The following is a 62,957-nucleotide window of genomic DNA, read 5'->3' as shown; positions in this document are numbered from 1 at the left end:
ATTATTTTCAAGTAATGGTAAATTTTTTCAGATTGTGAATTCTAATTAGAACTTTTGAAGTTAGAAATAGATTTTTGTATTTAAAGTTTTAAAAACACATTGTTTCATTTTTGACCACCAGTGAATAGGGTTATTGGTGTATGAACAAGGCAAGTGATAGACAAGTTTTGTTCTCCTCCCATAAATGGAAGTGAATGAACACCAGGGAAACAATTATAGATGTTTGATGGAGTGATGCCCTCTTTTTATCAAGTATATCTCAATACTTCACACAAACTTGATAAACTTAATTTGATTTTTCAAGTGATAAGCAAGTTTTAAGGGATCACTGTTACCTTTAGAGTGTTCAGTCGTAATTTTATTGTTATGAGGGTTCAGGTATCTGGCTGAAGTGAGGTAAATTTTTGGATTTTGTGACTTGTTGTGTGATAACCAGGTACTTGGTTACTTTAGACTATATATATATATATATATATATATATATATATATATATATATATATATATATATATATATATATATATATATATTATATATACACACACACACACACACATATATATATATATATATATATATATATATATATATATATATATATATATATATATATATATATATATATATATATATATATATATATGAATGTATGTATTGAGTAAAAGCCACAATAATTTAAATGATAGACTATTTTTAGCTTTTGACGTTTACACAACGGTCCTCTTCAACCAACTGAATAAAAGTACTTGTTTATCTTAAAAAGACAAATTGAAAAGAATTTTTGTGACAGTCCAGGAAAATATCGAACAATCTTTCGGCGTGAATATAGCAGTTATGTAATGGCTGTTTCCCCATATCTGTGGGCCAACCGTTGTGAGTCTTCTTAACGGCTGTTGCTCAATTGTACGGTGCTCATTACTAGTGACTATTATAGGTGATTAATGGGTGGTGAACGGCTGTCAGCATCGGTGCCTCTTGTTGTTTCTGCAACAACTGCCACTTCGACAACCTGTGCAGGGAGGGATGAGGGGGACACGATGATCATTTTAATACCACGATTTTTAGGAAAAAAAACTTTTACCGGTCTGGGCTCTAATTTTTATAGCCATTGTTTCTTTAATTTTAAGTTAAACTCTTTGTCTCCCCTCTTCCACAGGGCCTTTAGTTTAACATCTGATTGGAATGGTTTTCACGAAGAAATTCTATATCTCCACCAATATTTTATTAATAACTGTTTCCCATATGAGCTCTTTTACAAGCATTTGCGCAAATTTTTAAATAATATTTTTCAACCAAAATTCAAAATACCAACAGTACCTAAACTACCTTTCTATGGTCCCCCGCTTATCTACGATAAACATTTTTACCAAGATTTGCGACAGATAATAAACAAATATTTACCGGCTGTTGAACTGAAACTAGTACCTAATAATCCAATGACGATCAAGTCTATGTTTAAATATAAAGAAAGTCTTCACCCTTTGATGACCTCGGGAGTCATATACCTGTTTAATTGCCCCAGTGACCTGGGGAATACGTGGGCTCCACTCGTAGGTTGTTGAAGGTGAAATTACGGCCGTATGCTAAGAGCAAATATAGGGACTATAATATAGACCCTATATTAAAATCCTATGCTTAGAAGATATATAGGCCCTATAAATTTAGGGTTCCTATAATTTAAGGGGTGGTTCCAATACTATTTAGAGGGTGGTCCAGACATGCCTTTCGCAAGCCCTATAAGTAAATAGTAGTCATGACATCAACTCTTTGCTGGTGGAAAACTCTGATATTATCAAAAGACATCTTACAAAAATAATTACATATACAAAGAAAGAAAGCTATTGTACAGGCGGACAAAAACTCCATATTTTATGAACTCGGTGATGTTCCTCTCGGATTTCAAGTATAACAACATCAACAAGCTTCTGCAAAGTTAGACAGGTGAGAATTCCTTTGATTATTTTTCGAGCATTGTAGTACACTGATGTTAACTCGTGCAATATTTTCAAGGCATCATACTAGATCGTTCTGTGTGGTGTGAAACAAAAAAGATAAATAGTAGTTGCAAGTAAACTTGCAATTTGAATTCGTAAATTAATTACATTCCTCAATAGATGTGATAGCTCATGCATGGAAATGGTGTTGGTTTTAACTGATGTTAAAAGGTTCGTCTTACATTACTTGTATATTTTATATATTTCAGCATGTACCGATAATTTCGTCATATCCGAAATCTTCAGCGCTATCAGCATGGCCACATACGAAGGGTTGTGACAGACAGAAGCAACCCATTCCATGCCATGACGGAGGAAGAATTTCTGATGAGGTTTCGATTAAGTAAAGAATGCACCCTTTCATTGATTGCACGGATAGCACATCGGCTGCCCCACGCTCTTACCAACAGAGGTAGGCATGAGCCGTTATCACATTGTTTTTATAAGTTATTTTATTGGTTTCTGATGAATGTGTTATTTGAAAGGTTATATGATGCTGCCTAGAGATAATATGATTAATACAGTAAAGGATTATACAATTTTTTATGTAAAAAAAAAAACATGAGAATTATGCCTGTACATGGTCTGAGTGAAGTATTTCATGATTTTTCTTTTCCACAGGCTGTCCTGTGCCTTCTCACCTGCAGGTCCTAATTGGATTGAGATACATTGCCACTGGAAACGACCAACTTGGTATCTCAGATTGGTGTGAAGTATCACAGCCTTTTGTCAGTAGATGTGTTGCCCAGGTAGCCTATGCGATTGGAAGTTTGTGTGCAGAATTCATCAAGTTTCAGACCAAGATAATCTTACTAGGACCAAGCATGAATTTATGACTATAGCTGGAATGCCAGGTGTAATTGGGTGCATTGACTGCACTCATATTGCAATTGAGATGCCAAGTCACCCACGTCCTGGAAGTTTTCCGCAACAGGAAAGGTTATTTTTCATTTAATGTACAAGCAGTTTGTGGTCCTCAGTTGCAACTGTACAACATTGTAGCTCGGTGGCCTGGCAGTGCACATGACAGCAATATTTTTGAAAATAGTCGACTCTGTCAGGAACTCGAAGATGGTATTCTGCCTGGACACTTGTTGGGCGACAGTGGCTATCCATGTCGTGAATATTTGTTGACTCTCTGACAGCTCCTCATGGCCGTGGAGAGAACCCGCTATAATGCTTCTCACATAAGAACGCGAAACACTGTTGAGAGAGCATTTGGCTTATTAAAAAGAAGATTTGCATGCCTTGGAAAGAAAATGAGGACTTCTATGAGAAACACCAAACACATAATTGTTGCTGCTGCAGTTCTCCACAATTTGGCCATCGCCTACAATGTACCTGAGCCAGATAATGCAATTCATGAACTTCATAATCCACATGAACCAGAAGCCCAAGGAAACATAGAAGATGAACTGAGGCAGCAACCTCAAGCAATGAGAAATATCCAAGGAGTCTTGAAAAGACAGCAAATCATAAGAGAATATTTTGCTTAGGAAAAAAATCACCACCACTAGGCTTGAAGTTACCAAAAAAAAAAAAAAAAAAAAAAAGTATAAAAACAAATCCTAACACAAACTTTGTATTGTTTTTGGTCACCTTACTGTATATACAGCACAGGTTTGGTAAATAAAGCAGAAACAGTTATTTGTAATTTTAATTTCACAAAATATACATATAGTAGCCAAAATATATTGCAGACTAGAGTAAAATGCACAAGTTCATCTTTGTAGTAATACGAGTATATATATGTATATGTGTCTCCCTGAAGAAAAAGAAAAGTAATAATGGCAGGTCATCGTGCAGTAAACACATTAATTAAATGCCAGTGATTAAACAATCTTTCTAAAATAATAATAATGCTTTACTTTATTCATCAAGTCCATTCTCTTGCAGACATTAACGCAAAACACCATTTCATCACAGCTAAAATATATATAATGATGTTGCACTGAAAAAATTGGTGACATTAGATCAATTTAAGGCATCAAGTTATCACATTTTTCTAGTTACTTGCCCTAGTTCCCCTGTAACTTCCAACAGTTTCTTGCCTACATCAACCCAAATTTGATGAGCCTGGAGACGAAGGTTTGCATCCTCCTCTTCTCGTTTATATTTTTTGGGGTTTTTCTTTTTAATTTCAATATCTAGCCTGAGGCTTTCCATGGTCATCTGATGTTCCTTTCGCTGCATCCCAAGAGATGCTTCGAAGCTGGCCTCTTGAGTGAACTTAGCAGTTCGTCGGCGCTTTCGGGCTGACGTGGAATTTGATTGGCCAGGTGTTGGTGTGCATTGTGATGTGATGTCTGTGGTATTTAACTGTATAGAGGTGGGTGTGTCTCTTGAAGTATTAGCTTTCTGTGAGGAGACTTTGCCAGCTGGTGTGCTTTGTGCTGTGTTGAATTCTGAGAGTTTGGGAGGTGTTTCAATGGAGTCCACAGAGTTGTTTGTGTGCTGTCCCATTATTTGAGTATCAAATGTTATCTCACACTCATGCCCATCATTTCTTATTCCAATCACAGTATGTGGTTGACCTGAAATGGCAAAAAAAAAAAAAATTATAATACTGATATGATTATACTGGAAAAATTACTTTTGCAAACTGTAGGGCTACTAATTTATCCTAATTCTATAAAACATTCCTTAAAAGTAGAGTAAATATTAAAGTAATGAATGATTTACCTATTCCTAATACTAATTTCACATTTGTGGGTCATACCATGTTAAACATATACAGTATACTTGTGCAGTAAGTTAACAATTCAGAAAATAGGTTAGGTTACAGTGAAATTTGAGAAAATTCCCTATGTGACAAGAAGAGAGGAGTTGCCTAGACCCGGTTAACTGGGGGGCTGTGCACCCCAGGCTCCCCCTTTTTTATTCAACAGAGTTCCACCTTTATATCCTTACATTTTAGGCCAAGATAAACAACTTTTCTTCTATAATTTCAACTACATTGACTGCGTTCTTGCGACTTGCAAGAATATTACCAAATAGGAGCTAATTTTACTTTTTACAAATTGATAGGTGGGGATATGTGTAAAACAAGTGATTTCCTCTCAATTTTATAGGTAAAAATGAATAAAGTATTTGAAAGAAAATCAATAATATATGCAAAGCATTCTAGCAGAGCTCTCTGTAGAATGATCAAAGTAGGACTTACCAGTACTCTGAACTGCATCACAGTCCAGTTCATTCTCCTCACCATCAAGGTCATCTCCAATGATAGAAAGAATTTTTGCCGTCTCTTCATCTTCAGGCTTTGGAGGAGCACCCCACCTGTCCTCATAGTCTCCCGCTTATGGACAGCATGCTGTTTCTTTTGCTCTGAAAATGTTACAAGAAAGTTAAGTGGTTAAATGAATATCTTTGTTCTAAACAATTAGGCTAACCAGTATATAGCCTGAAATTAAGACCAAAAATTAGGCTAACCTGTATGTACCTGAAATTAAGACTAGTACACACTTCGGGTAGTTTACAGTTTCATTGGGCAGTCTGTGCAATTCCTTCTACAAGGACCAATCCCTTCGCCAAGGTTAGAAGTTCTGTGACCCCTGGCATTATAGGAACGGTTAGGTGTAGTTATGTTCACAGAAAGGGAGGTGTCTAGGGTGGGGCAAAGCGCCTTCGGCCAGGTTAGAGCATGAAACCCATGTTAGGTTAGGTAGGTGAGATATGGTTAGGTCAGACTGTTTGTATTCGTCCGCCATCTGTACCAGCCAGGAAACTGGCAGACCATATCCTTGCCCAACAAAACTGTAAGCACTCCCAAACTAGACTCATTCTTAAGTGAGGATTATTTTATTATTTTCCTGCTTTGTCTTCCCATCCAAAACCCAGGTCCTCACCTATGGGCCCCCCAGATTCTTAGGTGGTTGTAGATTTTTTGTATATTACGATGATATTTAATGTACATATTAGGGTGTCTTTTATTATTTTAGCTACATGGAACACCAAATACTGATGTGGACCTGTTGTAAAGAATTACCTATAAACCTAACTGAGGCTTAGCACATATAGTATATGAACCTGATAAACTAAGGTACATCACTGATAAACATTCCTTTAGCGGCAATAAGAATTTATTTGTACCAAATAAAGGTTAGCCTGAAATTGCTGCTCCCATCTGAAAAGTATGTTGTTCCTTACATATAGCCTATATAAAAATAGCCCTCACCAATCCATAAGCTGATGCTTGGTTATGCATGCAGGAAGCAAGTCAAAAGTACTTCAATATGGTTTTGAATACTTACTTTCCTTTTGCATTCTCCCAGACTTTCTTCAGCTGTTGCTGGCTTCTTGGTGGTCCATAACCAGCTGCATTAAATAAGCTGGTGACTTCTTCCCATGCTGCTTTTTCTTGTGAATGATGCGGAAGTCATGGCTCTTGTTGAACAAATGTCACTTCTTTCCTCAATCAGACTCACCAGCATTGTTTTCTCGTTTGCAGTAATATACCTTGCCCTTAGACCACTGTTTTCCGCCATACAGACTGTCTATACGTACTCTATATCTCGTTGAAAAACCAAGAACGTGCGAGACGTTTGTAAACAAATGGTTCTCCGGCATACCAACTGTTTAGAGGACAACACACACCCTCTCAGCAGGGATACCAATCACACCCTCAACTGTAAGATGATGCTTTAAGCATAACACCAAAAATATAGGGCTTCCCCTACACTTTCCTTAGGCGTAAAGAAGGCCCTATAATTGGAGGCCCTATATTTTCTCTTAGCATACGGCCGTCTCTCATCGTGGCGTAAGTTACCGAACGGGTGCTAAATTATCAAACCCCGAATTTTCATGCATAAGAGACCACGGGAAAAAATGCAAATATAATATCAATTACAAGGATTTCAAAATAATAGGCAAAGCTCCGAATGACTTCCAACTGTCAATACTAGAATCTCTTTTATTAAACAACTAGTTCCCAATTAAATACTCAGTCCACGTCAACACCTCTATACCTCTCGTGAGTTTCCGTTGGAACCAAAACGGACCCTGAATGTCACTCAGCTTTTGCCTTCAGCACTATTTGGTATTCATTGTTCCTTTCTGTTATGTTTCTTTTATACTTTTATGTAAAATTTCTTTTTCTCGTTTTAAAATCTGAGTCTATTTTTAATTCTGTTGTCTTTTTAATTTATAGCTTTGAAAATGGGACACATGGTCCTGAAACGTCAGCACAATAAAGTACATTGAAAGGAAATACAAGGAGTTCTCCTTCTCCCCAAACTCGATGCTGTTCATCAGGTTTAAAGCAACCGCCTTCGACTTTGATATCACACCGTGATTAATATACAATCGTGAAGCTACAAATGTCGCTTAATATCAAATTCACGCTACCTCAGGAATATCTCCGATGGAGAATTATCACCGAAGGGGAATTTGTATAAGTGATAAATGAACTGGTACTCATCGGGACACGAACCCTTGACACGGGCCTATTCAGCGACTCCAGTGGACGTTACCACTACGCCATCTTATATAAATTCCCTTCGGTGATAATTCTCCATCGGAGATATTCCTGAGAGGTAGCGTGAATTTGATATTAAGCGACATATTTAGCTTCATGATTGTATATATATATATATATATATATATATATATATATATATATATATATATATATATATATATATATATATATATTGTATATATATATATATATATATATATATATATATATATATATATATATATATATATATATATATATATATATATATATATATATATATATTGTATATATATATATATATATATTGTATATATATATATATATATATATATATATATATATATATTGTATATATATATATATATATATATATATATATATATATATATATATTGTATATATATAAATATATATATATATATATATATATATATATATATATATATATATTGTGTATATATATATATATATATATATATATATATATATATATATATATATATTTTTTTTTCATATTTCTCTCTTACCTTTTAATTTCGTTCTTTATTCAATTTCATACTAATTCACGTCTTCATCTTTGTATTCTATCTTATATAATTATTTTTTTACCTATCAATCCAAATCAACTTTGATAAGTTTTGCCTAAATATACCTAAACAGTGAACCATGTACCTGGTAGACTGCTGTGCATTGCAGCTACCTGGGAGAAGGCATGAGGGTAGCAGCCTCACCCCGTGGCTTGTTGAAAATAGGAATAATAGTACTTATGTGTGTTTATGTATACAAGTTCATGTACAAATCTTCTTTGTATAACTATATAATTCAATGTATGTTGTTTGGCGTGTTTCAATGTATATATATATATATATATATATATATATATATATATATATATATATATATATATATTTATATATATATATATATATATATATATATATATATATATATATATATATATATATATGTATTTATATATATATACACTTCTTCCTTGAGCGGTCGGTAGAATTGTGGCCTTGCACTCGTTAGGCCTGAGTTCGACTCTCCGGCCGGCTAATGAAGAGTGAGGAATTTATTTCTGGTGATAGAAATTCATTTCTCGCTATAATGTGGTTCGGATTCCACAATAAGCTGTAGGTCCCGTTGCTAAGTAACCAATTGGTTCTTAGCCACGTTAAATAAGTCTAATCCTTCTGGCCAGCCTGGGAGAGCTGTTAATCAGCTCAGTGGTCTGGTAAAAACTAAGGTATACTTAACTTATATATATATATATATATATATATATATATATATATATATATATATATATATATATATATATATATATATATATATATATATATATATATATATATATTATGTAAACATATATGAATATATATATATATATACATATGTATACATAATATATATATATATATATATATATATATATATATATATATATGTATATATATATATATATATATATATATATATATATATATATATATATATATATATATATATATATATATATATAATTCTATATAGTTCTGTCATTTCCAAATCTCAGGTGGAGGTGGGGCGGGTTGGGGAGAGACCCACCAGTTTCAATACCAATGTACAAAATGACCTCATAAATCCACGTCAGCTTCACGAAACGAGATTTGCAAATGAAAAAAAAAACATCTCAATATGACGAGAGATAATCCACCTTAATCTCACCAAGAAAAATTAAGTGTCAAAAATGGACAACAATCAGATTACGGCAGAGAGAATGAAAAGGCAATTTCATTCGACTTTTGGTGGAAAGACGCAATTCATTGATTACCCGTTAAAGGAAATATTATATATAGAGAAATATTACAGAGCGTTCTGGAAGAAATCTTGCGTTTGCAATATGACGAGATCTATCATTGTTTTGGTAAGTGTATCAAAATGCTCTCCCATCCGGTAAAGGTGTAATATACAGTAGTTTTTTTTTAAGTTATTATCGTTATTATTCAGACGATAACAAGCTCACCATAGGGCCATTGACCAGGAAATTCATTATTATTATTATTATTATTATTATTATTATTATTATTATTATTATTATTATTATTATTATTGAGCAGATGAACCCTATTCATATGGAACAAGCCCACCATAGGGGCCATTGACTTGAGGCATTATTATTATTATTATTATTATTATTATTATTATTATTATTATTATTATTATTATTATTATTAATCAGAAGATGAACCTATTCATAATTATGAAAGCTGAACTGCAACGGACCAGCTCGCGCGCGAGAACAATTGAGCAGTGTTGCAGTACAGTTTGACCGCTAGTAATTTTATTCAACACCACTACTGCATCACGCGGCCGATACATGATGCATAGTGTGTGCGGGGCTTAAGATCACAACGGTTGGCTCACAGACACAGGGAAACAGACATTACATAACCGCCATATTCACGCCGAAAGATTGTTCGATGTTTTCCTGGACTGTCACAAAAATTCTTTTCAAATTGTCTTTTTTAAGACGAATAAACGGGTATTTTTATTCAGTTGGCTGAAGAGGACCGTTGCGCAAACGGTCGAAAGCTCCCCGGTTTTATCCTTTTTGTATTTTGGAAAAATACAGTCTATATCATTTATATTATTGTGGCTTTTTACTCATTATTTCCGATCACAATATAGTGATGCACCATAGATGTGTATATATATATATATATATATATATATATATATATATATATATATATATATATATATATATATATATATATATATATATGTGTGTGTGTGTGTGTGTGTGTGTGTGTGCGTGCGTGTCTTTTCTCTTTGGAGAAGTGGCTGCAGAAGGCTTATATACATAAATATACATCTAGTATATGTTGCGTGCTTTTAGCTTTACTCTCACCACTTCAGTTTTGAATAGAAATCTCTTCCAGGCGCTCACTTATCTTCCCCCAGGTACAGGTGAAAACTTAGATTTAATTACATTTCATGAGAACAATGACAAAGAAAGCCTAAAAACCTAAGACTACTTCGGAAAGGTTGTAAGATGCTGAACCTCACAAATTCCTTTGTAATAATAACTGACCTGATGGAAGTTGACACACGGATACCATACAAATCTTGGTAACTGATTTCAAAAACAGAAATCTTATGAATTCGTCATGCAAAAATTCGGTGACCAATTTTGAATTTAGACTTCATATGAATATGTATTGGCCGAAGGCGACCAGTTATGAAAATGTAATGTTTATGAATATTAACTCTTTTTACAGGGGGACGAAATGAATGACTTAATGATAAATTCGTTCGTTTTTCGTGCAGTAAAATCAAGCAACATTGGTCTGGTAATTTTGTGGATGGTAATTTCGTGAATACCAAAGCATCAGTGAATTATTCTATATTCTATTTTATTCCATTCAAAGCTGAGTGTACACTTCTGCAATCTTGTAAATATAAAACCCAACAAATAACTTGTTTCCAAAACTCAACAAAGGGAATGAAAGACCCACTTAAATTTATCGAGAAATATCAGATCGTACAATTAAATTTTTTTTTACTATTTTAACGCAGCATCCAGCGGCAACATAAAACATATTGTGTGACCCCCTTGCTGTGAGAGAGAGAGAGAGAGAGAGAGAGAGAGAGAGAGAGAGAGAGAGAGAGAGAGAGAGAGAGAAAATTTCAAACACCACCTTGTTGGCTCGTGCAGATTGTGGAGCCATCAGATGATAATGAGGCAAATCACTATTTTTACCTCTCGGAGTCAAACAAGATTTTTTTTCGCGTATAGTGTTAATTTTTTGTGAATTGCTGTGATGCCACGTTACATAAATGAGAGAGAGAGAGAGAGAGAGAGAGAGAGAGAGAGAGAGAATGTAATCGGGATTCATATTTTTTGGATGATCTGATACGTAGGATGTTATCTTTTGTTAGGTATGCAAACATACTTCTCATTTGAAAGAAAAGTAACTATTTTTATGGAAGATTCAACGTTCTCAGAATAGCCAGCGAGGTAATGAGCTTAATTAATAATCACGTCTAATTTTTTCGCAAAGGACATTTAATTGATATTTTCATTCCAATTCGGAATGCAACCAAAGCAGTATTTCAGTGGTCAGTGAAAATAGTTACTGCGATGGCATTTATAAGCCAGTCAGTCATAATTTATTACTGAGTATTTCATTTGCAGTTCATTCGTAAGTTAAAGCAAAGAGCTTTCTTTTATGCTCGTAGGAACAAAAAAAGCAATAGTATATTTAAGGTCCGGATTTAAGATCTGTTCATGTACTCTATCTACGGGTGAAAAAGTCATTTCTTTGCTGTAAACAGTCAAGTAATCGAGAGCACTTTCCTTGTTGTACGTCTTCACTTAGAAGGGGCGCCCCCCCCTTTTTTTGTCAGGCGAGTTGATAGCTCCTCGGTTACTATAAAAGGGGATTTTGAAAGCACTTGGTTTGCTGCGCTGTTGCCTGTAAACGTACGTGATTGCTGTAGGTTAGGATTTAAAAATAAAACCCTAACCCCCTTTCTAGTTTTCTGAAAAGAAAACTATTGTGCCGGCTTTGTCTGTCCGCCCTCAGATCTTAAAAACTACTGAGGCTAGAGGGCTGCAAATTGCTATGTTGATCATCCACCCTCCAAAAATCAAAATACCAAATTGCAGTCCTCTAGCCCCAGTAGTTTTTAATTTTATTCAAGGTTAAAGTTAGCCATAATCGTGCTTCTGGCAACGGTATAAGATAGGCCACCACCACCCGTGGTTAAAGTTTCATGGGCCGCGGCTCTTACAGCATTATACCGAGACCACCGAAAGACAGATCTTTTTCGGTGGCCTTGATTATGCGCTGTAGCGGCTGTGCATTTTGGGCTTGGTTTTTAATGTCCAAGGCAGTTGAAATGTTTCCATAGCTGTTTTCTTGTATTTAAAATTTTCTGTGAAATACATCTAGCAGTTTTTTTATTTTACTTATTTTGTGCATAGCTAATTAATACTTGGAAAAAACTGCTATAATAATAATAATAATAATAATAATAATAATAATAATAATAATAATAATAATAATAATAATTATTATTATTATTATAATTATTATTATTATTATTATTATTATTATAATTTGGCAGCAGACCCTCTTTTAAACAGGTTCTATTGAATATTATTGCTGCTTCAGCTGCATTTATTTTGTAGAAGACTTTTTCTATTTTCCTTATTGCGGACTTCTCTTCAGTGGAGGTGCGTGCTAACAGCTCGCCTATATTTGTCATTTCATGGGGGAAAAGTCAAAATCTGGATTCTGCTTCTTTATATATTCTATACAGTTGGTTCTATACAATTGTTGCCGCGACGCGTTTCGACAGACTCTTCTGTGATTCTCCAGCGGGATTGCATAGGTCCTTCTGAATTTATACACGGGCTTCAGCGGGGGGGCGGGTCATGGGGGTCATCAACAAAGAAATTCGAACTGGCCTGGAAAAATGGTACAACGGTGAGAACACACAACCTGCCCCCCAAGATGACATAAAGATCTATTATAAGGCCCGGATGCATCCCCAGTACCGTGAGGACGAGAACTCCATGAAGAAAATCGTCATGGAAAACGTCACCCCGACCGAAGACAGCAAGAGAATAAATCTTATAATTTATTATAAGAACCGCCGCACCCGTGATCTGGTGATGAAGAATAACCCTCTCCGCCAGCAAGAGAACCCCTCAAGCAGAAGAACGTGGTCTACCAATTTGTATGTCCTGTCCGAGGATGCCCCGGCGCTTATATTGGAATGACCACGATGCGTCTGTCTAAAGGATCTCCTGCCACGCCCAGGAGGGTGCCATCATGAACCACGCACGTGCTACTCACAATATTTCCATCTCCCGAGACAGTATTATACAAAATATAAGTATAATCGGGAGAGCCGCCGACCCTCGACGTCTGCGCCTGCTAGAGGCGCTCCTCATTGCCGAGAGAAAACCAACAATGAATACGACGCAGGAGGCATCGCTCCTACCCACGAATTCAAGAATAATGCAGAACACCCGCCAAATCCAACGAATACCTGAAAACGACAACCCTGAGAATGGAGATGCCCCTGATGAGCGAGGCGCCCTTCGAGACAATCCCCGACTACGACAGAAAGAGTAGATAATGACATCATTCATCCGCAGCCCAATAGCAGCCAAACTACCGATGATGTCAGCCGGCATGACATCACGCAACGGCAGGCCAATGGGAACGCTGGAATGAATGACATTCCCAGGTTGCGAAGATCTGTCAGGATCGAGCTTCGCCGCAGAAATTTGGCTTGAAGTTCGCTGCCTGCAACCAATCAGAATTCCCCATCCATGACCCGCCCCCGCTGACACCCGTGTATAAATTCAGAAGGACCTATGCAATCTGCCAGTCCTCTACTAGCTCCCGCTGGAGAATGACAGAAGAGTCTGTCGAAACGCGTCGCGGCAACAATTGTATAGAACCAACTGTATAGAATATATAAAGAAGCAGAATCCAGATTTTGACTTTTCCCCCATGAAATGACAAATATAGGCGAGCTGTTAGCACGCACCTCCACTGAAGAGAAGTCCGCAATAAGGAAAATAGAAAAAGTCTTCTACAAAATAAATGCAGCTGAAGCAGCAATAATATTCAATAGAACCTATTATTATTATTATTATTATTATTATTATTATTACACATGTTTGCACACTTATATGGAACGCACCAAAAGCGTCAGATAAACTTGATAAAGAACAGCCTTCGTAGAACCGAGTGAGTGTCAGTGACAACGCGTGATAAATGGGAGAAACGCAGCCAAGAGGATTAAGTATTGGCAAGGCCAAGCAGATATAAGAAAATAACTTTGGGAAAACTTGTCTGGGTGGGTAAAGAATCGCTCCCTTGGGAACCCCCTTGAATGACGATGAAAAACGAGAAAATATCCCGTTTATGTTATCGTGGATTACTTCGCCAATGCTGAAGGCCCGCCCCCACCCCCTCTCTCTATCTCTCTCTCTCTCTAGTAAGGGGTTAGTGCCGTCAGTGCACCTCATACAATGCACTGTAGGCATTACTTAAGGTTCTTTGCAGCCTGCCTTCGGCCCCTAGTTGCAGCTCCTTTCGTTCCTTTTACTGAACCTCCTTTCGTGTTCTCTTTCTTTCATCTTACTTTCCACCCTCTCCTAACAATTGATTCAGAGTGCAACTGCTCTGAGGTTTTCCTCCTGTTACACCTTTCAGACCTCCTTACTCTTAGTTTCCGTTTCAACGCTGAATGACCTCATAGGTCCCAGTGCTTGGCCTTTGGCCAAAATTCTATAATCAGTTTCATTCTCTCTCTCTCTCTCTCTCTCTCTCTCTCTCTCTCTCTCTCTCTCTCTCTCTCTCTCTCTCAGTCTATTACTTCACTCTAACTAATCAGAATTTACCTTCTCAAGTATGGGTTGTTGAGGGAACCGAGAAATTCAAAGACGTTGTGAGTACGGTGTCAGTAAATGAAGTTTCAGTCGCAGGCGTGACTACAGTAGAATTAGTTAGCTATCAAGACTCAGTGAAAAAATATCACAAGGGTACTTATGTAATTGATTTTGAAGAGTTTAATGAAGAACATAAATTAGTGAGTTTTTGTGGAGACGGGAATATGTTTCCTAACGAGGAGGAACAGTTCCGAAGTCAGGTTCTGCATGAACATTTGGCTAAAGTTGATTATCCTGAATATTCAGATAAAGTAGAGAAAGTGTTGAAAGAATATTTAGATATCATTGCTTTGAAGGGAGATAAATTAGGAGTTACATATGTTTTAGAACATTCAATTCGCCTAGAAAAAGGTACAAATCCCATATATATTCCAGCATATCGAATTCCTTTTAAAATCAGAGAAGAAGTAGAAAAAGAAGTTCAGAGGTGGGAGTCGGAAGGCATTATTAGGCCGTCCAATTCTCCGTTTAATTTTCCTTTGCTTGCAGTTCCTAAGAAAGACGGTAGCATCAGAGTTTGTGTAGATTTTCGTAAATTGAATGAAAAAACATGCCCAGATAGATATCCTGTAGCTTGTTTGCCTGATTTGTTTGTTGAGATCGGTGGCAAGAATATATATTCATCCATCGATCTTATGCAGGGGTTCTTACAGGTTCCCCTTAGCGAGAGTAGCCGTAAATATACAGCATTTTCGGTACCACAGGGACATTACGAGTGTAATAGGATGCCGTTCGGATTACAAGGGTCCCCAATAACATTTACTAGACTGGTTAACACAGTACTTCATGGCTTGTTAGGAAAGTCGGTGTTTGTGTACATGGATGACATTCTCATATGCACAGATACGATTGAAGAACATCTAAAGGTGTTAAAAGAAGTCCTTAAGCGATTACAGGTTCGCTGGGTTAAAGGTCAAATTGGCCAAATGTGAGTTTCTGAAGAGAAAAATTGTCTATTTAGGTCATGTTATCTCTAAAGAGGAGTCAGAGTGAATGATGAGAAAGTTAAAGCCATTGTGAATTTTCCAGTTCCCAAAACCAGGAAACAGATTCGTTCGTTCCTAGGTATGTCGGGTTTCTTTCGCCGTTTTGTGCGGAATTTTTCTACAATAGCGTCTCCATTGACAGATTTGTTACGAGAAGACTTTAAGTTTGTTTGGGGTGATAGTCAGCAATTAGCTTTTGAGAAGCTTAAGAACGCTTTGGTGAACCCACCTGTTTTGAAGTTTCCAGATTTTAGTCAACCGTTCACCTTAGTGACTGACGCGAGTCAGGAAGGTATAGGTGCGTGTTTGATGCAGAAATTTGAGGGGAAATTACACCCAATTGCTTTTATAGCAGAAAGTTCAAAACGCGTGGTAGTAACGAAAGGCTGATGTCAGTTGTGGACAAGGAGGCTTTCGCAGTCGTCTCTAGCCTTGTTCATTTTAAGATGTTGTTGTTGGGAAATAAAGTTGAGATTTTTACAGATCATCAACCGTTGTTAGAGCTTTTTAATAAGCCAAATTTGTTGCCCAAGAGAGCACGTTGGTTCCTGACATTGAGAGATTTTGATGCAAACCTCAAATACATTGAAGGTAAGCATAATGTAGTTGCAGATGCATTGAGCAGATATTTTCCGGTTGAGGATGAGGAAATACACACCGAATCCTGTGCGGAAGACGAGAGTAAATATTTGGTGTCGAATGTCTCTGATACTAGTAGTTCTGAGATATCGCATGTAGAGGACATACACGTTTCTACAGTGCATACTTCGGGGAGAAATAGTGAGTCGGCAGTCTCGCGAGAGATTGTTGTTCGTGATAGTGAGGGTAACGCCGTGTGTTATATTACGGGTGAAAATGTCACTTGGGACATAGGCTTGCTCGAACAAAAGCAAGATGAAGATAAATTGTTGTCAGGTGCTAAGGCATTTCTTAGGGGAGTTTCACCGAAGAAAGGGTATAAGTTGCCTTTTTCTGGTCTAGAGTTGGAGAATAATTTATTGGTGAGGAAAGTTAAGTATAACTTGCGAAGTACTCGAAGCATGGGTGAAATTACACAAATCATCGTGCCAGAGAGTCTAGTACCACAAGTTCTAGACATTGTACATTGTAAATTTGGTTCTCCTCATTTAGGTGTGGACAAGACGTATGAAAACGTCAGGTCAAAGTTCTTTTGGAAAAACATGTTTCCCGCAGTAGAAGCCTTTGTGAAGAAGTGCGCTATTTGCAATGCAAATAAGCCGGCGACGACGGTGTTGTGTCGTTTGGGTTCATATCCCGTACCACATAGGCCGTTTCAGAGAGTGCATATGGATATTCTGGGTAATTTCTCAGAGTCCGCTTATGGTTATAGACATTTATTAGTAGTTGTTGACGAGTTAACTCGTTTTGTTGAGATTTTCCCACTGAAGTACAAATCAGCTGAGGAAGTTGCTATAGCGTTCTTTAAGGGGATAATTTGTAGATATGGTGTTCCTGAATGTCTGATCACAGACAATGGTAGGGAGTTTATTAATAAGACTTTAGAGGGTCTTGCCAATTTGTTGGGGATAAAGAAAGTGTCTATAATCCCGTATAGACCAGAAGCAAATGGGTTATGTGAGAGGGCGAATCGGAAAATAATTGAGGCGTTGCGCATGACGGTGGGTGGTTCCGATACACATTGGGACAGATCTTTGGATGAAGTGCGATATAGTATCAATACTATGACGAATGACACAATTAAGATATCTCCAGCAGAAGCTTTGTATGGGTACAAGTTGAAAGGACCTTTTGATTTGTTGCCAGAGCGAGTTCAAGGTGATGTTACAGTCACTTCGTTGATAAATACAGCGAGAGAAAGATTTGCACGTATCAGTAAAGAACTTGAACTTAGTTCGCGCGCAATGGTGGAGAAAAGCAACGCGAAATCGAGGGGAGTAGCTTTTTCTATGGGTGATAGAGTGTTTGTTAAAGTAAATGTTCGGAATGATCTGAATTATAAATTAAGTCCGAAGTTCCACGGACCTTTTGAGATTGTAGAGATCAAAAGAGGGAATAGATTTGTAGTTAAAGATGTAAATACGGGTGTGACGAAATTGACCCACATTTCGAAGTTGAAGAAAGTTGGGATGTAATGGGAACATTTGTATATAGTCATGTAAGGGGATATTTGTATATAGTTAGAGGGATAAATGGGTTGATATTTGTATATATATGATGTTTATTTATTTTTTTTTTGTCTCTTGTTCATTCTAGATGTTGAAGTTCTTAATCATTTGTTTTCGAATGATTTTAGGAATTGAGACATGGGCTAATTTCATACGAGATTTGACCCGTGTGTTATTGTGTTATTGTGTTATGATGTGTTTTATCATCTGACGCAATATCTTTGTTGTTTAGGATTTTATTGCATTTTTTTGGGAGGTACTTAGTATATCGGACCGAACAAGTCTGATCTTTTTTTTGGGTTGGGATATCGAATTTGAGTATTTGGATTTTTTTTTTTCAGTTTCTTTTTAAAAATGAAGGGAGCTGTATTGTGAGTAATTGTAGATGTTAAGATCATGGGAGCGATTGCCATTACGTCAATTGCTATTTTGTTGAGAATTAGTCAGGTGTTGCGAAATATTTGCTAACCGGAGTAGAACTTTCATGTCTTTTACGAGATATGATACCTTTTAGTGTTTGGATAGGATTCTCGAGTATTTTTTTTCTGTTGGATCTTTTGTATTAGTAGTTTTATTTGGTTCAGTAACATGAAACCTTTTTGTTATTAGACCTTTTTCGAGTGTTTTTGGAGACTCAGTAGTGATATGGGATGGAGTAGAGACTATGTTCATTTTGGGAGATCAATATCAGGGTTCGGGAGTTGATTATAAGACAAGTTGTACTTTAGTTAGAGAGAAGTATGTGTGTGACAGTAGTATTTTCCAGTTGCGAGTTGTATCTGTGGGTGGTTGTGAGTTGTCTTTAGTTCATAGACAGACTCCGACAGAATGTGACTTTAGACAGTTCCTGCGAGATTCCCACTTTGTGTCCACCAGCACCCTTACTGCCGTGTTTTGCAAGGAGTGTGCAGTTACAAGATGTGCCAGGGCAACAAGTCGACATCATTCGTTCTTCAAGGATCCAAGCTGTTTGATGCTGCATGCCGTGTGATGTCAACGAACTTCTTGGTTATCAGCCGTGCTGTATTCAACAGTTCAGAGAAGATAATTATGCGTCATACGCATAACGAGCATTTGGTAGTGGCGGTGCCTACAACCAAGGTGCCAATGACTGTTCCACCGTTGGAAGACATCGACGATCCCGTGATGTTCGAGTATCAGGAATATATTATGCCGACAATTTTAATCGTCTTAATAGCTATTTTACTGATAATTCTTGTTGTGGGGGTAGTAAAGCTTATTCGTGTTTGTAAGATTACATGTAAAGGCTCTAAGAACACAACCCCAGTGACTTTGGAAGTGCATCATGAGAGCAGTCCTTAAAGCTGCAGTGCAGTAGACATTGCTAATTGAGCATAGCTTTATTTTGTTATGGTTTATACATATGTTTTTTTTTTATTTTTAGTTCGCCATTAAGAGAGCGAGACGCTCTTATGGGGTGGCCGAGCTCTATTTAAAGGACACATATATGCATTTCATAGCTTCAATGCTTTAAGATGTTATCGTGGAAGGTTCGGAGTGAGAGCGAACTGGGTCGAGAGATTCGATGCGAGATTGCTGAAACAGTGCATAGTTTGATTCCTTCAGCTCTTTGCGTGAGAAGCTCAGCAATATTGGAGATCAGGTGATCTCCGAAGCACTATGTATATTCGTGAGTACGTGCGTTACTTTGATCTAGATTATGCCAAAATCTGCCCTAAAAGTGAGTTTGATCGTTCATTAACGTGATAGAACTGCAGCTATACAGTCATAACTTTGAAGTGGTTCCAGGCTTTGAAAATCGGCAGATAAGGTAGAGTCTCAAATCTCTGTTTTTATGGGAGAAAATTGAACTTGTGATTTTTACCATGATTTTTAATCATTATGAACTTATGAACTGGTGTGGGAAATTTAATATGAATATTCATACCTCTTTTATATTATTATTTTGCTATGTTACGTTTGCCATATCTTGGCTATGCATTTTACACTTTCCATTATTGTGTTTTGTATTTCATGTATTTTTGGGAGTTTTCTATCATGTTTAATTCTTTCGACAGATGTCTGTGGACTTGTGGAAATAGCTGGGTGGTTTGATAAAGAGGACATATGCAAGTCATTTGCGATGTCAGTCTCTTTATGTGGTAGACTTTTTTGTTTTTTGACATGACGTTTAGTTGTTGATTTGGGAGTATGTGAGATTTTGTGTATTTCCAGGCTATTAGCCATAATGAGACTTCTTTAGTCAGAAGTGCTTCGCAATTTAGAGTTTAGTTATCTGACTCGATAATTCATTTATTATGCATTTTAATCTTTGCTTTGCTTTATTCATTTCTTGTTGGGTTATTTGAATAATAAACCTATTTTTGTAGGAAATACTGTGTTTCCTTTAGATGGTCCATTTAGTTGCTTTGTGAGAATGAGTGAGGTCAGGGAGAGAGAGAGAGAGAGAGAGAGAGAGAGAGAGAGAGAGAGAGAGAGAGAGAGGGGGAAGAGATCAGGTGAGATCAGGGTCGAACCTTTTTACGTCTTTTTTCCTGAAGTTAGATCGCTAAGATCACGCTACGTACACTTCAAAACAAGTGTTGATCTGTTCCGTATATATATATATATATATATATATATATATATATATATATATATATATATATATATATGTATGTATATATTATACATACATACATACATAGAACAAACAGGAGGAGGAAAAGGAGGTGATACACATTCAACTTTATGTCCAGCCAACGTTTCAAAGCATGGCTTCATCATCAGGGCTAAAATAAAAAAAATCACAACAACTAAAATCAATACATAGGACTCAGTAAAATTATTAATGTTAAAATATAGATATTAAAACCGAAACATAAAAGTTAAAACCAACCTAACTCCTCAAGAAAAGAAAACTGAGTGACCAAGAAGGGCACCAAAAGGACGAAAAGACCTCTGAAACAATAAACTGAGGGGCAGAAGAAGACTGACAATTCAAAGATACATACATATACAGTATGTGTGTGTATATATATATATATACGTTATATATATATATATATATATATATATATATATATATATATATATACATTCTATCTGTGTCTTTGAAAATCTCACAAAGGTAACCACGCCATCTGGAGCAAGAAATGACCTCGCCTTAATTATGCAACACAAAGCCACGCAACACCTTTCCTGATTAGCCTTTTGTTCGACTAGGCCTAATTTTTCCATTTTCCCCTCTTAATTGTTGAAAGTGTAATAAAAAAAATATGGGAAGGGAATGGAAGAGACCCATTATGGAAGTTAAGGTGACTGTCTTGTTCCGTCAATGGCTCGTGGCTCTGAATAGTGACGTCACATAATTACAAGGTAGCCTTTTGCCTCCTCTCTCTCTCTCTCTCTCTCTCTCTCTCTCTCTCTCTCTCTCTCTCTCTCTCTCTCTCTCACAGTGTTTGGAACAATTTGGTATCAACATATAGATAGAGGAAATATATATATATATATATATATATATATATATATATATATATATATATACACATATATATATATATACACATATATATATATATATATATATATATATATATATATATATATATATATATATATATATATATATATATATATATAAAAGAGAAAAAGATATATGAGAAGATATATAAGTAGAGAGAGAGAGAGAGGAGAGAGTTTGAAAAACAAAGAAACAATATCACTGAAATTTGCTGTTTTTCTGTACATATATTGTTTTTTTTTTATCATCTAAGCGTGATTTTTTTCTTTACCGTCCCTTTATCATGGCAAGATGAATCTGGTTTTGAAAAAAGGGCCTATTTTAGTTATTTATATTTTGACAGTGTTCATATATTGAAGTCTAAGGCCTTATCCTGTGCGCTGGAAGTTTTGTATGTGTTCTAGGCGTTTGTGAAATCTTTGTGTATGTGTTTGTGCTGCGAGATGTTTGTCCTGTAGATATTTTTCAACTTCCCATTTTTAAAAATTCTTTTAGTTTATTTAGATCGGTTATTTAAGGGTACTGTGTTGCCTTTCTGATTAATGGGTTTTGCCTCTTACTAATGATGAAAGGTTTGTAATATCCGTTTAAAAATATTCAGAATGATTAGTTGGGTAAAATGATCACATTGCTTCCACATTTCGTGCATGCTTGTGAATTTTGTTGCTTGCAACATCAAATATTTGGTATCGTCACTTTCTAGATATTAATTGCTCCTTCTCTAATGCAGTTCCTTGTGTGTGTATGTGTGTGTGTGTGTGTGTTTTCAGCTTGGAATTTATTTTTATAAATGTAACCCTTATGGTTACTGGTAACCAGTTCGTTATTATCTAGGATGCAGTGTCAGGGCACCTCACGCGGTGCAACTGTCGCCATCATTTAAGGTTCTTTGCAGCGTCCCTTTTGCCCCCAGCTGAAACCACTTTCCTTTCGTTTGCTGCTGCTGTACCTCCGGTCACATTGTCTTTCTCCCATCTTACTTTCCACCTTCTTATAACCTCCGGTCATATTGTCTTTCTTCCATCTTACTTTCCACCCTCTTATAACCTCCGGTCATATTGTCTTTCTTCCATCGTACTTTCCACCTTCTTATAATCTCCGGTCATATAGTCTTTCTTCCATCTTACTTTCCACCCTCTTATAACCTCCGGTCATATTGTCTTTCTTCCATCTTACTTTCCACCTTCTTATAACCTCTGGTCATATTGTCTTTCTTCCGTCTTACTTTCCACCCTCTTATAACCTCCGGTCACATTGTCTTTCTTCCATCTTACTTTCCACCTCTTATAACCTCCGGTCATATTGTCTTTCTTCCATCTTACTTTCCACCCTCTTATAACCTCCGGTCATATTGTCTTTCTTCCATCTTACTTTCCACCCTCTTATAACCTCCGGTCATATTGTCTTTCTTCCATCTTACTTTCCACCCTCTTATAACCTCCGGTCATATTGTCTTTCTTCCATCTTACTTTCCACCCTCTTATAACCTCCGGTCATATTGTCTTTCTTCCATCTTACTTTCCACCTCTTATAACCTCCGGTCATATTGTCTTTCTTCCATCTTACTTTCCACCCTCTTATAACCTCCGGTCATATTGTCTTTCTTCCATCTTACTTTCCACCCTCTTATAACCTCCGGTCACATTGTCTTTCTTCCATCTTACTTTCCACCCTCTTATAACCTCCGGTCATATTGTCTTTCTTCCATCTTACTTTCCACCCTCTTATAACCTCCGGTCATATTGTCTTTCTTCCATCTTACTTTCCACCCTCTTATAACCTCCGGTCATATTGTCTTTCTTCCATCTTACTTTCCGCCTTCTTATAACCTCCAGTCATATTGTATTTCTTCCATCTTACTTTCCACCCTCTTATAACCTCCGGTCATATTGTCTTTCTTCCATCTTACTTTCCACCTTCTTATAACCTCCGGTCATATTGTCTTTCTTCCATCTTACTTTCCACCTACTTATAACCTCCGGTCATATTGTCTTTCTTCCATCTTACTTTCCACCCTCTTATAACCTCCGGTCACATTGTCTTTCTTCCATCTTACTTTCCACCTACTTATAACCTCCGGTAATATTGTCTTTCTTCCATCTTACTTTCCACCCTCTTATAACCTCCGGTCACATTGTCTTTCTTCCATCTTACTTTCCACCTACTTATAACCTCCGGTAATATTGTCTTTCTTCCATCTTACTTTCCACCCTCTTATAACCTCCGGTCATATTGCCTTTCTTCCGTCTTAATTTCCACCTTCTTATAACCTCCGGTCATATTGTCTTTCTTCCATCTTACTTTCACCTTTTTATAACCTCCAGTCATATTGTCTTTCTTCCATCTTACTTTCCACCCTCTTATAATCTCCGGTCATATTGTCTTTCTTCCATCTTACTTTCCACCCTCTTATAACCTCTGGTCATATTGTCTTTCTTCCATCTTACTTTCCACCTTCTTATAACCTCTGGTCATATTGTCTTTCTTCCATCTTACTTTCCACCCTCTTGTAACCTCCAGTCATATTGTCTTTCTTCCATATTACTTTCCACCCTCTTATAACCTCCGGTCATATTGTCTTTCTTCCATCTTACTTTCCACCCTCTTGTAACCTTCGGTCATATTGTCTTTCTTCCATCTTACTTTCCACCCTCTTATAACCTCCGGTCATATTGTCTTTCTTCCACCTTACTTTCCACCCTCTTATAACCTCCGGTCATATTATCTTTCTTCCATCTTACTTTCCACCTTCTTATAACCTCCGGTCATATTGTCCTTCTTCCATCTTACTTTCCATCTTCTTATAACCTCCGGTCATCTTGTCTTTCTTCCATCTTACTTTCCACCCTCTTGTAACCTCCGGTCATATTGTCTTTCTTCCATCTTACTTTCCACCCTCTTATAACCTCTGGTCATATTGTCTTTCTTCCATCTTACTTTCCACCCTCTTATAACCTCTGGTCATATTGTCTTTCTTCCATCTTACTTTCCACCTTCTTATAACCTCCGGTCATATTGTCTTTCTTCCATCTTACTTTCCAACCTCTTAAAACCTCGGTCATATTGTCTTTCTTCCATCTTACTTTCCACCCTCTTATAACCTCCGGTCATATTGTCTTTCTTCCATCTTACTTTCCACCCTCTTGTAACCTTAGGTCATATTGTCTTTCTTCCATCTTACTTTCCACTCTCTTGTAACCTCCGGTCATATTGTCTTTCTTCCATCTTACTTTCCACCCTCTCATAACCTCCGGTCATATTGTCTTTCTTCCATCTTACTTTCCACCCTCTTATAACCTCCGGTCATATTTTCTTTCTTCCATCTTACTTTCCACCCTCTTATAACCTCCAGTCATATTGTCTTTCTTCCATCTTACTTTCCACCCTATTATAACCTCCAGTCATATTGTCTTTCTGCCATCTTACTTTCCACCTTCTTCTTCCAACTTACTTTCCACCCACTTATAACCTCCGTTCATATTATCTTTCTTCCATCTTAGTTTCCACCCTCTTCTTCCATCTTACTTTCCACCCTGTTATAACCACCGGTTCATATTATCTTGCTTCCATCTTACTTTCACCCCTCTTGTAACCTCCGGTCATATTGTCTTTCTTCCCTCTTACTTTCCACCCTCTTATAACCTCTGGTCATATTGTCTTTCTTCCATCTTACTTTCCACCCTCTTGTAACCTCCGGTCATATTGTCTTTCTTCCATCTTACTTTCCACCCTCTTATAACCTCCGGTCATATTGTCTTTCTTCCATCTTACTTTCCACCCTCTTATAACCTCTGGTCATATTGTCTTTCTTCCATCTTACTTTCCACCCTCTTGTAACCTCCGGTCATATTGTCTTTCTTCCATCTTACTTTCCACCCTCTTGAAACCTCCGGTCATATTGTCTTTCTTCCATATTACTTTCCACCCTCTTATAACCTCCGGTCATATTTTCTTTTTTCCATCTTACTTTCCACCCTCTTGTAGCCTCCGGTCATATTGTCTTTCTTCCCTCTTACTTTCCACCCTCTTATAACCTCTGGTCATATTGTCTTTCTTCCATCTTACTTTCCACCATCTTATAACCTCCGGTCATATTGTCTTTCTTCCATCTTACTTTCCACCCTCTCATAACCTCTGGTCATATTGTCTTTCTTCCATCTTACTTTCCACCTTCTTATAACCTCCAGTCATATTATCTTTCTTCCATCTTACTTTCCAACCTCTTTAAACCTCCGGTCATATTGTCTTTCTTCCATCTTACTTTCCACCCTCTTATAACCTCCGGTCATATTGTCTTTCTTCCATCTTACTTTCCACCCTCTTGTAACCTCCGGTCATATTGTCTTTCTTCCATCTTACTTTCCACTCTCTTGTAACCTCCAGTCATATTGTCTTTCTTCCATCTTACTTTCCACCCTCTTATAACCTCCGGTCATATTGTCTTTCTTCCATCTTACTTTCCACCCTCTTATAACCTCCGGTCATATTGTCTTTCTTCCATGTTACTTTCCACCCTCTTATAACCTCCGGTCATATTGTCTTTCTTCCATCTTACTTTCCACCCTCTTGTAACCTCCGGTCATATTGTCTTTCTTCCATCTTACTTTCCACTCTCTTGTAACCTCCAGTCATATTATCTTTCTTCCATCTTACTTTCCACCCTCTTATAAGCTCCGGTCATATTGTCTTTCTTCCATCTTACTTTCCACCCTCTTGTAACCTCCGGTCATATTGTCTTTCTTCCATCTTACTTTCCACCATCTTATAAGCTCCGGTCATATTGTCTTTCTTCCATCTTACTTTCCACCCTCTTGTAACCTCCGGTCATATTGTCTTTCTTCCATCTTACTTTCCACCCTCTTGTAACCTCCAGTCATATTGTCTTTCTTCCATCTTACTTTCCACCCTCTTATAACCTCCAGTCATATTGTCTTTCTTCCATCTTACTTTCCACCCTCTTCTTCCAATCTTACTTTCCACCCACTTATAACCTCCAGTCATATTGTCTTTCTTCCATCTTACTTTCCACCCTCTTGTAACCTCCGTTCATATTATCTTTCTTCCATCTTAGTTTCCACCCTCTTTTCTTCCATCTTACTTTCCACCCTCTTATAACCTCCGGTCATATTATCTTTCTTCCATCTTACTTTCACCCCTCTAGTAACCTCCAGTCATATTGTCTTTCTTCCCTCGTACTTTCCACCCTCTTATAACCTTTGGTCATATTGTCTCTCTTCCATCTTACTTTCCACACTCTTGTAACCTCCGGTCATATTGTCTTTCTTCCATCTTACTTTCCACCCTCTTATAACCTCTGGTGATATTGTCTTTCTTCCATCTTACTTTCCACTATCTTATAACCTCCGGTCATATTGTCTTTCTTCCATCTTACTTTCCACTATCTTATAACCTCCGGTCATATTGCCTTTCTTGCATCTTACTTTCCACCCTCTTATAACCTCCGGTCATATTGTCTTTCTTCCACCTTACTTTCCACCCTCTTGTAACCTTCGGTCATATTGTCTTTTTTCCATCTTACTTGCCACCTTCTTATAACCTCTGGTCATGTTGTCTTTCTTCCATCTTACTTTCCACCTTCTTATAACCTCCGGTCATATTGTATTTCTTCCATCTTACTTTCCACCCTCTTATAACCTCCGGTCATATTGTCTTTCTTCCATCTTACTTTCCACCCTCTTATAACCTCCGGTCATATTGTCTTTCTTCCATCTTACTTTCCGCCCTCTTATAACCTCCAGTCATCTTATTGTCTTTCTTCCAACTTACTTTCCACCTCTTATAACCTCCGGTCATATTGTCTTTCTTCCATCTTACTTTCCACCCTCTTGTAACCTCCGTTCAAATTGTCTTTCTTCCATCTAACTTTCCACCCTCTTGTAACCTCCGGTCATATTGTCTTTCTTCCATCTTACTTTCCACCCTTTTGTAACCTCTGGTCATATTGTCTTTCTTCCATCTTACTTTCCACCCTCTTATAACCTCCGGTCATATTGTCTTTCTTCCATCTTACTTTCCACCTCTTGTAACCTCCGGTCATATTGTCTTTCTTCCATCTTACTTTCCACCCTCTTGTAACCTGCGGTCATATTGTCTTTCTTCCATCTTACTTTCCACCCTCTCATAACCTCCGGTCATATTGTCTTTCTTCCATCTTACTTTCCACCCTCTTGTAACCTGCGGTCATATTGTCTTTCTTCCATCTTACTTTCCACCCTCTTGTAACCTCCGGTCATATTGTCTTTCTTCCATCTTACTTTCCACCCCTCTCATATTGTCTTTCTTCCAACCTTTCCCACCTTCTAAACCTCGGTCATATTGTCCTTCTTCCATCTTACTTTCCACCCTCTTATAACCTCCGCTCATATTGTCTTTCCTCCATCTTACTTTCCACCCTCTTGTAACCTCCGGTCATATTGTCTTTCTTCCATCTTACTTTCCACCTCTTGTAACCTCCGGTCATATTGTCTTTTCTTCCATCTTACTTTCCACCCTCTTGTAACCTTCAGTCATTTTGTCTTTCTTCTATCTTACTTTCCACCCTCTCGTAACCTCCGGTCATATTGTCTTTCTTCCATCTTACTTTCCACCCTCTTGTAACCTTCGGTCATATTGTCTTTCTTCCATCTTACTTTCCACATTCTTATAACCTCCGTTCATATTGTCTTTCTTCCATCTTACTTTCCACCCTCCTGTAACCTTCGGTCATATTGTCTTTCTTCCGTCTTACTTTCCACCCTCTTGTAACCTCCAGTCATATTGTCTTTCTTCCATCTTACTTTCCACCTCTTGTAACCTCCGGTCATATTGTCTTTCTTCCATCTTACTTTCCACCCTCTTATAAGCTCCGGTCATATTGTCTTTCTTCCATCTTACTTTCCACCCTCTTGTAACCTCCGGTCATATTGTCTTTCTTCCATCTTACTTTCCACCCTCTTATAAGCTCCGGTCATATTGTCTTTCTTCCATCTTACTTTCCACCCTCTTGTAACCTCCGGTCATATTGTCTTTCTTCCATCTTACTTTCCACCCTCTTGTAACCTCCAGTCATATTGTCTTTCTTACATCTTACTTTCCACCCTCTTATAACCTCCAGTCATATTGTCTTTCTTCCATCTTACTTTCCACCCTCTTCTTCCAACTTACTTTCCACCCACTTATAACCTCCGGTCATATTGTCTTTCTTCCATCTTACTTTCCACCCTCTTGTAACCTCCGTTCATATTATCTTTCTTCCATCTTAGTTTCCACCCTCTTCTTCCATCTTACTTTCCACCCTCTTATAACCTCCGGTCATATTATCTTTCTTCCATCTTACTTTCACCCCTCAAGTAACCTCCAGTCATATTGTCTTTCTTCCCTCGTACTTTCCATCCTCTTATAACCTCTGGTCATATTGTCTTTCTTCCATCTTACTTTCCACCCTCTTGTAACCTCCGGTCATATTGTCTTTCTTCCATCTTACTTTCCACCCTCTTATAACCTCTGGTCATTTTGTCTTTCTTCCATCTTACTTTCCACTATCTTATAACCTCCGGTCATATTGTCTTTCTTCCATCTTACTTTCCACTATCTTATAACCTCCGGTCATATTGCCTTTCTTGCATCTTACTTTCCACCCTCTTATAACCTCCGGTCATATTGTCTTTCTTCCACCTTACTTTCCACCCTCTTGTAACCTCCGGTCATATTGTCTTTTTTCCATCTTACTTTCCACCTTCTTATAACCTCTGGTCATGTTGTCTTTCTTCCATCTTACTTTCCACCTTCTTATTGTCTTTCTTCCATCTTACTAACCTCCTCCGGGTCATATTGTCTTTCTTCCATCTTACTTTCCACCCTCTTATAACCTCCGGTCATATTGTCTTTCTTCCATCTTACTTTCCACCCTCTTATAACCTCCGGTCATATTGTCTTTCTTCCATCTTACTTTCCGCCCTCTTATAACCTCCAGTCATATTGTCTTTCTTCCAACTTACTTCCCACCCTCTTATAACCTCCGGTCATATTGTCTTTCTTCCATCTTACTTTCCACCCTCTTGTAACCTCCGTTCATATTGTCTTTCTTCCATCTAACTTTCCACCCTCTTGTAACCTCCGGTCATATTGTCTTTCTTCCATCTTACTTTCCACCCTCTTGTAACCTGCGGTCATATTGTCTTTCTTCCATCTTACTTTCCACCCTCTCTGTAACCTCCGGTCATATTGTCTTTCTTCCATCTTACTTTCCACCCCATCTTGTAACCTGCGGTCATATTGTCTTTCTGCCATCTTACTTTCCTTCCATCTTCTTTCCACCCTCTCGTAACCTCCGGTCATATTGTCTTTCTTCCATCTTACTTTCCACCCTCTTGTAACCTCCGGTCATATTGTCCTTCTTCCATCTTACTTTCCACCCTCTTGTAACCTTCTGGCTCATATTGTCTTTAATCCATCTTACTTTCCACCCCTCTCATAACCTCCGGTCATATTGTCTTTCTTCCATCTTACTTTCCACCCTCTTGTAACCTCCGGTCATATTGTCTTTCTTCCATCTTACTTTCCACCCTCTTAAACCTTCAGTCATATTGTCTTTCTTCTATCTTACTTTCCACCCTCTCGTAACCTCCGGTCATATTGTCTTTCTTCCATCTTACTTTCCACCCTCTTGTAACCTGCGGTCATATTGTCTTTCTTCCATCTTACTTTCCACCCTCTCGTAACCTCCGGTCATATTGTCTTTCTTCCATCTTACTTTCCACCCTCTCGTAACCTCCGGTCATATTGTCCTTCTTCCATCTTACTTTCCACCCTCTCGTAACCTTCGCTCATATTGTCTTTAATCCATCTTACTTTCCACCCTCTCGTAACCTCCGGTCATATTGTCTTTCTTCCATCTTACTTTCCACCCTCTTGTAACCTCCGGTCATATTGTCTTTCTTCCATCTTACTTTCCACCCTATCGTAACCTTCAGTCATATTGTCTTTCTTCTATCTTACTTTCCACCCTCTCGTAACCTCCGGTCATATTGTCTTTCTTCCATCTTACTTTCCACCCTCTTGTAACCTTCGGTCATATTGTCTTTCTTCCATCTTACTTTCCACATTCTTATAACCTCCGTTCATATTGTCTTTCTTCCATCTTACTTTCCACCCTCCTGTAACCTTCGGTCATATTGTCTTTCTTCCATCTTACTTTCCACCCTCTTGTAACCTCCGGTCATATTGTCTTTCTTCCATCTTACTTTCCACCCTCTTGTAACCTCCGGTCATATTGTCTTTCTTCCATCTTACTTTCCACCCTCTTGTAACCTCCGGTCATATTGTATTTCTTCCATCTTACTTTCCACCTTATTATAACCTCCGGTCATATTGTATTTCTTCCATCTTACTTTCCACCTTCTTATAACCTCCGGTCATATTATCTTTCTTCCATCTTATTTTCCACCTTCTTATAACCTCTGGTCATATTGTCTTTCTTCCATCTTACTTTCCACCTTCTTGTAACCTCCGGTCATATTATCTTTCTTCCATCTTACTTTCCACTTTCTTATAACCTCCGGTCTTATTGTATTTCTTCCATCTTACTTTACACCTTCTTATAACCTCCGGTCATATTGTCTTTCTTCCATCTTACTTTCTACCATCTTGTAACCTCTGGTCATATTGTCTTTCTTCCATCTTACTTTCCACGTTCTTATAACCTCCGGTCATATTGTATTTCTTCCATCTTACTTTCCACCTTCTTATAACCTCCGGTCATATTGCCTTTCTTCCATCTTACTTTCCACCTTCTTATAACCCCCGGTCATATTGTCTTTATTCCATCTTACTTTCAACCTTCTTATAACCTCCGGTCATATTATCTTTCTTCCATCTTACTTTCCACCTTCTTATAACCTCCGGTCATATTGTCTTTCTTCCATCTTACTTTCCACCCTCTTATAACCTCCGGTCATATTGTCTTTCTTCCATCTTACTTTCCACCCTCTTATAACCTCCGGTCATATTGTCTTTCTTCCATCTTACTTTCCACCCTCTTGTAACCTCCGGTCATATTGTCTTTCTTCCATCTTACTTTCCACCCTATCCGTAACCTTCCAGTCATATTGTCTTTCTTCTATCTTACTTTCCACCCTCTTATAACCTCCGGTCATATTGTCTTTCTTCCATCTTACTTTCCACCCCTCTTGTAACCTCCGGTCATATTGTCTTTCTTCCATCTTACTTTCCACATTCTTATAACCTCCGTTCATATTGTCTTTCTTCCATCTTACTTTCCACCCTCCTGTAACCTTCGGTCATATTGTCTTTCTTCCATCTTACTTTCCACCCTCTTGTAACCTCCGGTCATATTGTCTTTCTTCCATCTTACTTTCCACCTCTTGTAACCTCCGGTCATATTGTCTTTCTTCCATCTTACTTTCCACCCTCTTTGTAACCTCCGGTCATATTGTATTTCTTCCATCTTACTTTCCACCTTATTATAACCTCCGGTCATATTGTCTTTCTTCCATCTTACTTTCCACCTTCTTATAACCTCCGGTCATATTATCTTTCTTCCATCTTATTTTCCACCTTCTTATAACCTCTGGTCATATTGTCTTTCTTCCATCTTACTTTCCACCTTCTTGTAACCTCCGGTCATATTATCTTTCTTCCATCTTACTTTCCACCCTTCTTATAACCTCCGGTCTTATTGTATTTCTTCCATCTTACTTTACACCTTCTTATAACCTCCGGTCATATTGTCTTTCTTCCATCTTACTTTCTACCATCTTGTAACCTCTGGTCATATTGTCTTTCTTCCATCTTACTTTCCACGTTCTTATAACCTCCGGTCATATTGTATTTCTTCCATCTTACTTTCCACCTTCTTATAACCTCCGGTCATATTGCCTTTCTTCCATCTTACTTTCCACCTTCTTATAACCCCGGTCATATTGTCTTTATTCCATCTTACTTTCCAACCTTCTTATAACCTCCGGTCATATTATCTTTCTTCCATCTTACTTTCCACCTTCTTATAACCTCCGGTCAAATTGTCTTTCTTCCATCTTACTTTCCAGCCTTTTGTAACCTCTGTTCATATTGTCTTTCTTCCATCTTACTTTCCACCCTCTTATAACCTCCGGTCATATTGTCTTTCTTCCATATTACTTTCCACCCTCTTATAACCTCCGGACATATTGTCTTTCTTCCATCTTACTTTCCACCCTTTTGTAACCTCCGGTCATATTGTCTTTCTTCCATCTTACTTTCCACCTTCTTATAACCTCCGGTCATATTGTCTTTCTTCCATCTTACTTTCCACCTTCTTATAACCTCCGGTCATATTGTCTTTCTTCCATCTTACTTTCCACCTTCTTATAACCTCATGTCATATTGTCTTTCTTCCATCTTACTTTCCACCTTCTTATAACCTCCAGTCATATTTTATTTCTTCCATCTTACTTTCCACCTTCTTATAACCTCCGGTCATATTGTCTTTCTTCCATCTTACTTTCCACCCTCTTGTAACCTCCGGTCATATTGTCTTTCTTCCATCTTACTTTCCACCCTCTTATAACCTCCAGTCATTTTGTCTTTCTTCCATGTTACTTTCCACTCTCTTGTAACCTCCGGTCATATTGTCTTTCTTCCATCTTACTTTCCACCCTTTTGTAACCTCTGGTCATATTGTCTTTCTTCCATCTTACTTTCCATTGACTTATAACCTCCAGTCATATTGTCTTTCTTCGATCTTACTTTCCAACCTCTTGTAACCTCCGGTTATATTGTCTTTCTTCCATCTTACTTTCCACCCTCTTGTAACCTCCGGTCATGTTGTCTTTCTTCTATATTACTTTCCACCCTCTTCTTCCATCTTACTTTCCACCCTCTTATAACCTCCGGTCATATTATCTTTCTTCCATCTTACTTTCTACCCTCTTATAACCTCCGGTCATATTGTCTTTCTTCCATCTTACTTTCCACCCTCTTGTAACCTCCGTTCATATTGTCTTTCTTCCATCTTACTTTCCACCCTCTCATAACCTTTGGTCATATTGTCTTTCTTCCATCTTACTTTCCACCCTCTTATAACCTCCGGTCAGATTATCTTTCTGCCATCTTACTTTCCACCCTCTTGTAACCTCCGGTCATATTGTCTTTCTTCCATCTTACTTTCCACCCTCTTATAACCTCTGGTCATATTGTCTTTCTTCCATCTTACTTTCCACCCTTTTGTAACCTACGGCCATATTGTCTTTCTTTCATCTTACTTTCCACCCTCTTATAACCTTCAATCATATTGTCTTTCTTCCATCTTATTTTCCACCCTCTTATAACCTCCGGTCATATTATCTTTCTTCCATCTTACTTTCCACGCTCTTATAACCTCTGGTCATATTATCTTTCTTCCATCTTACTCTCTACCCTCTTGTAACCTCCGGTCATATTATCTTTCTTCCATCTTACTCTCTACCCTCTTGTAACCTCCGGTCATATTGTCTTTCTTGCATCTTACTTTCCGCCCTCTTATAACCTCCAGTCATATTGTCTTTCTTCCATCTTACTTTCTACCCTCTTGTAACCTCCGGTCATATTATCCTTCTTCCATCTTACTTTCCACCCTCTTGTAACCTACGGTATATTATCTTTCTTCCATCTTACTTTCCACCCTCTTATAACCTCTGGTCATATTATCTTTCTTCCATCTTACTTTCCACCCTTTTGTAACCTCCGGTCATATTGTTTTTTTTCCATATTACTTTCCACCCTCTTGTAACCTCCGGTCATATTGTCTTTCTTCCATCTTACTTTCCACCCTCTCATAACCTCCGGTCATATTGTCTTTCTTCCATCTTACTTTCCACCCCCTTGTAACCTCCGGTCATATTGTCTTTCTTCCAACTTACTTTCCACCCTCTTGTAACCTTCGGTCATATTGTCTTTCTTCCATCTTACTTTCCACCCTTTTGTAACCTCCGGTGATATTGTCTTTCTTCCACCTTACTTTCCACCCTCTCGTAACCTCCGGTCATATTGTCTTTCTTCCATCTTACTTTCCACCCTCTTGTAACCTCTGGTCATATTGTCTTTCATACATCTTACTTTCCACCCTCTTGTAACCTCCGGTCATATTGTCTTTCTTCCATCTTACTTTCCACCCTCTTGTAACCTTCATATTGTCTTTCTTCATATTGTCTTTCTTCAATCTTACTTTCTCCCTTTTATAAGCTCCGTTCATATTGTCTTTTCTTCCATCTTACTTGTCCTTCATCACTCTTGTAACCTTCGGTCATATTGTCTTTCTTCCATCTTACTTTCCACCCTCTCGTAACCTCCGGTCATATTGTCTTTCTTCCATCTTACTTTCCACCCTCTTGTAACCTCCGGTCATATTGTCTTTCTTCCATCTTACTTTCCACCCTCTTGTAACCTACGGTCATATTATCTTTCTTCCATCTTACTTTCCACCCTCTTATAACCTCCGGTCATATTATCTTTCTTCCATCTTACTCTCTACCCTCTTGTAACCTCCGGTCATATTGTCTTTCTTCCATCTTACTTTCCGCCCTCTTATAACCTCAAGTCATATTGTCTTCCTTCCATCTTACTTTCCACCCTCTTGTAACCTCCGGTCGTATTATCTTTCTTCCATCTTACTTTCCACCTTCTTGTAACCTACGGTATATTATCTTTCTTCCATCTTACTTTCCACCCTCTTATAACCTCCGGTCATATTATCTTTCTTCCATCTTACATTCCACCCTCTTGTAACCTCCGGTCATATTATCTCTCCTCCATCTTACTTTCCACCGTCTTATAACCTCCGGTCATATTATCTTTCTTCCATCTTAATTCCAACCTCTTATAACCTCCGGTCATATTGTCTTTCTTCCATCTTACTTTCCACCCTCTTGTAACCTGCAATCATATTGTCTTTCTTCCATCTTACTTTCCACCCTCTTGTAACCTCCGGTCATATTGTCTTTCTTCCATCTAACTTTCCACCCTCTCGTAACCTCCAATCATATTGTCTTTCTTCCATCTTACTTTCCACCCTCTTGTAACCTCCGGTCATATTGTCTTTCTTCCATCTTACTTTCCACCCTCTTGTAACCTCCAATCATATTGTCTTTCTTCCATCTTACTTTCCACCCTCTTGTAACCTCCGGTCATATTATCTTTCTTCCATCTTACTTTCCACCCTCTTGTAACCTCTGGTCATATTATCTTTCTTCCTCCTTACTTTCCACCCTCATATAACCTCCGGTCACATTACCTTTCCCTCCGGTTATATTGTCTTTCTTCTCTCTTCCTCTCCACCCTCTTATGACCTTCGGTCATGTTGTCTTTCTTCCATCTTCTTCTCCACCCTCTTATGACCTCCGGTCATGTTGTCCTTCTTCCGTCTTCCCCTCCACCCTCTTATGACCTCCGGTCATGTTGTCCTTCTTCCGTCTTCCTCTGCACCCTCTTATGACCTCCGGTCATGTTGTCCTTCTTCCATCTTCCTCTCTACCCTCTTATGACCTCCGGTCATGTTGTCCTTCTTCTATCTTACTCTCCACCCTCTAATGACATTCCGGTCATGTTGTCCTTCTTCCGTCTTACTCTCCACCCTCTTATGACCTCCAGTCATGTTGTCCTTCTTCCGTCTTACTCTCCACCTTCTTATGACCTCCGGTCATGTTGTCTTTCTTCCGTCTTACTCTCCAGCCTCTTATGACCTCCGGTCATGTTGTCCTTCTCCTGTCTTACTCTCCACCCTCTTATGACCTCCGGTCATGTTGTCCTTCTCCCGTCTTACTCTCCACCCTCTTATAACCTCCGGTCATATTGTCCTTCTTCCATCTTACTTTCCACCCTCTTATAACCTCCGGTCATGCTGTCCTTCCTCCATCTTACTCTCCACCCTCTTATAACCTCCGGTCATATTGTCCTTCTTCCGTCTTACTCTCCACCCTCTTATAACCTCCGGTCATATTTTCCTTCTTCCGTCTTACTCTCCACCCTCTTATAACCTCCGGTCATATTGTCCTTCTTCCGTCTTACTCTCCACCCTCTTATAATCTCCGGTCATGCTGTCCTTCCTCCATCTTACTCTCCACCCTCTTATAACCTCCGGTCATATTGTCCTTCTTCCGTCTTACTCTCCACCCTCTTATAACCTCCAGTCATATTGTCCTTCTTCCGTCTTACTCTCCACCCTCTTATAACCTCCGGTCATATTGTCCTTCTTCCGTCTTACTCTCCACCTTCTTATAACCTCTGGTCATGCTGTCCTTCCTCCATCTTACTCTCCACCCTCTTATAACCTCCGGTCATATTGTCCTTCTTCCGTCTTACTCTCCACCCTCTTATAACCTCCGGTCATATTGTCCTTCTTCCATCTCACTCTCCACCCCCTTATAACCACCGGTCATATTGTCCTTCTTAGCGTCTTACTCTCCATCCTCTTATAACCTCCTGGTCATATAACCTCTGGGTTTCTTTCTTATTACTCTGCATCCTCTTATAAACTCCGGTCATATTGTCCTTCTTCCGTCTTACTCTCCACCCTCTTATACCCTCCGGTCATATTGTCCTTCTTCCATCTTACTCTCCACCCCCTTATAACCTCTGGTCATATTGTCCTTCTTCCATCTTACTCTCCCTCACCTCTTATAAACCTCCGGTCATATTGTCCTTCTTCCATCTTACTCTCCACCTCTTATAACCTCCGGTCATTGTCTTCTTCCGTCTATTACTCTCCACCTCTTATAACCTCCGGTCATATTGTCCTTCTTCCGTCTTACTCTCTCTTATAACACCCTGTCATATTGTCCTTCTTCTTCTACTCTTACTCTCCACCCCATCTTATAACCTCCGGTCATGCTGTCCTTCCTCCATTCTTCCGCTTACTCTCCACCTCTTATAACCTTTCCACCCTCTTATAACCCTCTTATACCCTCTTATAACCTCCTGTCATATTGTCCTTCTTCCGTCTTACTCTCCACCCTCTTATAACCTCCTGTCATATTGTCCTTATTCCGTCTTACTCTCCACCCTCTTATAACCTCCGGTCATATTGTCCTTCTTCCGTCCTACTCTCCACCCTCTTATAACCTCCGGTCATGCTGTCCTTCCTCCATCTTACTCTCCACCCTCTTATAACCTCCGGTCATATTGTCCTTCTTCCATCTTACTCTCCACCCTCTTATAACCTCCGGTCATATTGTCCTTCTTCCGTCTTACTCTCCACCCTCTTATAACCTCCGGTCATATTGTCCTTCTTCCATCTTACTCTCCACCCTCTTATAACCTCCGGTCATATTGTCCTTCTTCCGTCTTACTCTCCATCCTCTTATAACCTCCGGTCATATTGGGTTTCTTTCTTCTTACTCTGCACCCTCTTATAAACTCCGGTCATATTGTCCTTCTTCCGTCTTACTCTCCACCCTCTTATAACCTCCGGTCATATTGTCCTTCTTCCGTCTTACTCTCCATCCTCTTATAACCTCCGGTCATATTGGGTTTCTTTCTTCTTACTCTGCACCCTCTTATAAACTCCGGTCATATTATCTTTCTTCCATCTTACTTTCCACCCTCTTATAACCTCCGGTCATATTGTCTTTCTTCCATCCTACTTTCCACCTTCTTATAACAATTGTTTCATTGTGCGCTGTGACTTTTTTCCTCTGGTTACTTAATCTTTCAAATATTTTTACTCGGAATTTCCCTTTCAGCGTTGAATGACCTCATCATAGGTTCCAGCGCTTGGCCTAAATTTCATATCCCGTTCCATAAAAAGGTAAACAAAACGGAAAGGAAATCTAAGTTATTCATTTACATATTAAAATTAAGAAAAAAAATAATTCTACAATGAGGTTATGAGGATTGGATTATCCATCTAAATAACTCTGAGGTGTACAGATTCACAACTCCTTCATGTAATAAGTGAAATAGGAGGTGCCGACCCTATTCTTGACGGCGTCCACGTCGAGCAGGGTCCTTCCCATTCCGTCTTTGATGGTCGTTATGTCTGTCCTCCGGACCGTTGTGTATCTCATCTTCTTGGCTATGCTGTCCGTGATGACGTTCACCGCTTGCATGGTGGCCACGTCGCAGCCCAGCTCCTTGCCCTTCTCCTCGCTCATCTAGCGAGGGCGGAATGAAATGAAAATCAAGATGGTGCCTGGTTTTCCTGGTTCCTGAGGGCTCACTACGCAAGCACAGTTGCGGGCACACTACGCTGTTCGCGTCAGGTGCAGAGCTATTAAATTGAAACAGTTTTACTTTATACCTGTTCTCTCTCATACTGTTATTATACTTCTTTAGACTGACATTGAATTTCCTTGTTATTTACAATTTTAATTGTCTTTAGCCTTACCTTACCCTGAACATTTCCCTATTCGCAACAAGAACCCCAAAAAGTTAGAGATGTTACTAAAACCATTTTTACGGGTTGAGTGAAAATACGACGCGCTTTTATTTGGTCTTGTGGCTGTGATTTGTGCTTACTCTGCCCACATTCTTTTTTATCACTGTTCAAGTTAAAAGGGCTATTGAGAGCTTAAAGTGGAATAAAGACATACTTGAATATGTCTGATGGCTAGGGATGACACCAGAGTGAACAAATTAAAAGTACAAGGCAGAAAGCAATGCATGAGTGCCGTTGGCAATGATGGGACTATGTTTGACCGAGTGACGTGACCACATATTTTGGCATTTTCGTGAAAAACTAACGCGACACTGAAAATACATAACTTAAGGGACTGCCCACGGCAGTCTCTTGAGATATTGATGGGATAAAGGAAAGTATCTGATGGTGTGAGCTGGAATCCTGTGGAAGACCTAGACCTACTTGGATGAAAGCTATGAGAAAGGAGGCTGGAAATAAGTCTTATAAAGACTTATCTTGCGGAATTTCGGAGACCCTTTGGGTAACGTGGTTCTGGAGGAGATGATGATGATTGATATGTACAACAACCCTTCGATCATTTGCACCAAAACATCCAGATGGGTTACGAATACTATCAAAGTGCGAAGAAAGTGGCTTGAATAGCCTATGCTGTGTTACCTATGAAAATACAAAAAAATATTGTCAGATAATAAGAATATGAAACGAAACAAACAAAATCAATTGGACACTTTAGCATGAAAAATGTCACTCAAGTTGTCAGAGAAGCCCAGCCTATCAAAAGTAGGCCTGCTTCATGAAAAGAAATAACTACGGTCATTAAAGACAAGACAACCAAAGGTGTATTGTATATAATGTATGTACTCATATAACGAATGTTGTGTATGTATAAGTGCAACAAGAAATGAAAGCCCAGTGATAAGTTTACCCGTATGCTTTTAACGACAGTGTATGGGTAAATACGATGTCGGTGTACTTCAAATCCCCCTGTCACTCACATTTTCTCTAGATCCCATTTTCTATGAGCTACAATATGTACCGCATGCAACTTTGAACTGGACTGTACTATCGACAATAATATCCTCAAGGTTAGTACATCAAGCATGATAATGTACAATCTTCATCTCTCTCTCTCTCTCTCTCTCTCTCTCTCTCTCTCTCTCTCTCTCTCTCTCTCTCTCTCTCTCTCTCGTGCATCAAGACAATTCGATCCTCACTTTCTTCATCGTACTTGATATATAACCTGTGAAACACGACTCATTTTCCATTGGTGCAAATTCTGAGGAGAATGAGAAATTGAAAATAACTTTTTCTTATTCTGGGAGTGATTGACAGGCAATAAATATATTTCAGAACGAATACGAATCAGTGTTATGGTTCCTGAAGAATGATGAATTGACCTAAATAATAATTGATAGCTTTATATGCAATTCAGTCGTGGGTCTCGTGAAATGGACAATACGTTAAATGAAAACTCTGACTCAGGGCTATGCACCCGCCACCCCCTATCCCCACGGCCCTCACCTGAAGAAGCTTTCTTCCCAGGCCTTGGTTGCTGTAGTCTGGATGTACGGACAGGCAACGCAGCACCAATTGCTTTTTAAATTTCCCGTCTTGCAAGACTTCGATGCCTGAACACAAGTCGTAGAGCACTTTCATGTAAAGGTTCGGCTGTAAGAGAAAGAAGTATTCAAGTTCGTAAAACCTGTAACAGGCCTTGGCGGACGGCCTGGTTTAGGCAGAAGTGGTGGCCACGTTGAGTCTCGAAAATCAGCAGAATAATTTCAGCGCTGCGTGACCGGAAACTAATTTTGTTGGCTTCTCTGGTCTTCTTGTGCCCCATTTCCGCTTTCACCAGAAATCTAAGGTCTGTTTCAGATTTCAGAAGGAATGATTGACTGGTTCTTCTATGAGTTAGGTAGAACTATGCCAGTAAAATTATACAAAATCTTTGTGCATAAAATAAAAACAAACTTAGACAGAACTAGGCCAATAAAATTATACAAAATCTTTGAGCAAAAAATAAAAACAAACATAGAACTAGGCAATTAAAATGATAAAAATCTTTGTGCAAAAAATAAAAAAGCAAACTTAGATAGAACTTGGCGAATAAAATTATACAAAATCTTTGCAAAGAAAAAAAAAAAAACAAACTTAGAACTAGGCCAATAAAATTATGCAAAATCTTTGCTCAAAAAAAAATTAGAAGTAGGCCAATAAAATAATACAAAATCATTGTGCAAAAAATTAAAACAAACTTAGATAGAACTAGGCCAATGAAATGATACAAAATCTTTGTGAAAAAAATAAAAACAAACGTAGATAGAACTAGGCCAAAGAAATGATACAAAATCTTTGTGCAAAAAATAAAAACAAACTTAGATAGAACTAGGCCAATAAAATGGCACAAAATCTGTGCAAACAATAAAAACTTATACTGTAGACTATACTTTTTCGGTTCCATATCTTCCTTCTTGGAATACTTCTGGGTCGTCTTGAGGCAGGAAAATTTCGCTGAGCATGAAGGCCACCAGTTTCCCGGAGGACTTCTCCCTCATGCCGAAGCTGACCTTACTATCTAACGTCGGTGGCATGACCTTCTCCAGTAGGGATAAGAATTCCTCGGAGGTCATGTGAAGACCTACGCACTTGGGAGGAAATGAAGGGAAGTGGCGAGGGTTACTTGAATATTGTTATTATTATCAATAATAATAATAATAATAATAATAATAATAATAATAATAGTTGTAGTTGTTGTTGTATTTCATCAAGGAAACTTAATACACGTACCAAAGGTTCCCGATCCACGTACGATACTTTAATCAGGTCGTATATGTCGTCTCTGTCTTGGGGAGTGATGAGAATTTCCTCCAAGTCTACGTTTGGTTTGCTCATTGTTACCTGAAAGTAGCAGAAGATAATTATATATATATATATATATATATATATATATATATATATTCTATATATATATGTATATATATATATATATATATATACAGTATATGTATACATACATAATTTTCCATATATGTTATATTATATATAGCTTTATATATATATATATATATATATATATATATATATATATATATATATATATATATATTATTATAAGGTGTTATAATATATAACCATTTTACAAGTGTCTGTATGTCTCTGTGAAAATTTTGATGTTTTACTTGCAGATTCATCATATGTTGTAAAGATTTAATTTTTAAATGTCTTTTTCTTACAGATAAATTGTATATCATGTAATCTTACAATGTCTTGATATATTAATACGTATACAGAGTGTTATGAACCACGAATTCTTAGTATATTGAGCGTTAGCGCCGAACAGAGAGAGAGGCTGAGGTTCTTATCAGGTCACTACAACCTGTGTTTACCCAAGTGTGTGGATGGAGGCAAAAGGACCCCTCTTATCCTATCGTGGTGAGCTGTCAGCCAATCGGCCAGTTGCCTATTATACATTCATCATGTGTGTCTAACCCATGCTTGTTAGCTGTGTCTGTGCTTATTCTTTTTTGTAAACTGAGTAATGGAACGAGGAACAGTAAGAGAGTTGGAGATGACATGTTGACAGCCAGCCAGTTTTGGGTCTAAAAGCATTTCCTTTTGTTTGTTCCGGTGTGTGAGTCTCCCAGGAAATGTCAGTCATAGATAAGGCGCTCGAAGCTCCAGCCGTGTATGTATTCTATACATACACATGTATACCTGTATGTATGTATGAATGTATATATACTTTATGTATCATGTATTCTGGGAGGGCTTTGAAGATTTAAGAGGAGTGCTGTGTGAGAAGCAGTCAGTCAGGAACAGAGCTTGCAGGAAATAGGTCCTCTCTCTCTCTCTCTCTCTCTCTCTCTCTCTCTCTCTCTCTCTCTCTCTCTGTCAATAATCCCATTCATATATATAAGGGTTACTGATGGTTTACTGTTAGTAAAAGCTCTGTTAAAACTCACCCCAGGAGTGTGTTAATTTTGTAAAAGGTGATCTGGAATATTGTTTTGTGCAGACATTGTGGAAGGTGTGTAATGGTGTAATAATTACAAAAGGTAAAGTGAAGTTTACTGGTTTTTGTTATGTTAAGAATTAAAGTGATGTTCTAGGTGAAAGAGAATTGTTGTTTTGATAAGAGATGAACATATCTCTTATTGTGAGTTCTAATGTGTCTTGCTGCTAATTATATATATTTGTATAGGTCTTTGTGACTTGGCAGTGTTGTCTATGAGAAAGTTTTAGAAAGGACGTGAGTTTAACTTTTTTTTTTTTTTTAAAGAGAAGTGATCTTTTGAAAGATTGATATAATCTTTGAGCATATTTTTTGGTGGTTGGCATATATCCATTTTTGCATATTTCATTCTTATATGTCTGTGTTATCATATTACTATAATTTTATAATTGCTGTTTCAAAGTTTTGTGCTGGTGATTTCTTAACATTCTTTAGTGCCTACTTATTATTGAGATTTTAGAGAATGTTTATGTGGATTCCAGTCAGTAATATTTTGGTGAATGTTTGTGTTTAATTAATCAGATATATGCTTAAAACTTGAGTGATAGTTAATGGTTTGAATCTTACCTAACCCAATTGCTTTCTTAATATTTAAAGTTTTGTGAATTAACTTGATTAAGAAATACTTAAATATTACACTGATGTTAATTAATAGTAAATCGTTTAAGATTGTGAACTCAGCATATGACTTTTGAACTTAGAAATAAACCTGTTTGTTTAAAGTTTTTTAAAAACACAGCGTTTCATTTTGACCACCAGTAATTAGAGACATTAATGAATGTGTACAAGGTAAGTGATGTATCTGTTTGTTCACCTGAGACTTATCTAGGTAAAATAGAACCAGAGAGACAGCTACAGTGTTTGTTGAAGTGATACCCATTTTCCACTAGTCTGGATATAACTGTTGCCTCACCCATAACTTGATAAAGTTACATTGATTTTCTCAATTGATAAGTAAGTTTATGGGATCACTGTACCTTTAGAAATTCAGTCAAACATCTTTGTTATGAGGTTTCAAGTATCTGGTCGATGTGAGGCAACTTTTTGGTATTACTATTTGTGTAATAACCAGGTGCTTGATCACTTTGTGACAATATATATATATATATATATATATATATATATATATATATATATATATATATATATATATATATATATATAAATAATCAAATCACACAGTCATGTGTGGAACAGAAATAAATTTCTGACTCACATCAGGATCAAACCCAGGTCTTTCAATTGAAAGGCAAGGGCACTGCCCACTAGGCCATACAAGTCATAAAAGAAATTGGAACCTGAGTGCCACTGTACCCAAGGATTCAACTGAAAGGCAAGAGTGCTGCCCACTAGGTCATACAAGTCATAAAACAAGTTGGAACCTGAGTGCCACTGTACCCAGGTAATTCCCTGGGTATAATGGCACTCAGGTTCCAACTTCTTTTATGACCTGTATGGTCTAGTGGGCAGCGCCCTTGCCTTTCAATTAAAAAACCTGGCTTCAGTCCTGATGCAAGTTAGAAATTTGTATACTGTATATATAAAGTCGTAGGCCTCCAGGTTAAGACACTTAATTTGCAGCTCATTTCAAAGGCCAGCGTTTCACAACTACATCGCTGCATTTTCAAGGCTGAAAAATATATCTACAGCGAGATTGACTAATTAATAATTACACATAAAAAAAAATCAAAAGCATCCAACTAAACACTCTTGAAGTATCAAAGCACCATGACGCTAAAGAATGACCTACCCAGACGATGGTTCAAGTAAGACTATTGAGTCGAACTTCGAAGACAGGAAAAAAAAAAACAATATAAAAGTGAAAAAGAAAGAAAACAAACGATCAGGCAGTAAACAGCTGAGTAAACTGTCAATTTTATCATTATAGTTAATTAGGTATTTAGATCGCTTCGTCCGTCTGTCCTATTATTCGGAACTCTTTGTTGTTTATGTATGTTTTGCATATTTTCGAATGGTTCCTTATATGTACTCATAGCTAACATGTCACCGACAAACTAGATATATATATATATAATATATATATATATATAGAAATCATCAACACACAATCACGTGTGGAACAGAAAAGACTCATCGGGATCAAAAACAACTATAGTCTAAAAGAAGCTGGAACCTGAGAGCAACTTGTAAAAAGCCCTTGCTTTCCACCTGAGAGACCTGGGTTCGATCCCGACGTGAGTCAGAAATTTATTTCTGTTCCACACGTGATTGTGTGTTGATGATTTCTATCTTATTCACTCAGAAGGGATAATTCGAATGAAATGTTGTCTATTGGGTCATTGCTGAGTCGGGAAGTTGGGGAAAACTCGCTGGTATGCAAGCAGTTAGCTTGCCCAGGTAATTCCTTGGGTGCGGATTCCAGCTTCTTTAGACTTGTATGGCCTAGTGGATAACGCCCTGCTTTCCACCTGAGAGACCTGGGTTCGATCCTGACGTGAGTCAGAAATTTATTTCTGTTCCACACGTGATTGTGTGTTGATGATTTCTAATTCACTCAGAAGGGATAATAATGAAATGTTGTCTATTGGGTCATTGCTGAGTCGGGAAGTTGGGGAAAACTCGTTGGTATAGTTAGCTTGCCCAGGTAATTCCTTGGGTGCAGTTGCTCTCAGGTTCCAGCTTCTTTTAGACTTGTATGGCCTAGTGGATAACGCCCTTGCTTTCCACCTGAGAGACCTGGGTTCGATCCCGACGTGAGTCAGAAATTTATTTGTTCCACACGTGATTGTGTGTTGATGATTTCATCTTATTCACTTATTAATTCGAATGAAATGTTGTCTATTGGGTCATTGCTGATATGTACTCGCTGGTATGCAATTAGCTTGCCCAGGTAATTCCTAGTTGCTCTCAGGTTCCAGCTTCTTTTAGACTTGTATGGCCCAAAACGCCCTTGCTTTCCACCTGAGAGACCTGATGACTGAGTCAGAGATTTATATATATATATATATATATATATATATATATATATATATATATATATATATATATTGTTGTTATATTGAGACTTGGCTGATGAGTTTATTACTTGATTTACGTAATTTTTATAAGGCCCTGCCTGCCAAGGACACACGTAACCTGTCGATGAAACTACGAATTAACCTCAAAGACAGCTGTTTAAATTAACCAGGTCGCCAGTCGAGGGAAATTAACCTCAACAAAAGAATATTCAATGAATAAAGACTTCGGACGCAGACAATCTCTACTCATTAATATGGTATTAAAACACAACAGCTCTTCCGAACAAATGGATCGAGACACAAGGTGGCATAAAGAATAAAATGACTTGCTTAACCTTCCCTACTTCCTAGTTAATTCACTAGAATAATTGGATGATGCTAAACAATAAAATTTATGCCTAATCTAGACTTCGTAAAAGCAAGTCGCTTTGTAATCTAACAATTAGGGTGGCGGTGAAGGAGGAAACAATGAAACTGAAATACAGAAAAAGGGGCTAGTAATTGACGAAGTTTTGAACAAAAACGCAGACTTTACCTTGGACGACTAGTTGTTGTGCATACAACGGGCGATCGGAAGTTCTGGGATGAATTCGCCACTTCACTAGTAATATAGATTAGAGACAAAGGATAGGGAGCCGAGACTCATAAGCGTGCGTCCGTGATGGAAGGCTGGTTCTCTCTGCTTCTTGTCCGACCTAGTTCGGTCAAAACAGGGCGTCCGTTCATGCCCTCGGGGTCTGAAACTTTGTCAAAAACATTCGCCAAAGAGAACAGGTAAAGCAAGCTTAAGGCCACCTCTCATAAGGTTGATTATGGAAATTTTCCTATGGGGGTTAAATCCCTAATGCTACTGAGTTCTTTGCTACAAACGAACGTTAAAGTTTGAACTGTCGACGCGACCCTGTGGGACAAAGACTTTTCCCTGTCTTGGTCAGTCTGATATTACTACAAATAAATGCATCGCAGGCAAACAGCAGAAATATTTATATATATAAAATATATATATATATATATATATATATATATATATATATATATATATATATATTCAGTTCTATTCCATATGGGAAAACGAAGACTGCAAGTGGAGAAAAAATGATGCCCAGCGGATGCGTCCGCCAATGGACCTCTTCCATGTTAAGAATATTCTAAGAAGACGTCTGTCGGGGAACGAAACTGTGGAATACAACTGCATATATATATACATTACAGTGTATATATATATATATATATGTATGTATGTATGTATGTATAAATATATATGCATATATATATACATATATTATATATATATCTATATATATACATACATACACAAACAAACAAACAAACCCACACACACACACACACACACATAGCTTCACGCTAATCTGGGAGAACCACGCCGTAGTGCGTCAAAGTTTTCCCAACTGAACTCCGTCACGTTTGTTGCCAGATGTGTTCTGCATCTTAAGCGTGACGAGTTCGGTTTGCTGCAGTTGCGAAGGCCTAAAGCAATGTGGACATCATTATTTATCAGGTGGGAGTGTAACCCACTGAACGGAGATAGCAAACAGAGAAAGATCTTGAAGGCGAGTGAGTTATACCGTGCTAATGATAAGCTCAAGCAGTTGACAGCGGCACAGATAGGCTAGCCTTATAGTAGCTCATGTTTTGCTGTGTCTGACATTTGTACTGTGCTTCAGGTTTTATTAATGAGAGAGAGAGAGAGAGAGAGAGAGAGAGAGAGAGAGAGAGAGGGAGAGAGAGAGATAGAATCATTATAATCACGGCACTTAATGTTTTCAGAACCTCTGATGAAATAATTCCCCCGAGTAAGCTGAGAGAGAGAGAGAGAGAGAGAGAGAGAGAGAGAGAGAGAGAGAGAGAGAGAGAGAGAGAGAGAGTGAGTGTGTGTGTCATTATAATCACTGGCATTTACTGTTTTCAGAACTTTAGAAGAAATAATTCCCCCGAATGAGTTGAGGCGAATGGCCTATCTCCGTAGAAATTTGTACGATGAAAACATGTGTCCGCAGAAGACGGTATATTAATTTTCCATGAATGCCAAGCGTCTTACCTGCAACGACACACGAGATCCAAGCACGCTTGTGGCCTGGACTAAACTGAACCCTCACGGCTGCCATAAAGTCCTACTTTTGTAAAGAGCTCAAGGTCATCCTGTGTTGACTCGACGGGAAGAAATGTTACAATTTTCGAAGGGGTTTTTATTTTATTCATTCAAGGGCTGAAATTTGACTGTATGCCACACATAAATAAGTATGTGTATAGAACTAATCATAATCTTTCCAGTCAGAATCTAAGGTCTGCCGACGTGATAAAAATCCAAATAGAAATATATTCACGAAAACTGTTTTATTCTTAAGAATTGCTGGTCGATGTAGGAATTACAGAGGTGGGACAGAGGTTGGTTTTTTTCTCATTCAAAAGATATGTTTTTTGCTGTCAAATGCTTTAACGATTTCCAAAGCACGGAAGAATAGTTGTTTGTAGATGTAATCTTTGAGAATTTTATTTTTTAAATTTTCTTTATTTTTTTTTTTTACTATTATCATTCCAATCGCCTGCCATTTATCTGTATCTCTTGGGTGGATGATGAAGAATATCGTATCGGCAGTAGTTTTTATGATCCGATAAATATTACCTTTTTATTTCAGGGAACCTTCAGTTCAAAGGCGCTCGTAACTGTCATGACGTGAATATTTAAACTAGACGAATATAGACTACCCATGATTACGTTTTTCCAATGTTCCTACTTCTGCTACTATTGCTATTGCGGCTCTTTAACGTCCTAGAAGAGTGGTTTCTCACCTGGATTGATCTGTTGAATATTTTACTAGAGAGCTGTGTTTCATTGCCTGTGTGGATTTGTCTCAATCTACTGTCAGGAAAAAAAGATTTTCGGCCTATGTGTTTTTGAAATGTTTAAAGAAATGTTTTTGCAAACTCACAAATATATATATATATATAAATATATATATATATATATATATATATATATATATATATATATATATATATATATATATATATATATATATACATATACACACATAAGGGCCGGAGCTGAGGCTCGAAGTTTACATCACGAAGGAAGCAGTAGGGAAAGGCATCCTCATCATCTACAGTTTATTCCAATGCCGACGTTTCGCGACGAATTCCAAGTCGCATTTTCAAGGCTATAAAATATAATATAAATTGCGAACATGAGTACCAAATTAATGCAATGGCAACAGCTCTTTATGTAGTCAAAATATTTAAAACAAAACACCTCATTCCAAGACAAGTCAATAATAAGCAAAAGGAGTTCACTAAAATCTTAAAACAACCTACCTATATGAAAGAAAGAGCAAGACTAACATGAATAAATAAAAACAGAGTGAGGAAAACCAGTTGCCCAAACTAGGCTATAAACAATTTCACTGAGGACTATAAAAATTCATTCCCAAACCAGTAAATGTATTTTTTGTTATACACACCTGTGTAAAAACCTGAGTCACAGGTGTGTATGGAAAAAATACATTTACTGGTTTGGGAATGAATTTTTATAGTTCGTGTTTCTTTAATTTTAAACTAAACTCTATTTTAACCCTCCTCCATAGAGCTTATACCCACTCGTCAAACTGGATGAGTTTCCACGATGAGATATCCTTTTTAGTGAAATATTTCAATAATAATTGTTTTCCGTCACGACTTTTTTGCAGATCCCTAAATAAACTGCTACTGCAGAAAATGACTCCGGCAACACCGGAATCGACTGTGTCGAAACTGAAGATGTATGCAAGTTTCCCTTTCGTGCATGATGATACTTTTAGGAGAAAATGCACAGCCATTATTCAAAAGAGTTTTCCAGCTTTAAACCTGAAAATCATCCCGAAAAATCCTTAACAATAGGGTCTCTGTTCAGAGCCAAAGACCGGCTCAGTCCTCTGCTTTCGTCCAGCGTTGTTTACAAGTATACTTGCCCGGGATGTCATCACGGGATATACGTGGGATGCACGAGGAGGCTGTTGAAGGTCCGCATAGATTCCCACAGGGGCATAAGTCATAGAACAGGTAGCAGGTTATCTAATCCTGAGCAATCAAATATACGAAATCATTCAAAATTATGTAAAACTTATATTGACAGCAAGGAGTTTTCCATCTTAGGTCAAGTGCAGAACAACAACGACTTAACCATCCTAGAATCCATAATTATCAAGAAGACTGTACCGCCGTTAAATACTCAATCGTCCTCAGTGAAATTGTTTATAGCCTAGTTTGGGCAACTGGTTTTCCTCACTCTGTTTTTACTTATTTATGTTAGTCTTGCTCTTTCTTTCATATAGGTAGGTTGTTTTAAGATTTTAGTGAACTCCTTTTACTTATTATTGACTTGTCCTGGAATGAGTTGTTTTGTTTTAAATATTTTGACTACATAAAGAGCTGTTGCCATTGCATTAATTTGGTACTCAAGTTCGCAAATTTTATTATATTTTATAGCCTTGAAAATGCGACTTGGAATTCGTCGCGAAACGTCGGCATTGGAATAAACTGTAGATGATGAGGATGCCTTTCCCTACTGCTTCCTTCGTGATATATATATATATATATATATATATATATATATATATATATATATATATATATATATATATATATATATATATATAATATATATATATATATATATATATATATATATATATATATATATATATATATATATACTGTATGTACTGGGTGTTTCGAAATTAGAGCCTTCCCCTCGACAGAACAAATGGGCAGTTATGAAGTTTTCTGCTATAGCCGATCTCCAAGTACATTATTTTAAGTTTCTATTAAGCTATTTTTCATTTTACATTTCTTGTATTTTCAGACAGAGTGAAGGAGTTGATACAGCCATGGATAACAATTCGGAGGAAATCAGGTGAACCGACCAAATCCGGGCTATAACTTTCAGACAGCCAGGGATGCTGGCGCATCCTTCATTTCAAGTTTCTGGATAGCTAAACACATTAAAAAAGATGAATCCTTTGTTAAAAGAAACTGGAACAAAAATCCATATGACTGTCATCGTGAAAAAAGTGAGAATCTTGGAAGGCCAGACGTCCTTTCTCAGGAGTCAAAAGACATCATAGCTAAGGCAGTGGGTAGACCAAGAAAGTCTTTACATAAATTGGCGCTTGAACTAGAAAGAAAAAGGGGAAAGAAGAGAAGTTATAGTGCTGTATATCGTGAGTTAAAAAAATCTGGTATCAAGCCATTTCATGTTATCAGCAAGCCCAACATCACTCAGCAACAGAGAGAAGACTGTGCATGGTTTTGTGGTTCATTTCTTAAAGATTGGGACGAAGCTGACTTTCTCCACATTGCTGCATCAGATGAATTCTTCATTTATACAGTCAGGAATGTGAATCATCAAAGAAAAAGGACAGTCATGGAATGACAAATACTTCAAAGAAACTGTGCTTACTGGTGGAGTATTTCCTTTCCTCAAAGATCCTAAAACTGTGTTATCTGTTGAAGAAGTCATATTTTTGCATGATAAGGCACCATGTTTCAAGGCTCTTTAGACACAGGAGCTGCTTTGAAACAGTGGTATCGATTTCTTCTCGTCAAGTGAATTTCCAGGTAGCTTCCCTGACCTTAATGTGTGTGAAAACATTGGTAGTATCTTAAAGGATTGTGTTGAAGTGCGCACAGTAAACTATGATGGTATAACAGGCCTTGACGACCTGTGAAGAGAGGTGACTGAGGTGCTCAGGGAAATGGAGTTTGAGTCTCAGTTTTTTTTGCAATTTGCTGAAATCATACCCCTGAAGAATGCAGGCTGTGGTACAGGCAGATGGAGGCCACACAAAATATTAAATACTCAGAGAGAAACTTAAATAAATGCCTGTTCTGAATTACTCTTGTTTTTGCCCATATCAATTTTAGTTTATGCTGTAGAGGGGGCTGTACTTTTCAGAAACACCCTGTATGTCATATTATATAATTATATATAGATATATATATTATATATATATATATATATATATATATATATATATATATATATATATATATATATATATATATATATATATATATATATATATATATATATGTATATATATATATATATATATATATATATATATATATATATAACAGTATATATATCATCAACTGGTCCAGTGACATACAGACATAAGAAGCGCTCGCAAGAAAGGTGAAAGGAAGGATCGATGACAGTGAGCTGACGTCTGTGTCATCGATCTTTCGTTTCACTTTTCATGCTATATATATATATATATATATATATATATATATATAATTGCTCGCGTAATTGTGACCTTTGAAAAGTTGGGTCAGCTATTCACAGGGTCCAATTTGACTATACACAGCATAGAGGAAAATGCTGAACCATTCGCATACCACAAAAAGTCGCAGAGCTCCTTGGTGACAGGACACGGGCAGTGAAAATGCGGTTTCAGCTTAAAACGTTCTAGAAGCTAAACCGGTTATAAAATCCGATTTTGAAGAAAGCATTCAAATAATGTATGTGCGTGTGTACGTGTACTTCGTGACGCCTTGGAGTACAGAGGCGTGTCTTGTCGTACTTTGACCTCGAATGATGTCACGAAGAGTGTGTTCGTATGGGCATTGCCTATGGAATAAAATGGGAGTGAAGAATGAAGGATTGGGCATTGCGATCCGTTATGGGTATAATTTAGCATGTGTCTGTGAAACAAAATAGCAGCAGACATGGAGACTGTCCCAGAGGACTTTTGTGAAGTGAGTACAACTCATAAACATTTTAGACTCTACTTTCAGAACTATGAGCACAGACGTTACCCCTGTGGCAGTGAAATCTTGTGGTTATGCATTTGTATTTTGTGAATTTGGTTTTTAATATAACGTTTGTTCTTTCACAGGTATTCCATTCCATTCCATTTCTCCCTCCTTCACGTTCCTTCTTCGAGGAAGGGAGTGGTATGACATTTTGAGATGACCTGATTTTATTACTTGACCTATTTATAATTTGAAGGACAGATGAGTTATTTTCTGTATTTCCTTAAGTAATTGGGTGTTTATGATTTTGGACCTTATTTCCTTAGAAGAACTTTTGATAGTTATGATGAATCATTCGTTTTCATTCTCCGTAATTTTTAAGAAGTTATTTTCATTGTTTTTTGTCAATAAAGGTTTAGTTTTGTACTTAGTATCTCATTCCAGTAGTCCTTAGATTTTAATTAGGGAAAGGTATAACTTATGTTGTCGGCTCACGCTACACGTTATCACACAATATCTTGGGAAAAGCGAGATACCAACTTATATTAATAGAACGGAGACTTAAATAATGTATAGGCTTCAGGATTGGCCTGCACAAGTTTTACACATTGACGTCCTATCACCGTTCAAAGTTCAGCATTACTTACCAGCACAAACGGCCGAAGTAAAAAGACACTGACAGCGCTCCTGGTATTGGCTAATTTATCCCGCTGAATATTCGGCCAAAGACGATTGCCTACACGGCCTCAAGACCTCTGAATTGTATCATGGTCATCGATAACTTTAAATAGCCTTGAAGCTAGGCCACCAGTGTTTGCTCGGCATTCGCGGGACGCGTTCTGGTGCTGTCATGTGTGTGTTCGTGGAGGTTTATGGCCCACGTGTTGATGAATTTCTCGCAAGTTAACACGCACAACGCGCAGTTGGTTTTTCCTAAGGCTCCCCTGACCTCTGGTTCGTTTGAGTTAGTTCGTCAAGCGGCCGCTCGTGGCGCTGTTCATCTGTAGCGTATTCAAATACTGTATGTGTCTGCATGCAATTACTGTACCTGTATAATGTAGTAGCTGGACAGGTTTAAAAAATTGCTGATTCAGGGAGGGAGAGAGAGAGAGAGAGAGAGAGAGATAATTCAGATGTTAAGAACAGAATGATGGAAAGAGCCTCTGCATCTTATCAGCACAAGATATTGCTTTAAAATTAATAAAAATAATTGTCCTTGATAAAGTATCACCCAACCTTGGGACAAGAATTTGGAAATGGAGTTGGACTCACGATCTTATGTTTTTATTTTTTTATTTTTTACATTTTTACATGTTGATTATTGTGGGGTTTTTCCTCATTCTCTTAACAAAAGAATCAAGAAAGGCATTCCTGACAAAAAAAAAGGTAATTATTATTCAAGTACCAGGATTTTGTTCATTTATTCTGGTGTAATATGGATAATCATTTTTCCCTCCTCTTAGTTACGCTTCGCTTAAATAATATTGTTCGAAGTATATGCGTCGCTACTGGTGCCAACCGGTTTTGTCTGGAGTGCCACGTGAGTGCCACATTCAGCGGCCTTTCTGCCGGGTGGTGGTGGTGACCGTATGACCTTCCCTTGGGCCTTGGTCAGTGACACAGGCTCTTGTCCCCGGCATCCCGCAATGTGGGTTCTTAGTTCCCCCGCTCAGGTGTTACGCTCTTTCTCATTGAATTAATTTTATTTTTATTCAGTTTTACGTGATTACTTTTATTTTACTGAGTTCTTTTAATTAATTATATAAAGGCTTGAATTAATTTGATTTGATTACTTTGATTTTTATATAGTTTCGCTTTATTAATTTTATTTTAATAACTTCGTTTAATTATATGAAGGGAGTAGACCCTCTTTTAAACAGGTCTTATTAAAAAGGATGGCTGTATTATGTGAATTTATCTTATATAGTGTCTTTTCTATCTTCCTTATGATTCGCACACTATCCTTTTCCAACATGAATATCGGCCAGTTGCTGACTAACATCGCTGGGCCTGAAAAGCGAATCATAAGGAAGATAGAAATGACACTATATAAGATAAATTCGCATCATACAGCCATCCTTTTTAATTCGTTTAATTATATAATTTCATTATTTATGCTATTATTCTATCATTTATTTATTCATCATTTCCTATGTTAGGGATAATAATGATGATAACGGGAAATAACCTTGAATTACGTAAGTGAAATTTGAGGTGAGAGAGGTTTTCACTTTTGGAGATACTGATGCGTTGTGTTTGTGTCAGAGAGAGAGAGAGAGAGAGAGAGAGAGAGAGAGAGAGAGAGAGAGAGAGAGAGAGAGAGCTAGCTGGATTTGTTCTCAAACTTTTTCTCTTAGATCTCGTTCATCAGCCATCGACGTGTTCAGTCTATTTATTTAGATAACGGAAAATCTTGTGCTTTTTTGAGCAGGGTTTTACAGAAGCAGAATGAAGAAAGCACAATAATAAACTCATTAAGACTTCTTTCCATGAAAGCTTATTATGTGAAAGAAATGGAAAAAAATATACACACACGCATACACAAATATATATTAGAGAACGGACTTATCTTTATTTTATCTGGAATGGAAGAAAGAAGAGTAAATGTGATCTCTCTCTCTCTCTCTCTCTCTCTCTCTCTCTCTCTCTCTCTCTCTCTCTCTCTCTCTCTCTCTTTTCTTTTTTTACATATATATACAGTGTACAAGCATACTTATATACATATACACTGTACATACATACATCTCTCGTTGATTATATATATATATATATATATATATATATATATATATATATATATATATATATATATATATATATATATATATATATGTGTGTGTGTGTGTGTGTGTGTGTGTGTGTGTGTGAGGGAGAGAGAGCACGTTTACTCCCCTTCTTTCATTCCAAATAAAAAAGATAAGTCCGTTCTCTAATATCTACACCTCGATATTTTGCCTTCTTTTTCTTTCAACATTTGCTCTGAAGAGTCAGCTTTAGGCGCAGTGGGACCCATTGCCATGTAGAGTGGGGGGGGGAGAGGTCTTTCTCTTCAGGGGAAATGATGTGGGTTAGCACCAAGGTCCGCCTGTCTTACTCTGTCACATTTTTAGTTTTCTGTAAAAGAAAACTACTGTGCAGGTTTTGTCCGTCCGAACTCTTTCTGTCCGCCCTCAGATCTTAAAAACTACTGAGGCCAGAGTGCTGCAAATTGGTATGTTGATCATCCACCCTCCAATATCAAACTTACCAAAGTGCAGCCCTCTAGACACAGTAGTTTGTTTTTTTTTTTAAGGTTAAAGTTAGCCATAATCGTGCTTTTGGCAACGATATAGGATAGGCCACTACCGGGCCGTAGCTAAAGTTTCATAACAGCATTATACCGAGACCAACGAAAGGTAGATCTATTTTCGGTGGCCTTGATTAAATGCTGTAGCGGCTGTAGAGAAAACTCGATTGCACCGAAGAAACTTGGCCGCATTTTTTACTTGTTTTTAAAAGTTTGCATTTTTTTTCGACATTCACATTCTTCCTTCTTCCAAAACAATTTTTCGTCTGTGCACGGCAATTTTCCGGGAACTTTTTCCTTAGTCGCAGTTTCTCTCCTGTTTCACATTCTCCAAGCCCTTTGTTGGCCGAGTCGGTTGAGCTTCAGACTGTCATTCGATGGGCCGGAGTTCAATTCCCGCGGCCGGCTGATGAAGAGTTAAAGGAATTTATTTCTGGTGATAGAAATTCATTTCTCGCTATAATGTGGTTCGGATTCCACAATAAGCTGTAGGTCCCGTTGCTAAGTACCCAATTGGCTCTTAGCCACGTAAAATAAGTCTAATCCTTCCTTGGGGCCAGCCCTAGGAGAGCTGTTAATCAGCTCAGTGGTCTGGTAAAACTAAGGTATACTTAACTTTTTTTTTCACATTCTCCAGCGTATCGTCTTTTTTTGCCAAATTGTGGAATGTACATTTGTTTTTCAATTTTTTGAGTTATCTCCATCGACGGTGATTATCTATGACTTCCTGTTTCTGCAAAGTATCAAGTCTTCCTTTCTTACTAACCAGGATTATGGTGAGAGAGGCACACTTAATATTTAGCCAAAGCAGAAAGTCGATGATAATATCATCCGTCCATGCAGATAACATAAAAAAAAAATGCTTATTCGGCACTTTACCAAAAAGAGAGACGATATGATCTCCATTAAAATTACACATATTGGTGTTTGTATAACTGAATCACGAAAATATGGAACGTGATGAATATATAAATAAAGACAAAATCCACGAGGGAAAGGGAAACAGTGGAGTACTGCAAGGCCTTTCGACTTCATGTCCTTTACTTCGCAGACAAGAAGTCGAAAGGCCTTGCAGTACTCCATTATATCGCTTTCCTTCGCGGATTTTGTCTTTATATTGGTGTTTTTTCGATTAAATTTGTCACCTTCTCGGGATAACAAAAAAAAAAAAAAAAAAAAGCCAAAAGCATCCCATTCGATACCTGAGAATATACAAACAAATGAAATAGTGTTTCTCAGCTTCTACTGACATCTGTTGTGGTAAAAACAGATTTGATTTTCTTTGCTGCAACTTATTTTTTAAACTGGTTCAGTAATAAGTTGATGAGTTAGCAGTGCACGAATATTATTAAAAATCTTCCATCAGATATGCCCTGATACTACTAATGCACATAATACGATGCTGGAATAAACCAAGCTTATTCGGACCCAAATTTATCTGTGAAGATTTTAAGCCTAGAGAAGTTTTAAGGGAGTGGAATGACAAGCAAGGTACGATGAGCAAGTAAATGTTAAATTCCCCTCATTATTTATCATTGTATTTCGCTTTCACTTCCCTTCTGACAGATAATCAGAGCTCTGAAGCGCATTCCACCCTCTCTAAGAAGAGAGAGAGAGAGAGAGAGAGAGAGAGAGAGAGAGAGAGAGAGAGAGAGAGAGAGAGAGAGAGAGAGAGAGCACCAATAATTGATTTTTCACAGAGCACGCAGCGCCATTGAAAATGCTTATTTGTCCTCCTGAACAATAACTGTTTAGGCACGAAAACTTGAGAAATCACGCAGCGTTTATTTTTTTTTTTCACGTCAGTAATCATATATATAATAAAAATGAGAAAAACAATCTAAGATATTTGAACAAAAGCACCAAACAGACCGGCAGGAAATATTTTGTCTTTTATAATAACTGATCTCTTTTTGTTTCTGTGTCCCCTGCTACCTTCTGTTACTTCTTTCAAATGAGCACCATATTCTCTGGAAGCTTGAATTTCAAGTCAGTGCCCACTGTGGTGGGCTTGTTCCATATGAATAGGGTCCATCTTCTGAATAATAATAATAATAATAATAATAATAATAATAATAATAATAATAATAATAATAATAATAATAATAATAATAACATTGAACCAAACAAAAACTTTTCAGTTTTCTTCTGAAGATGGAAAGAGAAACCCACAAGATTCTTGTGTATAAACTTGTTTACTGGTAAATATTTACATATTACTTTTGATCTCGAGTACTTTCAGGTCCTAACTGATGTTCTCATTTTTAGCAGAGAAGGGCCAAAATGAGGCTAAGTATCTGATGTACAGAACGGAATATTTCCTTCTCATTTTTAGCAGAGAAGGGGCCAAAAATGAGAAGGAAATATCTGATGTACAGGCCGGGAATATTTCCTTCTCATTTTTAGCAGAGGAGGGGCCAAAAATGAGAAGGAAATATCTGATGTACAGGTTGAATATTTCCTTCTCATTTTTAGCAGAGAAGGGCCAAAAATGAGAAGGAAATATCTGATGTACAGTACAGGCCAGAGAATATTTCCTTCTCATTTTTAGCAGAGGGACTAAAAATGAGAAGGAAATATCTGAAATATTTCCTTCTCATTTTTAGCAGAGGAAAAAATGAGAAGGAAATATTTGATGATGTACAGGCCACATTTTTAGGTAAAAATGAGAAGGAATATCTTCCTTTTCCTTCATTTTTAGCAGAGAAGGGCCAAAAATGAGAAGGAAATATCTGATGTAGAGGAAGGGTAAAAATGGGAATATTTCTTCTCATTTTTAGCAGAGGAGGGTAAAAAAAATGAGAAGGAAATATCTGATGTACAGGCCGGAATATTTCCTTCTCATTTTTAGCAGAGGAGGGACTAAAAATGAGAAGGAAATATCTTTTTAGTAGAGGAAGGCCAAAAATGAGAAGGAAATATCTTCCTATTTCCTTCTCATTTTTAGCAGAGGAAGGGTAAAAATGAGAAGGAAATATCTGATGTACAGGCAGAGGAAGAGCCAAAAATGAGAAGGAATATTTTTCCTTCTCATTTTTAGCAGAGGAAGAGGACAAAAATGAGAAGGAAATATTTCCTTCTTTTTAGCAGAGGAAGGGAAATGAGAAGGAAATATCTGATAACAGGCAAGAATATTTCCTTCTCATTTTTAGCAGAGGAAGGGTAAAAATGAGAAGGAAATATGATGTACAGGCCATATTTCCTTCTCATTTTTAGCAGAGGAGGGGAAATCCATGCCGGGAATATTTCCTTCTCAAATGAGAAGGAAATATCTGATGTATGTATATTTCCTTCTCATTTTTAGCAGAGGAGGGACTAAAAATGAGAAGGAAATATCTGATGTACAGGCCAGGAATATTTCCTTCTCATTTTTAGCAGAGGAGGGACTAAAAATGAGAAGGAAATATCTGATGTTTTTACAGGTAAAAAATGAGAAGGAATATTTCCTTCTCATTTTTAGCAGAGGAGGGACTAAAAATGAGAAGGAAATATCTGATGTACAGGCCGTATTTCCTTCTCATTTTTAGCAGAGGAAGACCAAAAATGAGAAGGAAATATCCTTCTCATTTTTAGCAGAGGAGGGACTAAAAATGAGAAGGAAATATCTGATGTACAGGCCGGGAATATTTCCTTCTCATTTTTAGCAGAGGAGGGACTAAAAATGAGAAGGAAATATCTGATGTACAGGCCGGGAATATTTCCTTCTCATTTTTAGCAGAGGAGGGACTAAAAATGAGAAGGAAATATCTGATGTACAGGCCGGGAATATTTCCTTCTCATTTTTAGCAGAGGAGGGACTAAAAATGAGAAGGAAATATCTGATGTACAGGCCGGGAGGAGGGGTAAAAATGAGAAGGAAATATCTGATGTACCTATTTCTTCATTTTTAGCAGAGGAAAAATGGGCCAAAAATTTCCTTCTCATGAGAAGGAAATATCTGATGTACAGGCAGGAATATTTCCTTCTCATTTTTAGCAGAGGAAGGGGTAAAAATGAGAAGGAAATATCTGATGTACCCAGGAATATTTCCTTCTCATTTTTAGCAGAGGAAGGGGGAAATATCCAAAAATGAGAAGGAAATATCTGATGTATTGAATATTTTCTTCTCATTTTTAGCAGAGGAGGGGCCAAAAATGAGAAGGAAATATCTGATGTACAGGCCGGGAATATTTCCTTCTCATTTTTAGCAGAGGAGGGGCCAAAAATGAGAAGGAAATATCTGATGTACAGGCCGGGAATATTTCCTTCTCATTTTTAGCAGAGGAAGGGCCAAAAATGAGAAGGAAATATCTGATCAGGCCATTGAATATTTCCTTCTCATTTTTAGCAGAGAAGGGCCAAAATGAGAAGGAAATATCTGATGTACAGGCAGGGAATATTTCCTTCTCATTTTTAGCAGAGGAAGGGTAAAAATGAGAAGGAAATATTGATATTTCCTTCTCATTTTTAGCAGAGGAAGGGCCAAAATGAGAAGGAAATATCTGATGTACAGACTTATTTCTCATTTTTAGCAGAGGAAGGGTAAAAATGAGAAGGAAATATCTGATGTACAGGCAGGAATATTTCCTTCTCATTTTTAGAGAGGAAAATGAGAAAAAATGAGAAGGAAATATTTTAGCAGAGGAGGGGTAAAAATGAGAAGGAAATATCTGATGTAGGGTTGAATATTTCCTTCTCATTTTTAGCAGAGGAAGGGTAAAAATGAGAAGGAAATATCTGATGTACAGGCCAGGAATATTTCCTTCTCATTTTTAGCAGAGGAAGGGTAAAAATGAGAAGGAAATATCTGATGTGATGTATTTCCTTCTCATTTTTAGCAGAGGAAGGGTAAAATGAGAAGGAAATATTTGATGTACCTTCCTTCTCATTTTTAGCAGAGGAGGGACTAAAAAAAAATGAGAAGGAAATATTTGATGTACAGGCCAGGAATATTTCCTTCTCATTTTTAGCAGAGGAAGGGCCAAAAATGAGAAGGAAATATCTGATGTACAGGCCGAAATATTTCCTCTCATTTTTAGCAGAGGAGGGACTAAAAATGAGAAGGAAATATCTGATGTACAGGCTGGAATATTTCCTTCTCATTTTTAGCAGAGGAGGGACTAAAAATGAGAAGGAAATATCTGATGTACAGACCGTGAATATTTCCTTCTCATTTTTAGCAAAGGAAGGGTAAAAAATGAGAAGGAAATATTTGATGTACAGGCCGGGAATATTTCCTTCTCATTTTTAGCAGAGGAAGGGTAAAAAATGAGAAGGAAATATCTGATGTACAGAGCAGGAATATTTCCTTCTCATTTTTAGCAGAGGAAGGGTAAAAATGAGAAGGAAATATCTGATGTACAGGAATATTTCCTTCTCATTTTTAGCAGAGGAAGGGTAAAAATGAGAAGGAAGGAAATATTTGATTTTTAGTAAAATGAGAAGGAAATATCTGATGTGAATAATATTTCCTTCTCATTTTTAGCAGAGGAAGGGTAAAAATGAGAAGGAAATATCTGATGTACAGGCCAGGAATATTTCCTTCTCATTTTAGCAGAGGAAGGGTAAAATGAGAAGGAAATATTTTCTTCATCATTTTAGCAGAGGAAGGGCCAAAAATGAGAAGGAAATATCTGATGTACAGGTATCTTCCCTTCATTTTTAGCAGAGGAAGAGCCAAAATGAGAAGGAAATATCTAATGTCCTTCTCATTTTTAGCAGAGGAAGGGTAAAAATGAGAAGGAAATATCTGATGTACAGGCCGGGAATATTTCCTTCTCATTTTTAGCAGAGGAAGGGTAAAAAATGAGAAGGAAATATCTGATGTACAGACCGGGAATATTTCCTTCTCATTTTTAGCAGAGGAAGGGTAAAAAATGAGAAGGAAATATCTGATGTACAGACCGGGAATATTTCCTTCTCATTTTTAGCAGAGGAAGGGTAAAAAATGAGAAGGAAATATCTGATTTCCTTCTCATTTTTAGCAGAGGAAGGGCCAAAAATGAGAAGGAAATATCTGATGTACAGACAGAATATTTCCTTCTCATTTTTAGCAGAGGAAGGGTAAAAATGAGAAGGAAATATCTGATGTAGATAGGAATATTTCCTTCTCATTTAGCAGAGGAAGAGCCAAAAATGAGAAGGAAATATTTCCTTCTTCTCATTTTTAGCAGAGGAAGGGTAAAAATGAGAAGGAAATATCTGATGAAGGAATCTGATCCTTCTCATATTTCCTTCTCATTTTAGCAGAGGAAGGGTAAAAATGAGAAGGAAATATCTGATGTACAGACCAGGAATATTTCCTTCTCATTTTTAGCAGAGGAAGGGTAAAAAATGAAATATCTGATGTAGGAAATATTTCTTCTCATTTTTAGCAGAGGAAGGGTAAAAATGAGAAGGAAATATCTTCCTATTTCCTTTCTTTTAGCTCATTTTTAGCAGAGGAAGGGTAAAAATGAGAAGGAAATATCTGATGTACAGACAGGGAATATTTCCTTCTCATTTTTAGTAGAGGAAGGGTAAAAATGAGAAGGAAATATCTGATGTACAGACCGGGAATATTTCCTTCTCATTTTTAGAGAGGAGGGACTAAAAATGAGAAGGAAATATTTCCTTCTCATTTTTAGCTAAAAATGAAGGGTAAAAATGAGAAGGAAATATCTGATTTTTTATGCAGAGGAGGGACTAAAAATGAGAAGGAAATATCTGATGTACAGACCATTTTCCTTCTCATTTTTAGCAGAGGAAGGGTAAAAATGAGAAGGAAATATCTGAAGGAAATATCTGATGTAAGATCTTTCCTTCTCATTTTTAGCAGAGGAAGGACTAAAAATGAGAAGGAAATATCTGATGTACAGACCGGGATATTTCCTTCTCATTTTTAGCAGAGGAAGGGTAAAAATGAGAAGGAAATATCTGATGTACAGACCAGACCAGGAATATTTCCTTCTCATTTTTAGCAGAGGAAGGGACTAAAATATTTCTGATGTACAGACTATTTCCTTCTCATTTTTAGCAGAGGAA

The 62,957-nt window shown here is 37.5% G+C and overlaps 2 protein-coding genes across 3 annotated transcripts; both read right to left on the bottom strand.

The window, feature by feature from the left end:
- Positions 1–3,989: 3,989 nt before the first annotated feature.
- Positions 3,990–31,688, bottom strand: LOC136851852 (uncharacterized). Its single transcript, XM_067126164.1, has 3 exons — positions 31,561–31,688; positions 5,158–5,273; positions 3,990–4,528 (listed from the first exon to the last, which is right to left on the bottom strand). Exons 1-3 carry the CDS (start codon positions 31,686–31,688, stop codon positions 3,990–3,992), a joined length of 783 nt encoding a protein of 260 aa, XP_066982265.1.
- A 6,640-nt stretch (positions 31,689–38,328) lies between these two features.
- On the bottom strand, positions 38,329–53,451 carry LOC136852024 (uncharacterized). 2 transcript variants are annotated; one of them, XM_067126497.1, is made up of 5 exons: positions 53,317–53,451; positions 41,711–41,821; positions 41,371–41,568; positions 40,445–40,591; positions 38,329–38,657 (listed from the first exon to the last, which is right to left on the bottom strand). In XM_067126497.1, the coding sequence occupies exons 2-5, from the start codon at positions 41,813–41,815 to the stop codon at positions 38,436–38,438; spliced, it is 672 nt and encodes a 223-aa protein (XP_066982598.1). In that variant the 5' UTR covers positions 41,816–41,821; positions 53,317–53,451; the 3' UTR covers positions 38,329–38,435. The 2 variants fall into 2 exon arrangements, with proteins under 2 accessions (XP_066982598.1, XP_066982599.1); XM_067126498.1 differs by lacking the exon at positions 53,317–53,451 and adding an exon at positions 47,835–47,930.
- Between the last annotated feature and the right edge of the window lie 9,506 nt (positions 53,452–62,957).

The sequence above is a fragment of the Macrobrachium rosenbergii genome, chromosome 24 (genome assembly GCF_040412425.1).
Source record: "Macrobrachium rosenbergii isolate ZJJX-2024 chromosome 24, ASM4041242v1, whole genome shotgun sequence".
Lineage (NCBI taxonomy): Eukaryota > Metazoa > Arthropoda > Malacostraca > Decapoda > Palaemonidae > Macrobrachium > Macrobrachium rosenbergii.
Note: the sequence above shows the minus strand (reverse complement) of the source record. Positions and strands in the feature narration are given on the sequence as shown.

What these genes read in the sequence shown, in the direction of transcription:
- LOC136851852 (XM_067126164.1), bottom strand. Translation starts at nt 31,688, where the DNA reads ATGACCGGAGGTTATAAGAGGGTGGAAAGTAAGATAGAAGAAAGACAA. An exon ending in AGGTTACAAGAGGGTGGAAA is followed by an intron (nt 5,274 to 31,560) that starts GTAAGATGGAAG and finishes CTATGAGGACAG; the next exon opens with GTGGGGTGCTCCTCCAAAGC. An exon ending in TGATGCAGTTCAGAGTACTG is followed by an intron (nt 4,529 to 5,157) that starts GTAAGTCCTACT and finishes TTGCCATTTCAG; the next exon opens with GTCAACCACATACTGTGATT.
- LOC136852024 (XM_067126497.1), bottom strand. Translation starts at nt 41,815, where the DNA reads ATGAGCAAACCAAACGTAGACTTGGAGGAAATTCTCATCACTCCCCAA. An exon ending in GAAGATATGGAACCGAAAAA is followed by an intron (nt 40,592 to 41,370) that starts GTATAGTCTACA and finishes TTTCTCTTACAG; the next exon opens with CCGAACCTTTACATGAAAGT. An exon ending in TGGGAAGAAAGCTTCTTCAG is followed by an intron (nt 38,658 to 40,444) that starts GTGAGGGCCGTG and finishes CGCCCTCGCTAG; the next exon opens with ATGAGCGAGGAGAAGGGCAA.